Source organism: Chenopodium quinoa, unplaced genomic scaffold, assembly GCF_001683475.1.
Source record: "Chenopodium quinoa cultivar QQ74 unplaced genomic scaffold, ASM168347v1, whole genome shotgun sequence".
In the NCBI taxonomy this organism is placed as follows: domain Eukaryota; kingdom Viridiplantae; phylum Streptophyta; class Magnoliopsida; order Caryophyllales; family Amaranthaceae; genus Chenopodium; species Chenopodium quinoa.
This window is the reverse complement of record NW_018743503.1, coordinates 3,066,060-3,133,409: the sequence shown is the minus strand read 5'-3', so window position 1 is coordinate 3,133,409 and position 67,350 is coordinate 3,066,060. Positions and strand designations below refer to the sequence as shown.

General features: G+C 38.1%; 3 protein-coding genes and 1 long non-coding RNA gene across 5 annotated transcripts; 3 read left to right on the top strand and 1 right to left on the bottom strand.

The window, feature by feature from the left end:
• Positions 1 to 24,429: 24,429 nt before the first annotated feature.
• Positions 24,430 to 29,444, top strand: LOC110739536. Of its 2 annotated transcripts, XM_021919989.1 has the most exons (8): positions 24,430 to 24,656; positions 25,796 to 26,599; positions 26,847 to 27,079; positions 27,180 to 27,792; positions 27,893 to 28,067; positions 28,598 to 28,735; positions 28,823 to 29,017; positions 29,097 to 29,444. In XM_021919989.1, the coding sequence occupies exons 4-8, from the start codon at positions 27,737 to 27,739 to the stop codon at positions 29,202 to 29,204; spliced, it is 672 nt and encodes a 223-aa protein (XP_021775681.1). In that variant the 5' UTR covers positions 24,430 to 24,656; positions 25,796 to 26,599; positions 26,847 to 27,079; positions 27,180 to 27,736; the 3' UTR covers positions 29,205 to 29,444. The 2 variants fall into 2 exon arrangements, with proteins under 2 accessions (XP_021775681.1, XP_021775680.1); XM_021919988.1 differs by having other exon boundaries at positions 25,796 to 27,079.
• A 13,897-nt stretch (positions 29,445 to 43,341) lies between these two features.
• LOC110739535 lies at positions 43,342 to 49,238 on the bottom strand. The gene is made up of 3 exons (XR_002514846.1): positions 48,973 to 49,238; positions 47,680 to 47,782; positions 43,342 to 43,674 (listed from the first exon to the last, which is right to left on the bottom strand). It is a non-coding gene; the product is annotated as an uncharacterized LOC110739535 (long non-coding RNA).
• A 955-nt stretch (positions 49,239 to 50,193) lies between these two features.
• On the top strand, positions 50,194 to 51,291 carry LOC110739482 (glutathione S-transferase T3-like). Its single transcript, XM_021919926.1, has one exon. The coding sequence runs from the start codon at positions 50,194 to 50,196 to the stop codon at positions 51,289 to 51,291; it is 1,098 nt and encodes a 365-aa protein (XP_021775618.1).
• Positions 51,292 to 51,840: 549 nt separating this feature from the next.
• LOC110739481 (putative nuclease HARBI1) lies at positions 51,841 to 53,205 on the top strand. Its single transcript, XM_021919925.1, has one exon. The coding sequence runs from the start codon at positions 51,841 to 51,843 to the stop codon at positions 53,203 to 53,205; it is 1,365 nt and encodes a 454-aa protein (XP_021775617.1).
• The last annotated feature ends 14,145 nt before the right edge of the window (positions 53,206 to 67,350 follow it).

Sequence of the window (67,350 nt, the reverse complement as noted above, 5' to 3'; positions counted from 1 at the left end):
ATCATGACCGAACCCTTTAAGGGAGGACATAGGCATTTTTCATTTTCTTATCCTTCTTTTTGTTTTGTTACAAAATTGGTTTTCTTTTAAATTTGCCCCTCTTGCTAACCCGTTGAGCCTATTTCCCTTTCTTGATTTTGAGCCACGTTACAAACCGAATGACCTTTTGTTCCCCTAAACCTTTTGTTTATGTGAAGCATGTTGGTTTGAGAATTGTTTTGTGTTGATTTTGAACGCAAATGAGAAAGTTGTAGTTCTTTGGTCAAGCAAGTGAGTAAACTGTGTTTCTATTCAGTGAAATAAGAGCAAATGCTTATGAAAAGCCGTCCTTACTCAAATAAGGTAAGGACCAAAAAAAAAAAAAAAAAAAAAAAAAAAAAAAAAAAAAAAAAAAAAACTTCATATCCCTCGTGTTTGAGCATTGAGGACAATGCTCCGTTCAAGTGTGGGGGAGTCCTGTTTCTTAGTCTTGTTAGTGTGTGTTTATTGAATAAGTGTGGGGGAATACCACCAAATTTTTAAATTTTTCAAAATTTTTCCCACCTTACACCCCAAGCATACCCTTACAACCAATAAAAGACCTTTAGACCCTATAGAGTTTAGTCTTTATCGATGGAGGAAGATAGTTGTCAAGCTTATAGAGAGAGAGTGCATAGCCAAGACGTCGGGATAACCTTCTCATCGTTTTCATTTCTTTATCTTTTTTTTGGTTCCTTCGAGGAACCATGAGAAGCCCACCTAATGCTTGACTTGAAGCTAGTGGAGAGAATGCGGCTAGCTAGTTTGGGATGAAAGGTGAATTGTACGGCTCTTAGTTCTCTATGCTTAGCTTAGTCTATGTTTCTTTCAACCCTAAACATCTTGGAATGTGCATACCCTTATTTGTTTAGAAAGTTGTGCATTCATTGGCGCTTGTTTCGTTCCAAAAAGTCCACCAAGAACGTCTTGTTTTTGTGTTTATTTTATTTGTCCATGCATTTCCTTGTTTGTGTTGCTTTATGTGTAGAGTTATGGTTAAACTCTTTGGAAACCCTTACGAGAGCACACTCGTCCTCATAGGCGACTTTGAGGTTTAAATGGCTTGTTGTTTACGCTAAAAACAACCGTGATTCCTACGGAAGTGAGTTAGTGTATATTCTTTTTCACCCCTCTCCTTTTAGTGTTATTAGATCCTTTTTCTTTCTTTTTGTTTCTGCTTTTGTTCTTGCTTGAGGACAAGCAAGAGGCAAGTGTGGGGGAATTTGATAAGTGGCATTTATGCCACTATTTAGATCCTCTAATCGCGGTATTTTTCTACGTTTGTCCCTTGTTTGTACCCCCTTTTGCTCCGTTTCTCTCTTTATTATGTTTGTGTGCTTTTCCTCGTGTTTTGTAGGCTTTTGGAGTTGATTTTGAGAGAATGAAGAGCTTGGAGAATTGGAGTTCATTTGAAGAGCTACAAAGGAAGTTAAGGAGCAAGCAAGCAAGGCCATGCGAACAGCGCGGGTCGCGCTTTCAGAATGGCGCGGGCGCGCCAAACCCAGCGCGGGCGTGCCTAACATTGGGGTCGAAAATATTGGAGGCAGAATGTAGGCGCGATTTGGGCGCGGCTTAGGCGCGGGCGCTCCTATCATAGGCGCGGGCGCTCCTAACATAGGCGCGGGCGCGCCTAAGTTAGGCGCGGGCGCTCAAGGGCCTGAACTCCAAAACTAACCTTTGTTCACTCTTTTAGCCATAACTTTTGATTTACACATCGGATTGCGGTGGTTCAAATTGCGTTGGAAACTAGACTTGAAGAGCTTTCCAACGATAGGTCGCACGCTACAAGAAGCCTCCTAGAACAGAAGTTATGGATATTTTAATTTGAATGTCGCTGCCAGGCCGAAACCCAGATTGGCGCGGGCGCGCCATTCTACTGCGGTTCTATTTTTAGCCCGATTCTCTCCTATTTTTAAGAGTGGGGATTGTGGGTTTTCTTTGGGGGGGGGTTTTCTCTCTCCTCTTTGAGGGGTTAAACCCTAACATCTCTCCATCAATCTTCACATAAATTAGGCTTAGATTTAGTTTTAATCTTTGTTTTTATACTTTGTAATGTAGATTAAGAGTAATTTAGGGAATTTTAGAGAGAGAAAGTGAAGAGCTTCAATGGTGGATTGAAGAAGATGAAGATGCAAAGTGACATTGTTTTGGATTCCTTTTCAATACTTCAATGAGCATTCTAAACTCTATCTCATTTATTGTTCTTTCTTAATTTCTTGCTTGATTAGAGTAGTTGTTTAGTTTAATTGCTTCTCTTTGTTCTTCTTGTTGGGTTTTTGTGTTAGTTGTTCATGATTAGTGAGTAATTCCCTTTACTAAGGGATTGGTGATAGCATGTGGTGAATCTTGAATGTATTAGGCTAGACAAATGTTGGTTATATGTGATTAAATATACCTTGTAACCATGTTTTACTAATTACTCCATGTGAATGGCCAATCATGTGTTGTAATTGGGTGGATTGAACTAAGTTATGACGATAGTGTAACTTAGGGATATCCATTAGGTGATCGATTCTATGCAAAAACCTTAACTTTCACAGCTTATGACGATAGTATGAGCATGTGTTAAGTTGGGAAAGCCTTTGACCCCGATAGGTGGTTAGATGGTATTGTTGGTATTGCCTTATATGAGATATTTGGTTTGCATGTAAACTCATTTCCATTGCCTAACTTTATTGAAGATCATTGTCATGTTTGACCCTCTCCCTTGGTGTTAGTTTAACTTAATATTAATCTCATTTTGTTTATTGTTCTATCCATCCTATCTCTTTGACCTAGCTTAATTGGTGGTGGTGTTGATAGTGTTTATGTCGTCTCCGTGGTTCGACCCTCTACTTACCACTAAACTTGTTTAGTGTAGGTGTAGGTTTATAAATATTGTTTGGTTGAGGGTAGTTAGTCCAACGACCTAATTATCCTTCACTAGCATACTACAAATAAAATGCCGGGTGGGTACTCATCAACTTACATCGGCCAGGTCGACCATTACACGGTCGGCATTGAAGGTATTGATTCTAGGAATCGCCTCCTTCTCGTCCCTGGGGACGGCTTTCAACATGGCCCGGGCATACTGAGCAGCATCCGGCCAGCGTGGAGAATTATCTGCACCAGATACAGACGGTGAGAAAGCTGCATATGCTCCGCCTACGGACAGCCGGCTGATCGGAGAATCTCCCGGCTGAGATTGAGAATATGACTTAACCCGCATGGGTAGGTCAAGCAGCGTGAGGTTGAAGGGGTTTGTACCTTGTTGGGAAGCCCTCTGGCCCCCGGCAGAAGATGGACCGCTTGTGGTCCTTATTGGGGTGACCTCTTTCGAGGCCGTTTCAGCATTAGACCAGCCTGGGGTCTTTTTTGATTTACCGCCGGTAGTAGTCCGGGCGGTGGAAGCGGTTTTTTTGCATCTTATGTGCAGGTTCCTCAACAGACGGCCGCTGCCGGATCTGTTTTTGCAAAGAGCGAGGGATAATGCCCCCATCCTTAAACAAAGTCACAAACGGTCAGGTGAAGAAATAGCCAAAATAGCACCAAGAAAACAAATAAAAAAGGTGAGGCGGGCTAACCTTTTTAGCCGCCTAAGCGGCAAGCTTCTTCTCCAGATTCTCCTTTCGGATATCTGAAGCTTTCTCGGCGGGTGTCTTGGCGGTGGGCAACATGTTTTTTGCTTCTTCTGCAAAACGTAAATACATTCGGTCAGGATCATAATAATATCGCACATTGCAATCAAAAGAAAAGGGTTAGCCGGCATAAAATTAACCGGCTAAGGTTCGTAACCTACGTCTTTCAAACATGCTGCTAAGCCCGCAAGCGGACAAGAAGCACTCGTCCTTAAAGAATTCGTGTTTGGGCACCCAGTTTTTGGGCACCCTTATTATCTCTCCGGTTGAGAGAGTGGAAGAGGTTAGTTCAAAAAATTCGGAGTCCAATATGGCCTCCCTGTCATTATCCGGCACTGGGGCAGCCGGCAAATCTACCCCAAAAGCTTTGGCTTCTGGTTTTAGGTCCGGAACTCCCTGTTCTTCTCTTCAGTCGAAGCTTTGACCAGGTAAAACCGTTTCTTCCAATCCGACCATTTAGACGGCTTATCTAGTGTCATCATATATTGAGGATAAGTCGTCAAGGTGTACCAGGCTCTCCACCCGCCTAGGCTTCTACTTAAATAATGCATATGGGCAAACGCCTCCCAGCCGGGGTTGAGATTCTGCATCTCGTAGGCGGCGATATACCCTAGAATGTTCACCCAAGAATTAGGGGTGAGTTGCCAGACGCCTAGGCCATATCCCCTAAGTATGGCCTTTATCGTGTTGTGAAGGGGGAAGCGGACCCCGGCTAGGAAAGCCGCTTCATAGCACCCAAACCAGTTGTCTGCGTTGGGTTGGTCGTCCTCCCATACAACCGTTCCATACTCCCCCAGTACGGACAGCTTGTAACCCTCTCCAAGCGTCCGCTTGGTGATGAAGTCTATTAGAGAAGACCGCATGAGGGCCCTGTCTTTAAGAGACACGACAATCATGAGAGGGTCGTTTCTACTTTGCCATGAAGGCCTCTCCGCCTCCTCGTTATCTTCTGACTCGGTCAAGTAGCTAGAGCTACTGCTTTCAATGCGACCGGCATCAGAGCCGGATGGGGAGTTGGGATCCTCGTTGACGGATCCTGGCAGCTCAGCCTCCTGAGCAGGGGAAGACTCCTCGTTGTAGGAGCCTAGGATGCTATCGCTTGGGATGGCGGGAATGCCACCGGATGGTTCTCTAGCCGCCTCGTTCGGGGCTTGTCTCTCAAGCGACAACTCATTTGAGTCCCCGCCTCCGTAATTGGGGTCCATAGCTGTTCCCCTAATTCTGGACATCGTGTCATGCACAGACACGGAGTCGGTCGATACAGGCGTTGAAAAGGGGAAATTCCAAAGATCAGAGGCGGCAGATCCAGTTCTAGACTCAGCCGTACTAAATGACCGACTGAGTTCACAACTATGTTTCGGGTATGGGTATAAAGGGTCCATCTACCTGCAGGACTAATAAACAAAAACACAAGAAAAAGACGCAAACGGAAATACATGGAAAAGCGAGAAGGAATAGAGACGGTACCTAGAGGAACGGAGAATTTGCTGAAACCTCAAGAAATTTCTTGGGGATGCTTGCAAAGACACAGACGGTCTGAAAACCGGCTGGGTTCTCTTGGGTACCCTCACAAAAAACCTTTGCTTGCTCGCTACCTCACAGACAGTCTGGAAACCGACTGCTATCAACTATCAGATTTCCGTCTGCTCTCAACTCTCAAATACCGGATGCTCTCAAAATTCAAGAAAATTCACGAAGTTTGTAAATGAGCTCTCGAGGTTGTCTCCTCCTATTTATAGGGGTTGCCTCAGAAGGCGAAGGGTCGCGACCTTTCCCCTTCTGCTTTTCCCTCTTCTATTAGTTAGAATCTGAAGAGGTTCAAAAAAAAAAAAAAAATTTGCGTCAGCGTTCTTCTCAGGCGCCACGTGGCACCCTGCCACGTCAGCACCTGAGAGGGGCAAATGTTTGGGGTAAAAAATACCCCAGCCACGTGGCCCTATGGCTAAGCGGCACGTGGCACCCAACCATTGGTCAGCAGGGCTCCAATCCCTTGCTGACACGTGTCCCATGAACCCTAAATGGGGAACCAAGACTCCCCACTATAAATAATGGGGAGATCCTCATTAATGGGTATTCATTCAATTCCATTGAATTCAATACAAGATATTGAATACACCCTTAACTTCTTACACAAAACCCGAGCAATATTAATTGCGGAATTCTCCCATTATGTGAGAAGTAATTTCACTATTTACGCACTCTTTTCCTCCTGTACGCAACTGACTTGATCGTCGGAGGCGGAGCTCCAACCAACCGGAGACTTCGTGTTTTTGCAGGTACAGGCGGTGAAGGGCATTCTCGAAATTGTAACTCTCCCGCATGACACATCAAAAAACCCCGAAACAGGTTGTACCCACTTGAAATGCCAAAGCTTTCTTGAAGGGTACATAGGTGGTTCTAGAAGAGATAACCGGATGTACCCCTTGGAAAAAGAATAACTGTTTGCAAACTACCCAAACGGTGTACCGGCTGTGAGTAGTAAAATGAAAGCAACTGCTTGCAAGGTATACTGGCGGTTGGCAGAGTTTATCTCTCTAAAAACGGATGTCTCTCTCTCTAAGTCATAGAAATATCCAAAAAAGGGAGGGTAAAAATCTATTTATAGAAAGGTAATTCATGGGGCAACCCCGTAATTTCCCTGGAAGGCAAACGGTTAAAAACCATTCTCCAATGGCCGCCTGACAGGTGTCACTTGATCGTCCTAACTTTACTTTCTAACTTGATAGAAAGATACTTTACTTTCCGCACCTTTTACAGACTCCATACATGTCCTAACTTGATCGTCGGAAGCAGAACTCCACCCAACCGGAGTCTCCGTTGTTTTGCAGGTACAGGCGCTCAGAGACCAGTTTTGGAATTGTAACTCTACCGCAAGACATAAAAAAACCCCAAAACACCATGAGGTACCCACAGAAATCATTTCGGATAAAGATTCAAGATTCCTCTCTAACATTTGGCAAAGTTTGTAGAAGGCGATGGAAACAAAGTTGTTAATGAGCAGAACATTTCCTCCTGCCACGGATGGACAAACTGAGAGAACAATTCAGACATTGGAAGATTTGTTGAGAGCATGTGTGATGGAGTATCAAGGGTCTTGGGAAGACCATATGGATTTCACTACTAGAAAGCAGGCCATTTCCGACGGAAATTCCGTCGGAACCGGTTGTCAGAAAGCTATTTGTAGGAAAAACGACCTTTTCCGACGGAAATCATGCATCGAAAGAGATATTCCTAACCTGCAAACACACTTAACCACCTCAACACCAACCAAAACCCGTAAACCACCACCAGCCGTCACCACATACTACCAGCACCCACATCACACTATCAACCCAAACCCTCACCAGACCCACCCAAACCGAAGAAAATAAAAACAAAACATCCAAAAAATTCGAACAACACAACCTAGATCTACTAACCACAACCCAGAACCACCCCCGAAATCCCCCTAACCCATAATGACCCACCACTACAACCTACCACCACCGAAACCCCTTATCCACAACCCACTACCACCGAAACCCCTAACCCACAACCTACTACCACTGAAACCCCTAACCCACAAAGACCAACAACCCACCACCACCGAAATTCCTAACCCAAATCCGCACCCACCACCAGCGAAATCCCTAACCCACAAAGACCCACAACCCACCACCACCGAAATCCCTAACCTTAGATCGACCCAAAACTACCCACCATCACCGCAATTTAATCACACACCACCTTAAAAATTAGAAGAAAAAAAAATTCAAACAAAATTAAAAGAAAGAAAAAGAGGACATACCTCACATTCCACCGGAAAACGTCAAATTTGGGTTTTAAAGGTTAAATTCGACCATAAAAACTCTAGATCTAGAGTTTTCATGGTCGAATTTGACATGAAAAACCTTTAGTGATGGTGTTCGACATGAAAACCTCGAATTTTGGCGTTTGTTGATGGTGATGCAAGCTGGTGGCTAGGAGAAAGACAAGAATTTTGGCGTTCGTTGTTGGTGATGCAAGATGGTGGCTAGGAGATCGAAAAGGAGAGTGAAAGGGGAGAAGAGATCGAAGAGGAGAGTGAAAGGGCGGAGAAGAGAAGAAGAAAGGAGAGATAGTGAGACTAAGAAGAGGAGAGAGAAAGGGCGGGAAAGAGATGTAACATCCTAGATATTTCTTTCCTTTAAAATACCAAATTTGCCTTTTTAAAATACGAAATAGGAAAATCTAAGACATTACCGCCACTGTGAAAACGGCTAAGGCAAATATCAAAGAAAACACAGCGGAAGACTATCTTTAAAAAAACCATTTAAAACAAGTCTACTTTAAAAGTCAAACCAAACGAAAGTGAAGTCAAACTAAGTCAAACAAAGTCAACCTACAACTCGGAACCATTGTAGGCCCTTAAAACCAAATGAAACAAAGTCAAGGTATATACGTTTCAAGAGTTTTGGTGTATAATCTCTTTCACTTTACATTGTTTACATATTATTATACTTAATGATGACTCTCAAACCATAGCACAATCAAACATTATAATTCATTCAAGCAATCAAATATACCAATTTAATTCTTGAATAATTAGTGACCACATAAATTTAATTGTTGAACCCTTTTTACTCTACCTTGGTGTCAAAGACACCTTAAACGCATAATGCGTCGCAAATCCTATCACTCGGTGTTAGAAACACCTTAAGTGCATATAAGCACCGCAATATAATTTATGCCTGTGTACTAAGACACTTAAATAGCTCAATTCCCATGCTTAAAGCATCAATAAAAATTATATGAACCATAATAAAATTTCCTTTTCATATTCCAAACCAAATTAAGAATTTAATTTAATTAAACATGCTCTCTAACATGCCACTAATAAAAGTGTGGTTCATAACCAACATGCCAACATAATTAATTCCAATCATCATAAATAATTCACACATCACAAATTATTTGCCAACATCAATCCAGTCAACAAATTCCAACCAACACCTATCATGATACTACTTGGAATTAATTAAGCAAATCCTAGCATGCTTCTACATATTCAAATAATTACTAAGTACGCGAACGTACCTTGAATATGATCTTAAAATCGCCACGACTAAATAAAATCATTCACTTGAAAGTCTCCTACAAACCAAAATTACAAAGAAGCATTAATACCTCTTCCACACAAATTTTCAGCAATATATACACTCTTTAAATCACTCATAAACCCTATAAAACAAGCTGAAATTTAATTTAAAACCCTTACTTTTATTCCCAATTAATGGGTAATTAAAAATCCTTTCAAGGAACATAATTATAGCTTATATATAAAAATTCTAGCATTATTAAAACTTATGAACTTGCTGTAAATATTAATATTTTTAGGGCTTTTTAATTCAAATTCCACAATCATTCCATCTTTAAACATTAATTTAGAAACCTAGGGTTTTCAATTTGGGACTTTTTAATTCAAAACCAAATCTGAAAATTTATATACAAAATACTTATTATCAAACATCATAAAATCATCACAAAACCCAAAAACAATAATTAGATTTAGGCTAGATTAAATTAAAACAAAAAGAATAATTTAAATTTTTTTTTTCGAAAAACCGCAGCACCGACACCACAGCCGGCTGCTGCCACGCTTACTGGTGGTGTCGTTGCTATCGTCGGCGCCTACAAGTGGTTGCGGCAATGGTCCGGCGGCGTGTGGTGGTGTGTGGGTGGTGATTGAAGCTAAAATAAATTAAAGGGGAAGGGGAAAAATTAAGGGAAAAGAAAATAAGAGGAGAGAGAGAGAGTTTACCTTTGGGTGCATTCCACCTCAGGCATATGATGGGTATTTATACCCCCTCTCAATATCCCTCCTACTTAAAATTCCTTTACTACCCTTAATGTTCTCTTTCCTTGTCAAACTAGTATATTGACTTTCCATAAATACCATTGACTTTAAAAATTATCTTTTTATAAAATAATACCCAATATTTTCAACTCTTAAAATCAAATATTTTCAAGACTATTAAATAATTAAAAAATAAACTCTTTAATTAAAAAAATTCTTTTTAAATTAATAAAAACCATAAATAATTCATTTCGAATTATTTAAATACTTTAAGAAATACTTATTTAAATTAAAATACGTATAAAAATATGGGGTATTACAGTCTACCCCTCTTAAAAGAAGTTTCGTCCTAAAACTTGGGCAACAAAAATCAACTTTTTCCTCACTTTGTATAATATTGTTGTACTCTTTTGTCATACTTTTGCCTTTAGCAGCTCATTGAGATCAAAATTACTCAAAATAACGGTAAAAAATGTGTAAAAGGCACAAAAAAACTGAAAATATAAGGAAAAAACGCGAAATTCTACCGTATTCTACTCCCCTTAAAGAACACGAATTACGTCCCCGTAACTCACCATACCTTAAACAACTCGGGATACTTCTTTTTCATCTCATCCTCGGCTTCCCAAGTTGCTTCTTCATACTCTTGGTTATACCATAGCACTTTAACAATCTTAACTTCCTTAATTATTGCGTGTACTACGCACTTTACTGTCAAGGATCTTGATAGGTCTTTCCTCATAAGTTAAGCTTTGATCTAACTCAATAGTTTTAGGTTGTAGCACATGTGACTTATCAGAGATATACCTTCTTAACTGAGATACATGAAATACATCATGCACTTTACTTAGCTCCATAGGTAAGGCCAACCTATAAGCTACTTTGCCTATCCTTTGTAATACTTCATATGGACCAATATACTTTGGGCTAAGCTTCCCTTTCTTTCCAAATCTCATTGCACCTTTCATTGGTGACACCTTTAACAATGCTTTATCACCAACCTTAAATTCCTCCTCTCTACGCTTCAAATCCGCGTAGCTCTTTTAGCGATCTTGCGCCACTTGAATCTTAGCTTGAATCTCCCTCACCTTCTTAACTCTATCCTTAATCATTTGAGGCCCTAAAATCATTATTTCACTTATGTCGTTCCAACAGATTGGACTGCGACACTTCCTTCCATATAATGCCTCAAATGGAGCCATGTCGATGCTTACATGGTAGCTATTATTATAGGAAAATTCAATTAAATCCAAGATATCTTCCCATTTGATAAGTTTTAGGAGTTTCTAGTTAGTTTTACATTATTTTGATATCTTTTTACTTGGTTTTAAAAAGGTTTTATTTCATTTGTCGTGTTTGCATGTGAAATGTAATTGTTGATCAATCTTGGCTTTTCTTGCATATTTTTGGTTGCTTCTTGCATTAGATTAAACTTTATTGGTTTATTCTTATGTTTAGGAACACTTGGATAAGTTCATTGCTCAAGAGTGAAGAAATATAAAACATAAAAGAACAAGTAATGAAGAAATGTGCACTTGATTTGCAAAGATCGAACTTCAAACGCCTATATCTTTTGATATACAAAACATTTCTGAGTGATTCGAATTGGAGATGAAATCTTATCTCAAGAGCTTTCCATTGACAGGTCATATGCTCAATTCTGATGTAAAACGAGGGAGTTATGTTCGTTTGAAGCTGAGTAGTTTTGTCCAGCGCGAAGGAGCGGGTACATGTTCTTCTTTACTCTTCGAATACACCAGTATATCATCTATGAACACTACCACAAACTTGTCCATAAATGGATGAAACACCCTATTCATCAAGTCCATAAAAATTGCTGGAGCATTCGTCAATCCAAAAGGCATTATTGTGAACTCATAATATCCATATCTTGTTCTAAATGCAGTCTTGGGAATATCTTCATCTGCAATCCTAAGATGATGGTATCCAGACCTTAGATCAATATTAGAAAACACAGTCACGCCTCTCAATCGGTCAAATAGGTCATCAATCCTTGGTAATGGGTACTTGTTCTTTATGGTGACCTTATTTAACTCTCTATAATCAATACATAACCTCATACTTCCATCCTTCTTCTTCACAAATAACACTAGCGCTCCCCAAGGTAATGCACTTGGTCTTATATAACCCTTTTTAATAAATCCTACAATTTCTCCTTTAACTCACTCATCTCTGCAGGTGTCATTCGATATGGTGCCTTGGAAATTTGTGTTGTTCCTGGAACTAGCTCTATTGTGAAGTCAATTGCCCTTTTGGGTGGAATTCTAAGAATCTCTTCTGGAAACACATCCAGAAAATCATTTACTACTTCTATATCCTTAGGCTTAATTGTCTCCTCATGCTCAATATTCCTCACACTACAAAAATACACTGGATGCCCCTTCTTAATATACTTTGCCAAATTTAACACAGATATTATATTTTGGGCACTTAGTTTCACCATGCATCCAATATGTCACCAACTCATTATTAGTTGTAGTCATTTTTACTTTCTGTGATCTACAACTAATCTCTACACTGTACTTGCTCAACCAATCCATTCCTAAAATGACATCGAAGTCACTCAACCCAAACTCAATGTGAATCGACAAAAACACTTTTCCTTTCGATTTCTAAAGGTACATCTCTAAAGGTCTTGTTACACTTTACTACCCCACCCGTAGGAATAGCTATAGGCAAATCTGCCTCATCTACGACTTTAAACAGTTTGATAACTTCGAAACAATGGCCTTTGAAATGAAAAAAAAAAAGTTACATCAGAATCAAACAAATCTTTAATAGGAATAGAGTTAATAGCAAAGGCACCAGTGATGACATCTTTCGTGGAATCAGCCTCATGCCTACTCTTAACATTCAACTTTCCTGCAACTCCACCTTTCTGTTGGTTGTTCCCATTATTATAATTTGTTTTCGCCGCATTCTGTTGTGTCCCCTTGTTCCCAGAATAGTTGTTACTTCCCTAAAAATTCCTTTGAGCCCCACTTGATTATTTCCCTGCCTGTTTCTATTGGGGTCCTTGGAGAAACATTCATACTCCCTGTGTCCTAGCTTATTGCATGCACGACAAGTAACCAAATTCCCATCACAATCCTTTCCAGGGTGGTCGTTCTTACACCTCTTGCAATAGAAATGCCTTGCTCCCCTGTTATTTCCTTGGCTAGAGTTCTTAGCTTCACTATTAAAGTTCCGTCCACCTTGGCGATTGTTGCCTTGGAAATTATTATTGTTGTGGAAGTTGTTGTTATTATGGTGGTACTTTTTCCTTTTAAAGTTGTTCTGGTTACCTTGCGGGTTTCCAGAATTCTGCCCCCCCCCCCTCTTTTCTCTTTTCTTTCCCTTCTATCTCAGCTATCTCTTTCCTTTTTTTAATTCTAAGGCATATAGGTGTGCAGCTCTCCCGTACACTTCATCCAAGGTTTCAAATACTTGCCAGCACAACTTTAACTGCAAATCAGTAGTCAGACCACTTTCAAACTTCCTTGCCTTAGACTTTTCTGTAGAAATAGACTCCTTAGAAAATCGTGACATCTCAATAAACTTGGTGTAGTATTCGGTAACTGACATATTACCCATAGCAAGATTAGAAAATTCCTCAGCCTTTTATTTCTGTAAGAATCTAGGGTAAAACTTGTCCCTAATCTTCTCCTGAAACATAGTCCAATTAAATCCAAGTAATGCCTTAATGGTAGCCTAATTTTTCTGCCACCAAAGGTTAGCTTCACCCCTAAGGTAATAGGTAGCACAGCCTACTTTTGAGTTCTCTGGGCACCCTACTGCCCCGAACAGTTTCTCAAACTCCCTTAACCAGTTTTCCAGTACAGTTGGATCAGGCTCTCCTTGATAAGTTGGTGGCTTGCTCTACGCCACCTTCTTAAATAGCTCTCCCTGAGCATCTACGTTATTGGTTGAGTTCCTTGCTAATTGTTGGGCAACAGCTGCCAACTGGCTCACAACTTCACTCAACTCTCCTCCATCGTTGTTGTTACCACTCCCTCCTGCCATCTTTCTTCGCCTGAATTAAAGCAAAGGGGTCTTTATTAAATACGGTCTTGGCTAGCTCTCAAGTTAGACACTCATCCAACTAACTCACACCTTGACACATACACATTAAATTTTAAGCGCACAAATTGGGATTTAAAATTCCCAAAACTTGCAGCTTGTCAACCAAATATTGATTGCTAACCAACCACACATTTAATAAAGCATCACATTAATAAATAAAAATAATTTCCATGGATTCCCGGAGTTTAGAAATAAATTATTGAAATATTATTTTTAGTAAGAAATGGCTTCTTGGAGTAGTGATACAAAACGAATGATTTGAGAACGAAATTAATGATTTGTCAATAAAATGAATTAATTGACAAGGAAATAAATGAAATTTTAATGACGAGTAAGAAAATAAATGGAATACTGAAATAAAATGAGTTTAAATAACTTATGCAACTACATAAGTTTACAGGCTCACTATGGACATGCCACTTATTACTTAACTAGAACTGAAATAATTAAAATACGAAAATGAATCTAAGAATCCTAAAAGTAATGAAACTACAAAAATCTAGTCCTTTCGAACTTTATCCCTCTTGTAGGAAGATTGTTTGTAGCTTCCAGGATCGAATTCAGGGTCATCCTCTTCCTCCATTGGTTCAGGTGACTCTGGTTCTTATTCTACTTGGACAAACTCTTCATCTTCCTCATCGTCAGATGAAATATCATTTATAATTGGAGTTGGAGGTGGATTTGGATTTGGAATTTCCATAATGGAACTATCAACAGTCTGGTTATTCTCATCCCTCATCTCTCCATCTTCTTGCCCTGCACTTGTGCCTGTTTGATTACCCTGAGAGGGAGAAGAACTTCCTGACTGATGACTAGTGGACGGAATATTATAGTAGTAGTTGGTATATGGAATGTTTAAACAATAATCTTTCTCAACTTTCACAAGGTAAGAAATCTGCAACCACGAGCTAATACTAGCAATGCACTGTCTGCTATAAGCACACTAAAAAAAAGATGTTGTAAGAAATCATGTATTTGTATCAGGGTACCACTGTCCATAGAAATTTTTGTATTTTAAGCAGTTTGGAATGTCCACTGGTAAATAGAAATCGGAGAACTTTGATTTAACAGCAAGATATGGGGTTTTATCTGGAAGACAATGAATAATCATAGCAGAAACACGATCAGGAATATCATAATGCTTGTCTCCTAAGACATTGCTCATGTGGGCACAATAGAATTCAATTTTGTTGACATAGTCAAACGGATGTTCATAGTCTTTCTTGATTAAAGTACCAATTTGGAAAAGATTGCTAGGAAGAATTGGCATCCTGTAAAGGAAAATCTTTAGATAAGAATTCCCTTCCCAAAGAAATTAAAAACAATACAGTTCTTGCATGAATTAGGTTTAATGTTCAATCTAACAATTTCACTCATTCTAATCATATAATCACATGCTTTCAATCAATTCACATGATCAAACATCACAACCTAAAATTTATTGCATACAAGAACATGATTATTTCTAACTTATATGCCTAAATTCTTTCCTACCCAAGCTCACCAACATGCTTTTAAAAGTTTTTAACACATAATACTTACCTCAATCCTTGCTTTCCTGCAAAATGAACAAACTAAAAATGTTTTTGACTCCTCTTTTAAAATTAATATTCAAAAATAAATCCGAAAAAGACCAAAATATTCGGCCAATTATAAAATTTCGGACACCCAAAATAAAAAAAAAATTCGGATGCCCCAAACTAAACCCTAAACCCAAACTAAAAAAAATAAAAAAATAAAAAAAATCAGATTTTTCAAAAATAAAAAAAAAAGTTCGGATTTTATTTTTTTTTTAAAAAAATAATAATCAATAAACTCTTTCCGGTTTCCAAAAATTAAAATAAGTTAAAATAACCCTCTTTTAAAATACTTAATTAAATAAGCACTTGGCCAAGTTTGAAAAAAAATATTAAAACACGTTTTTAGCTTTAGTGGTAATAAAAATCTTAACCAAAGCTCTCAGATACCACTTTGTAACACCCTAAAAATTACTTTCCTTTAAAATACCAAATTTGCCCTTTTAAAATACGAAATAGTAAAATCTAAGACATTACAGCCACCGTGGAAACGGCTAAGGCAAATATCAAAGACAAACACAGCGGAAGACTATCTTTAAAAAAAACCATTTAATACAAGTCTACTTTAAAAGGCAAACCAAACGAAAGTAAAGTCAAACTAAGTCAAAAAAAGTCAACCTACAACTCGGAACCATTGTAGGCCCTTAAAACCAAACGAAACTAAAACCTTTCCGTTAGTCTCATGAGCATAATAAAATAAATAATATTCAAAGCAAATAAAACACATCATATTCCTATGAGAACTAAGCATGATTCGCTCTTCACTCACCCCATAACTCCCCCCATATGTTCATACTCAAGGTATATACGTTCCAAGAGTTTTAGTGTGTAATCTCTTTCACTTTACGTTGTTTACATATTATTATACTTGGTGATGACTCTCAAAATATAGCACAATCAAACATTATAATTCATTCAAGCAATCAAACGTACCAATTTAATTCTTGAATAATTAGTGACCACATAAATTTAATTGTTGAAACCTTTTTAATCTACCTCGGTGTCAAAGACACCTTAAACGCATAATGCGTCGCAAATCCTATCCCTCGGTGTTAGAAACACCTTAAGTGCATATAAGCACCGCAATATGATTTATTCTTGTGTACTAAGACACTTAAATAGCTCAATTCCCATGCTTAAAGCATCAATAAAAATTATATGAACCATAATAAAATTCCTTTTCATATTCCAAACGAAACTAAATATTTAGTTTAATTAAACATGCTCTCTAACATGCCACTAATAAAAGTGTGGTTTGTAACCAACATGCCAACATAATTAATTCCAATCACCAAATCATCATAAATAATTCACACATCATAAATTATTTGCCAACATCAATCCAATCAACAAATTTCAACCAACACCTATCATGATACTACTTGGAATTAATTAAGCAAAGCCTAGCATTCTTCTACATATTCAAATAACTACTAAGTACGCGAACGTACCTTGAATATGATCTCAAAATCGCCACGGCTAAATAAAATCACTCACTTGAAAGTCTCCTACAAACCAAAATTACAAAGAAGTATAAATACCTCTTCCAAACAAATATCAAGCAATATATACACTCTTTAAATCACTCATAAACCCTCTGAAACAAGATAAAATTTAATTTTAAACCCTTATTTTTATTCCCAGTTAATGGGTAATTAAAAATCCTTTCAAGAAACATAATTATAGCTTATATATAAAAATTTCTAGCATTATTAAAACTTATAAACATGCTGTAATTTAGTTCAAAAACATTAATTTCAATGTTTTAATCAACCACAATCAAATTCCATCTTTAAACATTAATTTAGAAACCTAGAATTTTCTATTTGGGGATTTTTAATTCAAAATCAAATCTGAAAATTTATATACAAAATACTTATTATCAAACATCATAAAGTCATCCCAAAACCCAAAAAAAAAAAAATTAGATTTAGGCTAGATTAAATTAAAACAAAAAGAATAACCAAATTTTTTTTCGAAAAACCGCAGCACCGACACCACAGCCGGCTGCTGCAGCGCCTGCTGGTGGTGCCACTGCTGTCGCCAGCGCCTGCTGGTGGCTGCGGCGGTGATTCGGCGGCATGTGGTGGTTTGTGGGTGGTGACTGAAGCTAAAATAAATTAAAGGGGAAGGGGAAAAATTAAGGGAAAAGAAAATAAGAGGAGAGAGAGAGTTTACCTTTGGGTGCACTCCACCTTAGGCATATAATGGGTATTTATACCCCCTCTCAATATCCCTCCAACTTAAAATTCCTTTACTACTCTTAATGTTCCCTTTCCTAGTTAAACTAGTATTTTAACTTTCCTTAAAATACCATTGACTTTAAAAATTATCTTTTTATAAAACAATATGCCCCAATATTTCCAACTCGTAAAATCAAATATTTTCAAGACTATTAAATAATTAAATAATAAAGTTTTTAATTAAAAAAATTCTTTTTAAATTAATAAAAACCATAAATAATTCATTTCGAATTATTTAAATACTTTAAGAAATACTTATTTAAATTAAAATACGTATAAAAATACGGGGTATTACAAGAGAAGAGGAACGGAGAGGAGAGGAGTGAGAAGCCTGAGAACTGAGGAGAGGAGAGGAGAGGAGAGGAGAGAGAAAGGGAAGAGAAGAAGAGAGAGGGGTAAGTAAGGGAGTGACGGCTAGCAGTAAAATGTAGGGTTTAGATTTTTTTTATTTATTTTTTAATAGTTCCGACGGAAATTTAACGGAAAATCCGTCGAAATTCTTCGACGGAAGTAAATTCCATCGGAAATTACTTATTTTTTGACGAATTTAATTCCGTAGGAAATTCCGACGGATTTCTGATGGAATTTTTAAATTTGTCTGAAATTTCAGACGGAATTTAAATCCATCTGAAAATTTGTAATTTCCGACGGATTTTCATGTCCGTTGGAACCAGTCTGTCGGAATTCGAGCTATTTCTTGTAGTGTTTGATCGAGTTTTCTAACAACAACAGTCATCATGCAAGCATTGGTATGGTACCGTTTGAAGCTTTGTATGATCGGAAGTGCAAAAGCCCAGTTTGTTGGAATGATATAAGTGAAACAATGGTGCTTGTGCCTGAGATGATTGAGGATATGGTAAAACAAGTAAAGTTAATTCTGAAAAAGATCAAGGCAGCCCAAGACCGACAGAAAAGTTATGCAGATTTGAAAAGAAGGGATGGAGAATATCAAGTGGGAGAGAAAGTGTTGTTGAAGATTTCACCCATGAAAAGGGTGATGAGGTTTGGAAAGAAAGGAAATCTAACTCCAAAGTACGCATAGGGCCATATGAGATCATTCAAAATTTGGGAAAAGTGGCATATAAGTTGGATTTGCCCAATGAATTGGAAAGGGTGGTTCACAATGTGTTCCATGTGAGTAAAATTCGAAAGTATATACCTAATGTGACTCATGTGTTGCAACCTAAAATCATTGAGATGAATGAGAATTTGACCCATGAGGAAAGACTAATGAAGATTTTGGATACAACAGTGAGAAGAACGAGAAACAAGGATGTGAAAATTGTGAAGGTGCTATGGTCGAATCATAAAACTAAAAAGGCTACATGGGAAGCCGAGGCTGATATGAGAAAGTGTTACCAAGAATTATTTGCCTAAGGTTAGTGGTCGAGTTATGAGGACGTAACTCCTTTTAGGGGGGGGGGGGGGGGTAAAGGCAATAAAGTTTGCGCGTTTTCTTTTCAAGTCATTTCTGAGTGATTTTGAGTCTTGCTTGAGTTAATTGTGGTCTTGAGTCTGGTTAAGAGGTGCATGAACAATAACTTAAAATGATTTAAAAAGATTTCTTCGTATCTATATGGCTAAGTTTCGGGTCGAAACTTCTTTAAAGCAGGGTAGACTGTAATACCCCGTATTTTTGAAACGTATTTTTAAATTAATTAATTTATTATTATTTTCTAAAAAGAGTATTTTAGCAATTATTATTTGAATTTTGGAGCCAAAATGATATTTTAATTTTGGCGCCAAAAAAAATTTCAAAACTCAATTACTATTTTGGATTTTGGATAAGATTTATCATCCATTTATATTATTTTATAACCCGAATATATATATATATATATATATATATATATATATATATATATATATATATATTATTTTATAACCCGAATATATATATATATATATATTTCCTATTTATTTTAAAAGGGCCGACAATTCTATTTAGGGTCTGTTCTGTTCACCTTATTTTCACTTATTACAGGTGTAATAAGTTCAGATAAGTTTAGTTAAAAACAGATAAGTTCAGTTCATGAAATATAAGTTCTAATAAGGGTTAGCCAAGTACAAATTACAACTAAAATAAATTTTAGTAAGGTGTAATAAGTTCAGGTAAGTTTACATAAGTCAGATAAGTGAAAATCAGGTGAATAGAACACACCTTTAATTAAGCTAGGAATTTCGGATTTTCTAAGCATAGAAAATCTTATTTTTCATGATTAATCAATTAGTTTTAAAGTTGATATTTTCCTAGTTAATTATTTTCTGCAAAATATATTATTTACACAATCATTTTTAATCCTTACAATCTAGTAAAATAATTCCTAAAATCTAACTATGAGGGCCAAAAATATGAGCTTATTAGGAAAGCTCAAAATTTTCGGCCACCTTGTATGATTTTTGGGCAAATTATTTTAGTAGTTTTGTATTTTAATTATCTTCGTTCCTTAAATTCCATTATTTCTTTAATTCCTATTTTCCATCTCACTAAGATTTAACATACAATTTACTTACCTTAAATCTTTCTTGATTATTCCCCAAGTGAAGCCTACTTACCATTTTATATTTCATGATCAACTACTTACCTTAATTTTTCATTCCTTAATCACCATAAACTAAACTTTCCTAAATCCCTAAACTCTCTTTTTCAAGTAATTCCGTAAACCAAATTTACCATAATTCTTCCTACAATTTCCTTCCTTAATGCTTGCATGCTCAAGCCTATAAATACTAGGGCTAAGATCCGAAAAGCCGAACCGTAACCGAACCGAAAATTAGGGTACCCATTCCGATAACCATAACGGTTTGGGTACCCGATCCGATAATTTGTTATCGGGTACGGTTATTGGGTATCATTTTAAAATTAACGATTACCCTATCTGATCCGATAAGCAATCTTTTATTTTTTTTTTTCTACTTAAATCTATTTATTCAAAATCTAAACTGTTACTGTACTTTATAATCACTTCTCAATTTAAATGATTAGTAATATTTTTAGTAATTTGGTCATAATTGTCGTCAGAGCCTCTACGAGGTCAGTCATAATCATATGGTATTATTGTTGATTAGCATTGATAATATCATAATAACTTAATTATAAAGCCTAGCTTTTCATTATTGGTTATTATATTGGATACCCAATAACCGATCCAAAAATTCGGGTACCCGAACTTATTGGTTCGGTTAATGGATATCATTTTTAGTGTTATTGGGTACCCGAACCAATAGTGTTAACGGTACGGGTACCCGACCCATGCTCACCCCTACTAAATACCCCATGCATCAAAGCCAAAAACTCACACCAAAACTCTCTAATTTTTCTCTTATTTCTCTCTTCATCTCACGGTTTTCTCTCCTCCGTTTCTCTTAGTTTTCTTGCACCTCCACCACCACAACCACCGGCTGCCACTACCTCTGGCCAGCCACTGACGCCAGCCACCACCACTAGCCACCTGTCGGCGCTGCTGCTCCCTGTTGTACCCCTTCCTCCTCCTTCTTCTTTCGGTTTTCAATCTTTCTTCTCTTCTCGTAATTATTATTATTATTATTATTATTATTATTATTATTATTATTATTATTATTATTATTATTATTATTATTATTATTATTATTATTATTATTATTATGGTTATAAAAATTATTATTGGTGTTTTAAATTAATAAAAGCAGATTATTATTCAAGATTATGAAAAGAATTTTTATAAGGTTCATGTACATAGAGTTGGGAGTTTTATTTTAATTGTTGTGATTATTTGATGACCTTATATTGATTAAAGTTATATTTAATTGTAGGGTGTCTTTGACAAGAGTGCTTGAGGTTCTTTTTGTGTTGCTTAAGCGAGGATCAAGGTACATTTAGGTGGCTAGATACCTTTGAAATTGATTTGATTGAAAAGCATATTTTATGTGATTGAATTAAGTTATTTTGAATTAAATTGAATATTATGATTTATGAAATAATCTTGAGAATTCATGTTTGAAATAAATATGTTTGAGAATGGATTTCTAATGTCATGTTTTGAATGGTTTGAATCAATTATCATGTATAAAAGGTTTGATTTTGAAAGCATGTTGAATTTAATAAAAAAGAGTTTTTAGTTAATTTATTGAATTATTGATTTAATGAGTTAAAGAGGAAATTATTAAATTATTTATTAATGCTTTACAAACATGATTATATTAATCCCACTATGCGGATTTGGTTGATAAGAATTTGGACTTTGTATGGCCGAGTCTTTCCTCAAGGATAACCTTTCAATATAGAAATATTAACTTGGAGGGTGTGCACACTTAGGAGAGGAATTGAGTTTTTAAAAGAGGAATTGATTTATTAATCACTACTATTGAATTATTGAGTTATTGGAATTGTTTTGAGAATTTTGAGTATTGGTTTGAATTATGAGTTTGGAACTATTCAATATTGGAATTGGTTTTAAAAGCATGTTTGCTAATAAATTGAGTTTACTTAACTTGCACTTATATTAACATATTTTGCTAATCCGTATTTTGTATTTGTTTTGGTTCACCCTGTTTACCTTAATGGTAAGTAGTGTTGACTTTTTCAGGTGGAGTCATGTATGAGCATATGGGAGTCCCGGGATTTGCTTCACCTAGTTTAGGGAATGTTGGTTTTTGTCTTTATTTTGAGTACGCATAACAATGGTTACTATTTTTATTATTATTAATAAAGAAAGAGTTTGAGTTTCCGCTGCAAAGTTTTGGTATTAAGCTAGTAGTTTGAGTAGTCTTGCGTAATCACGCGGTGGTAATACACCTAAGTCTATCTTTACGATATAATTATACGTATTATACTGGGTAGAGGGAGATTTGGGGGGTGTTACATTAGGTTTTTCGTTTATTTTGGTGGCATGGAAATGGTTGACAGTGGCCATGGGAGGGAGGAGATAGAAAGAAATTGGTGGTTCATTGGCACCACCTCGCTGCCCATCTCCCTCTATCAACAAGCAGCAATCACCTCCTAGGCTTCTAACGTTGATTGTTGTCGTCCATGGTTGTGGTTGTTGGCTTTGTTAATGGCGAGTGGCATGATGTTGTAGTTATGGTGCGTTTTAAGAAAAGGACATAAATAACGACGTAAATTTGTAAGGCTAACGACACTCAATAAAAATCTTTACAGTAATCGCCAACTTACAATACTACCCCTGACTAACAATTGGAAATGACGGTTATAATTCTTAATAAACGTCGTCCCTGGTTTATCAAAGTGATTAACCTGGGATAGCTTTGAAAGTATCAATCAAGATGAATCCAAATATATATATCCTTCACGACTATATCTTTTAAGTATAAATCATCAAAGGTAGTTAAAGTAACATGGGTGAATAATGCTAAATTTAAAGTGTTGTAACTTTAAAAATGAAGGAACTAATTGTTGGATTAATCAATTTATATTTTCAGATATTAATTTTTTCAATATTCTATTTCGTTAAAGTATAAGGTGAAAAACTCTAAAAATAATATAGAAACACATGATATATCATAACAATAACTTAAATACAAAAGGAGTATATATTACTCCGTATTATACATAGTTAATAATTTAAAAATACACATTTGACAATCAATAACATTTTACGTTATAGCATATATTTTTGTACAATCTATTAGATCTTGCCCGCTAAAGAAGTGGGCTTAGACCACTAAAAGAAATAAAGGGATGGGCCTTATCGGTTATAAATGAGCTGATATTGACAATAATTAATTGAATACCCTAATGTTAGTAAGAGAATTTAAATTATTTTCACTCATAAATACCTATACAAAACCCATGTGATACGTGCACCAATAGCTATTAGGTATGCCATGGTGCTACTGGCTACACATATCACTGAATTGCGAATGTTGAAAATTGCCAAGCCCATTAATTCAATTCAGCCATAAGACCAAGAAAACCATAGTTCAATTAGTAGTGTTCAAACAAAAAGCAGACATCATCCATGCCATCTAAGAGCATTGTCAATAATGAGAAAAAAAAAGGTTTCCTCGTTCTCTCTTTACCCACTTTCACTCTCTAAAATCCTCATTTTCCTTATGAGGAAATTTGGTGAGGAAATTTTATCCCACCAGTGATAAAAAAAATAAAAAAAATAATAAAAACAAACCTCATGACTCTCTCTCATACTTTTTATAATACCCAACCAACATTTTCTCTCTCCTACAAATCACTATATTTTATTAACTTATGTTTTTTTAGAAAATATACTACGAGTACTACAAATTACGATTATGGATCAAATCAAATCTACTTATAATTAATAATTTGAAATTTATTATTTGACTTTGATAATTAGTTTAATTATAATAACAAAGATTTACTCGACTTCGATTAAAGCATTGTTTAGTTCAACTTATTTATACTTATTTCGGAAAAATAAGTGCAGATCAGGTCAAATCAGAAAAAATAAACTCATATTAGAAAAAATAAGTTTAGATCAGATCATCGTTTTATGTGTCGTTTATTATCGCTAAATATCTTTGATTTCGTAATAAAAAAATTATGAAAATTACATATTATTAAAATACACATTATTACGAATCTAACAAGATCCCACCTGATATATTTTTCCTTTATAGATGATCGTACACGTAAGGTTAAAGTTTGGTGAAATCAGGCAATCAGATCAGATCAGCAAAAATACGGTGAACTAAACAAGCCCTAAATTAAAGAGCTAGGCACGTCAGCCTTAAAATTTTTTTGGCGACCACACCTCCAAAACGACGAGTTTTGAGGTGCAGCCAAGAACAACACCCCCCAAAACTTGTCATTTTGAGGTGCAGCAAGCAAAAAAAATTAAATAAGTAGCAAGTGGTGCTACTATTAGTCCTTAAGTTTCCTCACGGCGTGAGAAAAATCAGTTTTCTTCATGAGAAAAAACCAATTTCCTCACCACTGTGATGCCCATGGGGAAAAATTTCCTCATTGTTAGTATATATACATATAGATAGATAGATTTGGGTTCACGTGATAAACTCTCTTAAGGTAAGAAGGGTGAGAAGTAATCTCCACCATTGAATTAAGATATGAACGGTGGAGATTAAGTGATTTATGAAAGTATTTTGAGGGGAAAAAACGCACGAGCTCTTTAATTGCTTTTAATTCCAACTCTTTCTACGTTCTTTTCTCTCTCTACTTCATTCTTTTCTCTCTCCTGTTCGAACCTCCATCACTGTAATTTTACTTCAATTTTCTCTCAAATTTCAATCGAATCACACTAGGTCAAGATTTTGAAAGCAAAATTCTGCAGATTTTGTTGAATGTGAATTGCACATGCTATATTTTGAGGTAAAAGTTGTTCAAAATCATAATTGCTGTGTTAATTTTTTTTATTATTTTCATAATTGTGGTAAATTGATAGAGTAGTTATATTTTGTGATTGCTAAATTTAGTTTGATTGTTGAATTGTAGTATGGATAATTGATTAGTTGTCTTAGATTACTGCTTACTTAATCTAGGTTTTGATTTTCCCTCTTTTGATGCTAAATTGATTTAAATTTCACTTTAGCTTGCTGTAATGTCACTTTTGATGCTAAATTGATTTAAATTTCACTTTAGCTTGCTGTAATAATCCAAATTAATGCTAAATTGATTTAAATTTCACTTTAGCTTGCTGTAATTTTTGCTCATAATCAAGGTATTTAATCAATTGTAGTTATCATGAAATACTTAGTTTTTTGGGTAAATTTTCATCAATTGTCAAAAGTTTGCCAAAAAATAACTAGTAGAAATCAAATCTTAAAATGGTTGATGCAAAATATTTAGTCAGCTATTTCGTTTACTTCAAAAAGATTAAGTAGCATGATACATTATTGGGTCTCACCTATGATGGTGGACAAATTCTAGTTCATATAGATGATACATAGAAAGTAAGAGAGGGAACATAATATATAAACAGCTAGCGCATATTACTGTTGGTTTATAATTTATGTGTTATTGATTTATTATAATGTATCTAATATTGCTTTATAAGACCAACTCACTAAATTATTTCATATAAAATCTTATTATTACATAAGTAGTATAATTTAATCTGATTTAGTCATACTAGGTGGAAGAACTCCATGAGCGGAGCTGCAGTTTGAGCTTCTGTCCTTTTGTTTCCCTAGAGGTGGAGTTCGCTGGTGTAGGGGTTCCTGTTGCCTTCTTAGAATATTTTATGGTCTTTATTTAATTTATGCTTGTAGTTGTGGCTGGAACTTGGATCGGAATCCTCATTTGGCTCTGTTCTTGAACTTTGATTGTATCATCTATATAATGTATATGCTATTGTTTCTAATGTATCTGATATTGTTTACTAATAATATAATTGTAGAAATTAATTTGTGTACCTATTGTTTTAAAATTTGTTTTGTAATATTGGTTTATTGTTCACTTTAATATGACACTTTTAATGTCTTATTAATTATTCTCTTATTTCATGGTAGATCAATATGAGTGACATAGAGCATAGGACTCTTTCGCAAGAGGAAGATGCAAGAGGATTGGAGCTTAGTACCTATGTAAAAGCTCCGAGGGAAAGACGAGTGAGAAATCTTGAAGTGTCTAAGGCACATACTAGTACAAGCATGGTAATCCAGATGCTACCTATCTTAGACACACAAAATCAAAGTACCCTTTGTACTCGAATGTCTCCTACCCAGCTATACTATATGATCAACAACTTAAATGATGACCAACGTCAAGCAGTCTAGGAGATCGGGTTTGGTGCTTTACTCACTCTAGGTTTTGGGGAGTTGTTCCCTAAATTAAGCCTTTGGCTTGTTCAGAATTTCGACCCATATAGCCGACCTTTGTATCTACAAGATGGGAAAATCAATATTGATGCAGAGGATTGCATTTGACTCTTGGTCTTCCGATGGGTGCAAAAGTAGTGAAAGAAGCTAAAAGTGATCATGAAATAGAACATTTTAGTGTGTTATTAAGTAAGTGGAGGAATATATGGGGTTTGAAGATTGGCAATCCTGCTATAAGCCAAATGTGTGATAAGATTCTTAATCTCGAATATAAAGATGATTTTAAAAGGAATTTTGTGGTTTTTGTTGTTTTTAGTTGTTTGAATGGTCATAAAGATGTAAAGTGCAACTATAAGATATTGTTTTCTTTGATGAAAACAAGTGAGAAGTCAATTCAATTGGTCCCAATACACAATCCAAAGCTTAGTAGATGTTGTCTTGTGTTGGAGAGAGAACCCAAGTGCTAATTTTAAGGGCTCTGTGCTATTTCTCATGGTAATTACTCTACACATACTCTTCTAGCTTGTGTATCTATACGTTTTAGCTAGTGTGTCCACAAGTTTTAGCTAGTGTATCTGTAAATTTTAGTTGGTGTATGTGTAAGTTTTAGCTAGTGTATCTGCACGTATTATTATTAATCTCATCATTAAACCTATTATTATATCTGATTTTGTATTTATTAACCTATGGTATTATTCTTTATTTTTGTTTTGATTTGTACATTCCATTTCTTGTTGAGCAGTTATTCTACTTTGATAAAGTAGATTTATTGGAGGAAAAGTGGATAGGAAGGTTCTTGTTATTTCATGCTGGAATTCATCTACAATAGGAAAAAGAATTACAGATGAGTTAAATGCAGGAAGGTTTGGAGTAGGCAGAATTTTGCCTTCCTTGAGTTATATTAGAAAGAAGAAGAATAAAAGGAAAGAAGCAAGCGATGTATCTGAAGCTGATTCATCCCTTTCGTCAAAAGAGGTATGCACTTGCTATAGTATTTTTATTTATTTATTTTTTCACAATGAACATATCAATTCATTTTCCATAATTTATAACTTTTTCACCTTTGAAATTTCAGGATTTTGTTAAGAAGGTTTGTTCTATTACCAACCAAATATCAAAAATTTTGTTGAGTTAGGAGAAGTGATCGCAAAGGGTGACAAGGATTTTCCCGGCATTGAAAACATAAAGAAGATACAAAGAGTTGCCACAGAGGCATTTACTAAAGTTTCTCCGATACAAGCAGATGGTAGTGATTTTGACGCTTTTCTTGGACAACTAGGAGTTCTCGAAGAAATTGATCGTATTGAGAAGTCTTATGACAAGACTAACAAGACTTCTAAGAAAAAGGCTTGTGAGAAAAAATGTCCATAGACTTGGCAAGAGAATGACTTTCCATCATTTAGCCTAGGTATTGATCTCACACCACCTATGGACATGCCACCCAACATTAATGTAGTGGTTAAGAATCAATGAGGTGGGAAGACAGAAGGCAAAAAAGATGTTTCAACTTATCAAATTGAAAGCACAAATGAATATAAAGCTGAAAGAGATCGCCCTCAAAGGAAGCCAAAGAACCTTCCTTCGTATCATAGGTCTCCTTATTATGATCATTACATTGATGTGCTAAAAAAGATGACTAAGGTTGAGAAGATGTTGTGCAATTATGTTTTGGATACCGGAGATTCGAAGTAAGATATCTTTCTTTCTTTTGCATTTAATTTGTTTATATGTTATAATGAACATACTCAAATTTGCTAATTCCTTTTTATGTTCTTCTGTTCGATGTAGTGAGGTCTTTTATCATAATGGAGATTTTCATGTTGAACGTCATCATGTTTCATCACTTTTGGAAGGTGTGGTGACAAAGAATATTGTTGATATCTGGGCATTGATTTTGAATCAAAAGGATTTAGGCTGTGGGTTTGCATCACCAAAGAGATTTTTCTGTAGTGCCACAGCTTGTGTAAGTATACACGTTGTACATATCAATTATTATTAAAAGTGGAATATATAATGAACTCAGATATCTAAATGACTTCATTCACAAGTTGATGTGACTCAAAATCTTCTAGAAAAAAAGTAAATAGTGAAGAGTAGCATTGAATTTAAATTTAGATTGGCCAGCATGCTCAAATGCTCCGATTATCCTGATACTTCAGATCGATCTTGTAAGTAATTATTTCTAATCAATATATTATATATTATTTATTTAATGTACATGCAAGTTCATTATTCCAAATATAGGTGTGTGCACAAATTTAGTTGGTGTATCTACAAGTTTTTGTTAATGTATCCGCAAGCTTTTGCTAATGTATCTACAAGTTTTATCTAGTGTATCTGCAAATTTTATCTAGTGTATCTACAATTTTTCAATCACAAACAAATATATACTTGAATTTGAATGCTGATTTACATATCAAATACATTAGGGTAGATGTGTCTAAATGTTAAGTTGTTGCATACACTGATTCACTTCTTCTTTTATTGTTTCAGGCATTTTTTCCTGTTATCCATCATGGATGTTATATAGTTCTCTGTTTTAATTTCAAGTATTCTAAGGTTGACGTGATTGACCAAAGGATTTTGACTAGCAAAATCAATGAAATTTATGGTGGCTATCTATCAATTTTGGTAAGATTTTTGGGAACTTACATTTATTTTTTTTAATCCTATTGTTCTTGACAAATGTTAAATGCTGAAACATTGTATATTTTATAGGCTTCATTCCTTTCAGAATTTTTGAAAGAAAGAAAGGATCCAAGAGCTAATTTGGTAGCTAATTTCGAGCCAAGAGTAATCAGAATGATATGGAAATCAAATGAGCTTGATGTTGTGGATAGTATTACAATGGGACACATGGAAACTTACATGGGACATGGAAATTCTTGGGATACAATTCTTAAAAAACCTAATGTAAGACGTTCAGATAATGAATGTTGATTGATTCCTTTTTCAGTGCAAACTTGATTTAGTGTTCTGTATGTGTTTGCAGGACCATATTCTAAAAACTTTGAGAGCAAAATATTGTTATGATATTTTGAAGAACGAGCACAACATGGTCAAAGAAGATGTGTTGAAGAAAGCAAAGTTGGCGAATTGAATATATAGTTGATTTTTAGTGTAGAAAGGGAAATTCTTGGTGCATGTATCTACAATTGTGTTGTGATGTACTTACTATGATTTTGTAATGTAAATACTTAGGATTGGCAATTGAATGGTGATTTTGACGTGGTTTAGAGGCCTCCTCCCACTCTTTACATTTTGATTAGTAACATTTCTTCTATTATTGTAAAAGATTGATAAAGATTGTAAAAGAAGTCTAGTAGACTTGTTTTTCTTCCTCGATCTTAGTCCCTGGCCAAGTTTATAGTACTGTAGTTGAATAGATATGCAGGTAAATTAATCATAGAGACGATGGCTATAATATGGAGTCTTTATACATGTTGCTTCAGCTTGTTTTGACATTATGTAGAAGAAAGTTGGATATGAGCATTTAAATTTGGACATAATTGCAGTAGTTGCTGACTTCATGAGGTTGATGATAAGACTTATATATATATATAAACTTAGATACTTTTATTACTAAATGCTTATAATATTACATCTTCGTCCTAAAAATATTTAAAAAAAAAAACAATTACAATGCAGCAGCAAGATCAGATACAGAAGTAAAAGTAGCAGTAGAAAACAGAGGCAGCAATAGCAGCATACAGAGGCAGCAATAAGAGCGGCATACAGAGGCAGCAGCAACAGTAGGAAGAAGCAGCATGCTCTATATCATTCACAGCAGCATAACTTGCAGTTTGTGCTCCAGCAGCATTGGTAGCAATAATTATTAGTGGTTTGGTCCTAGCGCTCAGATTCAGAATCTTCCTCTTAATTATCTTCATTATTGGAATCAAACTTTTGAATCACTTCAATCTCCTCAAGCTAGTAATCAAGAACTAGATGACGTAGAAGCAATACATATACATAAGTTAGAAGTGGGTCATTATCAAGAAAACTAATCATATAGCAATAATTATTAGTGTTTTGGTCCTAGTGATTGTATTCATAGATCATAGTTATCGTATCTCCAAGTTATAGCTGATGTATATTCAAGTTATAGCAATTGTATCTATGAATTATAGTTGTCATATCTGCATGTTCTAACTAAGAGAGAAAATTAACCTGGTTTAAGAAGCCTTCTTGGTAGGGAAAGTACGACTATCATGGTAGTCATAAGCTCCACACTTCCTACAATTCCTTTTATTTCTTTGTTGTTGTTCCATAGCTTTTTCTCCTTTTTTCCTTTTACCTGATCCCTTATTGCTGGATTGCTTTGGGTTTAGGATGTTTAGATCTGAAGTTGCACTAGGTCCAACAAAAAACTCCATTTGTTGTGCTTTGGTTATTTGTTTTTCGCTATTATTTCTTTCCAACAATGTCTTGATATAACCTTTCAGAATCTTTACAAGACTAATCAAGTAATCTTTATTTCTTTCCGCCAGAGTCACACAATTATATATCTCTGACCAACACTCGCATAAAAGATTCTTCTTAGTATTCATTTGTCGACACTCTTCAAGTAGATTATCATTGTAGGCGTCATTCGAAGCGCGCCTACGTAAGCATGTTGTGAATATGCTTGGCATTCATAGGAAGTGGTAATTGACATATACAATTAGGGACAACGATTAGGGACAAGGAAAGTAGGGAGCCACCAACAACTTTTTAAGGAATTTGTAAACCGTTCACGGATCATTTAAGGCAACCACGAATAAGGGACAACGAAAGGCAACAACGATTGACCCGTGAAGGTTACACCCCATTCATAATCTATAAGATTACTAACTCCATATGGTTTGGAACCACGAAAGGAGGATCGGGGATGATGGTACAAAGTGAGTCATGGAGTCACATTCGCCCGTATTGACTTCTACTCGATTCTTTTTGTGAAAAGTGATTCCTGCGGTCTCAAAGGCATGCAAACAAAGATTCAATTTGCTCCAAAATAATATTAAGCTAAATTGGTTTAATGTTAATGCAACATATAACTCTACAATATCGCGATCACTTCTATTAACAACAAGATTAAAAAGGAACCTAAACCGATCGTCCAAATTATCTCATTAATCGTGGTGTTCACTTACATATTCCCATTAAACATGCAATATGGTGATAAAAAATATAATAAAAATCAACATCAACATTGGAAGCAATTTAACCATAATAACGTTAGTCAAATCAAATAATGATAAACCTAATCATGGTACTAGCAACAAGAATAGTAAAAAGAGTAATTAAGTGAATTAACTACTCACGTTCCGCGTTTCCTTGAATTGCTACATCATGAATAAACTGTTAGTAACTTCAATAAATAATAAATCAAACTGAATTAAATTAAATGAAAAGTAGAGTTGATTTGGTTCAAACCCTCAGTTAATTCTACCTTTCACGCCTTGGTTTAAGTATAGAACTTCAAGTCAAGTATGGACTCCTTGGAGTGCTTAGGGGAAGTATTATGAGAGAATAGGTTGGCTAGTGTTTAGGCTAAAAGAGAGAAGAAAATGATTGTTGGTGCAGGGAGAAAGAGAATGATTTTTGGTGCCCCAAAACTGGAGAAATCAGGTTTGTATTTATAGAGAAAATGTGAGGGGTGAAGCATGGAACCCTAGAAGTGAAAAGGCGTAGCGGAGAAACCCTAGAAAAATGTCGTGTCACAGCATGTGTGCCACGACACGGCGCGGAATACCGTGACGTGGTGTGTTTGCCAAGACACGGTGCACATGTTTTCCTGAAAACAGTCCAGATTCATTTATCCCTTACTTAATAATTAAGTACGTGATAATTATGCGATGTTTCAACTATTCCGGATTAATATCAGGCTTAGGGTTTTTATTATTTATTAATCGAGATTAATTAATAACTAACACGAAATGAATTAAAAAGGTTTGGGCTAGGATATGAGTTGGACAGAGTTTGAATAAATGGTTTGACTGATTTGTTGACTTAATATGTTTGACTGAACATGGATTTTAAGCACTCCCGAGATTAAATACTCAACCCGACAAATAACAGCGGTGAAAGGTTGTTCATCATCGAGTTTGGTTTTGGGGAGACATATTCAGGTGTCTACAATCATCCATGTTGAAAATAGGGTTTTTCGGTGCATCTTTTGTCCAACGGCCAAGTACATACGAGCTTGGTATTTCCTCTATATATATCTTTCTTTCAAAACACATATTGCATGTCTACATAAGATGCCAAGTCGCTCAAACAACTTACAAGAGCAAGATATAAGATAATTTTGTGCATTGAATAACACAATATAAGTCTTATTTCTAGCGGAATCTTTCGCTATAAAACTCTCTCTATCATGCTCCTTTGTTATATCAGTTATTCCACAATAGAAACATGATATAGTTATTTCTTTTTGGAATATATAAAAGATTGTATGGATGTATACCTTAGAGGCATGCCTTTCTAAAGGCAAAGGTGTCTTTAGTTGGGGAAGTGAATGTTTGGAATCATAATTTACCTTGTCTTGCTTGTGTCTTTGGGAATCCATTGCACTTTCAAGGCACATGAAGAACTCAACCAATGTGACATGAGGATTTGTAACGTTACAGAAAAAATTGTTTTCACTTTTAGACCTAGAAGTTGTCCTCATGATTCCACCTAAGAAGAGATCCCTGAAGTATGCAGATATCCATGATTCCCTAATTGAAAACATGTAATTAAACCATTCATTATGCTCTAAGCCATATTTGACTATAATTTCCCGCCACTCAAATTCGAATCCTTTGGGTTTATTGTCCATATTCCACACACAAGCATTGAGTACTTCAAAAAAGTTTTTATCTTGGCGAAGCTCTGAGCTGATTTTTTCAGATACCTTACCCATGATGTGCCACATACAAAGTTGGTGTTGAGTGTTTTTAAATACTAGCTTTATAGCAGCTTTCATTGTAGGATTTTGGTCTGTGATGATGCATGTAGGCTCATAATTACCCATTGCTTGAAGGAATGTCCTTAATAACCATTCAAATGATTCTGTACTTTCTTTTCCTATGAAACCCACACCAAAATTAATGCATTACCTATGATGGTCAACTCCTGTGAAAGGCACAAAAGCCATTGAGTACTTGTTAGTGTCGTACGTAGCATCAAAAGAGACCATATCACCAAACAACCTATAATTTTTTCGACAAATAGCATCTGCCCAAAATAGTCAGGATATATGACACTCCTCATCAAGTTCATAATCAAAGTAAAATCCATCAAACACTTCTCTTTTCAAAAGTTTTCAATCAACATCTTCCCATCTTGATCTTTGATGTATTCTTTCATATCCCTGTGAAAATTCTTGAAATCCTGAAGTGTAGCACCAACCTTACCATAGCATCCTACTTGTGCTTTATATACCGAAATGACTTAACTGGACCTACATTTACGCTTGCATTGTTAGCTATGAAGTTTTTATGCAAGATTGTAATTTTTCTTGAACTTTTCAAGTACTGAGAAGACACAGGACTAGCAAGAGAATGATTGTGACCTTTATGAAAATCCAACATCCTATATAATCCATCTTGAGAATAGTATTTCAGAATGCACTTTGCTTTACAACCCATTCTTGTGATCTTTGTTCTACGGCGACGAGTGTTACTTTTCTTATCTTGACCAACCTGATTATTCTTGTTTCATCTTTAAAACCTGCCTTATTACAGATACAATTATTTAAAGAGAAAATTCCACCCGAGATTGTGGTCGTTGAAGATTTTCGTACAACAAAGTGACATATTTTAGCATAAGCCTTATAGAACTCGATACCATCTTGTAAGTTGATAACTCTTTCCCAAACATGGTTTTGCCTCTCCAGGGCAACAAGGAAACCACTCCTTAGTAACACCTTGAGTTAGATGTGTTTCAGGTCTAGGAGAACGCGGTAGTAGTAGTTGTGGTGATGTTACCATTGTGGATCCTTCTGTCATGATATTTAGAGAGATAATCAAGAAAAAATTAAATCACTTTAATTTCCTGCTACAATATTAGAATAACGTATCTATAAGTTTGAGATGACGTATCTCTATGCAATAGTTGTAAGTATCACTGAACATCATCTCAAACTAGGTAAACAAAGAGTTCAAATTTACATACTAAAAATATCTCAATTTCAAGGTTTACAGCCTCTTCCAATATCTAAGCCAGGACTAACATAGTAAAAATAATGAGGAACATCAAATAAATCTTTTCATTTCTTGTTAAAATGTTACAATGATGTATCTAAAAGTTTTATATGGTGTATCCCTATAATATTGTTGATGTATCTCTATATTTTAGCTAAAGTATCTATACGGTTTAGTTAATGTATCTTGTTAAAGGACCAACTTAACCAAAAGCTTAAGCTGATGGTTGAAGCCCAGGAATATGTTTTACACTCTATCACGCCCCCTCACACGAGATCCCTTTGGGCTTGAAATGTGGTTGCAGCATGGGCCCTCCGCATACCCTGCGCGAAATATTCCACTTGAAAGTGGGGGGTTGATGAGATTTGAACCCGTGACCTTTGTGTCACGCTGGCGCGAAATATACCATGTTAGAGGACCTACTCAACCAAAACCTTAAACTAATGGTTGAGGCCCAAGATTATCTTTTATACTCTATCACGTACGAGTATTGGGATGAATACGGCTCAAATTAGTACTACACTGCTGTGCTTAATGATTGATGTACTTACTTTGAACACTTGATGTATTTACCAGTTTCAGAAGGTGTATATGTACGACCAAAATCATGAACCATAAAACAAAACTAATAATAATTTTTGGTGATTGCAAATCCTTGCTTTATAAGAGTATCATATAACAAAATACTTTTACAAAAAATTAGAATAAACAACAATTGTCGAAGTTTCCTATTTCAATAAAGCTAGACTAAAATTCCATATTGATATATTGTCATCAACATCAAAAGCCTAATTCACTGCATTTGAATTATGATTATCACTTTACCACATAATACATAAATTTAAATTTTCAATATTTGGGCTAAAAATCCAATTGCAGCTCATAAAAATATCAAAAGTAATAAAGTTGCCAGAAAATTTGCAGCAATTTGTTAATAGATTTGGTAGAAAAAATTAAGAGATAGTTCTTACCCCTTGATTTCAGAGCTAATGGTTGATGTTTTCAGAGTTAGTGGTTGTTAATGTTGCTTCAGCTAGTCGTTGCTTCAATTTTATAGAGAAGTCAAGAGAGAGAAGTCGGGGGAAGAAGATGAGCGTTGTTATAAAGTATTACGTATTTTGGACGTTAAGAGGTACTAGATTTTAACCCTTGGATGTATCTAAATCCAAGGGATTAGAAAGCTTCTTACCTTCTCACCCTAATTCTACTTCTCACCAGATATATAAGGAGTGGATCATGTGAAAACAAGCTTAAAGCGAAAACTAAAAATAGGTGATTTATACCATTGAATTCTAATCTGACGGGTGAGATTATATCCGTGTGATATTTATTCTTGACTGTGTGATTTGCTACTTGATTTCTGAAAATACATTCACTCCTCCACTTTTTACTCTTTTTTTCTATCTCCTCCATCTCACGCTTTCTCTCTCTTTCCCCAAAAAAAATCAACAAACTATTGAGGAAATTTCTTCAATCTCCATCAAATCATCCATCAATAGTTTCAAAGGTGAGTCTAACATTTGAGTTTTTCATTTATGATTTTCATTTGATTTTGTATTTTCTAATATTTTGAAAATCAAACTGTTTTTTCAATTGGAAATTTTATGTTTCGTAGGAGTTTAACTTTATTTGAGCTATTTCATTCTTAATCGAGTTTCATATGAGTGTAATTGTTGGGTTTCATATGAGTATAATCGCGATTAATAGCCCATGCATTAACTATAAGCATTGAATCCTTAGGGATTTGAAAGCCGACAAATTCTACATCCTTTTCTGCTTTGCGAGGGAGTAACAATGGAGCTGCTGGATGAAGTCTAAGGGTTTCTTTAACTATTGCTTGTAGGTATGGAAGTTCAAAGATATGTGATTCCAAGATATATTCCATATTGCATTTTTGTTGGGTTTCGTAGCGTCCAACGCTACGCGGAAGAGAAACCCGCCCAAGACCCGCCCCAATAATTAAAGCAATAAAGCATGCATAAACATAATTAAACCATAATTAAGAAAAGGGATAAAGAAGTAATACCCTTGAAGCGTGCTTCGCTCGCAAACCGAGCTCTTACTTCAAAGTTTAAAGCCTCACAAGCGTGACGGCCTCCAACGGTTCGTACCCACGACCGGACCTAAACGATCTTTGTCTCGAGGGTTAGTTGAGACTTGACCAAGAATAAAACTAGAGTTTTACGAACTTAAAGGTTTTCTTAATAAAAAGAGATTCCTTTTTGAGTTCCACTCAAGTTGATTTCCAAATGCCCAATCTTGGGGTATTGATAGGGAAATGCAACTTGCACTCCCATTCATGATCAATGTGGGATAGTTGCATTTTTCACTAATTTATTTAATTCCAAAATAAATTATAAAACAATGCAATCACAAATCAACAAGTAGCATGAGGAGAGGAGAGGTTAGGTGAGGACCATGACCATGGGGGGACCATTGCCTTATTCCCCAAGGCATGGCTCTAAGCCTTGGTCCCCACCTCTCACAAACCGGGATCAAGCATAGGGGTAAGCTGGCTGCCAGCCTTGCTGGCCAGCTAGCACAGCCAGCCCAGCACAGCTAGCACGCACAGCACGCACCAGCCAGCATGCCTAGCACATGTGTGCTGCTAGCAAGCCACGCATGCTGCTGGCTGCTCGGCGCTGGGCGAGCCCTCGCTGCTTGCTGCTTGCTACTTGGTGCTGCCATGCGAACGCACGCACGCAAGCACCTAGCAACGCGAGGTATGTTGTGTTAGCGATGCACGCACACATGCCAGCGCCTAGTGCTAGCGATGGTGTGTTGTGCGCCTAGTTGTGCGAGGCCTTGCGATAGCACCTAGGCACGCAAGCTCGCATGCTGCGGTGGTGTTGTGCCATGCGAAGGAACGCACACACGCAAGCACGCTGCTGCTGCTTGGTGCTGCCATGTGAGGCACGCACATATGCAAGCACCTAGTGCTAGCGATGGTGCGCCTAGCACACATGGTGCGCCTAGGCTTGCGCCTAGCCATGCAAAGTGCATGCTAGCTCGAGCTAGCCTAGCGTCCACATGGCTAGGCCATTGTGATGCTACGGCTACACTCGAACTTGTTGCTTGTTGATTTTGCGACGCTCGGCCTCGACGCCCTAGGCTCGATATCCGACGTCTGTGTTCGTAATACTCTAGTGACTCATCAAATCCTTTGGATTGATTCGTCGGTTCGGATCGGCGGTTTGTTTGGGTTCGACCCAAAGGGTTCAATCAAGACAAAGCTGTAATATTAATTGTTCACTAATATTACAAATCGGAAGCGGCCTCCACCCAGGCATTCCGATCACTTGATCTCACTGAAGAATTAGCTTCCTGATAATTCTGAACCCTCTATCAGAATAATACACTTGTTGGAAGGACATCATTCCGTTCAATAATTATGTTATATTTCAACTTAATTACTTTGTTTGGCATTCTTGAGCTTCATTTGTATTTTATGTGTAATTTATGCTCGACTTTCTTCCGGTTCTGAATGTAATTGTGAGTTGTTTACTGCATTTTATCTAATTAAATTTCGTTGTTGTCTACTATAATAGTTTAAATATATTCAAATTTTATCTTTTTATCGCATTCTTTAAGCTTCACTTGTATAATTTTTCTCGATTTGAGTAAATTGGATTTTTAAGTGTAATTTTTGCTTGATTTTGCACCTATATTCTAATTAAAATATTTGTTATTTTAACCGAGAAGTGGTGAACTATAGGAAGCCAGAAACAATATTCTGATTCTGAAGTTGATTGCGCATTGAAGAAATATTGCTCAGTCTATGCTAGATTACAAGCTAATTTCTTTTTAATACAATACTTATATGAAACATATAATTCTTTGGGACAAGTGTATTAGAAGGCTTGAGAGTGTTATCAAGGAGCTCTTGGTTGATATTAAGCACAGAATAGAGTTTGTAATGCCTGCTAAAACTAGTAGGAGAAATGTGGATTGGTTTAAGAAGCTAATGTATAGACTATAGATAGAGTGTATAGGAGGATGGTTGTTTTGTTTTGGTTGTTGCTTGTGTTGGCAGCTTGTAATTGTTTGGTGCTTGTTCCTTTTAATAATATTCTTTATTTTTACAACTAAAAAAAACATAAAAAAAAAACAAATAATTCTTAGGCACAAGTATCGGTTGGATTATGTACTTGTTCTTGTTTGGCATAAGAAATTACAAAAATAATACCTATAGATTCAGAATATATACCAAGAGATTGCACCAAAAAAAGGAATACACTCCCTCCGTTAAATATTATCTGCAACAAAATGGGAGTTTGCGAAAACCAATGCAAAAGTTAAGGGGCAAAGATTAGAGAAAGTTAAGTAACTTGTGGCATGAAATTAAGCTGGAGAGAGAATGTAATTAAGTGGCAAAGACCAACCAACACCACCGTCGCCTCACCACCACCACTACCAACCCCACGAAACCACCACCACTACCAACCCCACGAAACCACTAGCACCACCAGCCCTAACCACCTCCAACCCAGACCACCCCACCACCCAGACCCACCTCTAACCCAGACCACCGCACCACCTAGACCTACCTCTAACCCAGACCACCACACCACCCAGACCACCCCACCACCCAAACCCACCTCTAACCCAAACCACCCCACCACCCAAACCCACCTCTAACCCAGACCCACCCCACCACCTAGACCCACCTCTAACTCAGACCACCCCACCACCCATGCCACCAAGACCCACCTCTAACCCAGACCACCCCACCACGCACACCACCAAGACCATCATCATCACCTTCAATCGAAAACAAAACCCAGAACACCAAAACTTAGAAAATCGAAATCAAAACCCAAAAATTGAAATCAAAACCTTGAAAATCAAAATCCAGAAAATTGAAATCAAAGTCCAGAAAATCAAAACTCATAAAGTCCAAGAGAGATGAAGAGGATCGTTCGTGGTGGTGGGAGCTAAGGGTCGTGGTCATAGGGAGGAGAAAGACGGTGGTGGGATGGAAGGTGGTCATGAAGGAGGAGAGAGAAAGGTGGTGGGAGGGGCGGTGGTCGTGAAGGAGGAGAGAGAATGGTGGTGGGAGGGGCGGTGGTCGTGACTGTGAAGGAGGAGAAAGAATAGTGGTGGGAGGGGCGGTGGTCGTGACTGTGAAGGTGAAAGAGATGAAGAGGGTGAAGGTGAAGGTGATGAAGAGAGGTTGAAGAAAGAAATGAATGGGTGGTGGGTAGACTAGGAGATGAGTAAATGGGGTGGGTAGAATTAGGTTAATGATTTTAGATTAGATTAAAAAGGTTATTGTGATTAAAATAAGATAAGGGTAAAGTTAAGAAAATCAGAATTTTTAAGTAAGGGTAAATATGTAATTTCCAGGTCTTCAACATGCTTTAACAAGAATTTGTAGACTGATTAATCCAAATGTATAACGTGTAAATTGCTAAGTTTAGAGCAAGTAAGGCCCTATTCTTTAGAATTGCTCTGTTGTGCTCTGGATTAAAAATAATAATGATAATATCAGTAAATAATAATTAATAATAAATAATAATAATAATAATAATAATAATAATAATAATAATTAATATTTAATACTCTTGGATATATGACGCCGTATATCGGGGGAGTAAGAGTACATATGCCTGATTTTAGAACAATACCACCTAGAGGATTAAAAGAACATTTTAATAAGCTACATTCATCGCTAAGAATGAAGGTGGAATGTTCATTTGGACAGTCGAAAAAAATGTGGAGGATATTAAATAACATGCCACAAGTGTCACAAAAGAGTCAAATGTTAATCATTGTAGCCACTTGCACACTACATAATTTTATTCGGATGCATACACTTGGCATACCAATCATTCAACATGATGCGAATATAGGAGTAACAAATTCAACTATGTTTGCACAATAGTGCAAAGATAGTATGGCCAAAGTGCGACATCGTATAGCACGCCGAATTTGGAGGGCTAATCGATCGGAAAGCGACAATGAAGGTGATGACAGTGAAGATCAAAGCGACAGTGAAAATGATGACAATGAAGATCATATGGAAGTAGATGGTTAATTCACCACAATATTAAACTCTTATCTAATTATGTTTCTATTTTGATATGTGGTTCTAATAATTTGAAGATGTTAAACTATTATCTTATATCTTTCTACTATGAACATATGTTAAAGATGGTACACATCTATTTATGTTTTCATTCACCTAAATCAATGGTATGCACTTAATAATAATAATAATAATAATAATAATAATAATAATAATAATAATAATAATAATAATAATAATAATAATAATAATAACAATAACAAAACACACAAGAGTTCCTTAAAAAAAAAAAAAAAAAGGAAATTCAACATTAGAACCCTCTACTTTTGCGTTTTTTACGTTGTGCCCCATCTTTTTAAAAGTTACACATTGTAACCCTCAGCTCTAATTAGTAACCATACGGTGACCTTGCCGTTATTCCACCGTCAACAAATTCAGTTAGGTTGTTTTAATCACCGTTAGTGGAGCCCACTCTCCACTAATTAATATTTTTTTTATCTATTTACGTGATGGAAAATGTTCCATTAAAAGTTTTGGGGGTCGTTTTGGGCCCCTTACGGAACCAAATTGAGCTCAAATTTTGCAAAAAAATAACAAAAATGCCTCGTTTTGCGTATTAAGAAACGTAAATGCAAAAAAATAACCCATAAGGGCCAAAACGGTCCCCAAAATCTTAATAAGAGCTTAATTTCTGCGGCTAAAAAAATTAATTACATGTAAATCGAGACATTTCTTAATACGCAAAACGAGACATTTATGTTAATTTTTTTTGCAAAATCTGAGCTCAATTTGGTCTTATAAGGGCCAAAACGGCCCCCAAACCCATTAACGGAACATTTTCCATCACGTAATTCGATAAAAAAGATATTAATTAGTGGAGAGTGGGCTCTACTGACGATGATTAAAACAACCTAACGGAATTCGTTAGCGGTGGGATAACGGCGAGGTCACCGTACGGTTACTAATTAAACCAGAGGGTTACAATGTGTAACTTTTAAAAAGATGGGGCACAGCGTAGAAAACGCAAAAGTAGAGGGTTGTAATGTAGAATTTCCCAAAAAAAAAAAAAAAAAAAAAAAAAAAAAAAAAAAAAAAAAAAAACCAAACACACAAGAGTATGGCAGAAAGCAAGCTCAATTTCACTAACAAAGGGTCAAGGCATCAAACGAACACGATACAAGAAACAAGATAGCTTCAGGCTATCACTCTCTAGGCAAGGATAACTTTTGGTTTCAATCTTTAAGCAACTTGAGGCTGCCAATCTCACTGTAATGTTCAGATTAATCAAAAGACACGCCTTCTCTTCCTACCCTATTCTTTATACATATATACAAATCAGATTACAAGTAATTCTTAATGATGTTTGTCTTCTAGTTCTTTTGCTTTTCTGCTTCTAATTTCTTACTTCAAAATATTAAGGTTGACTCCTGGCGCTTCCTTAAGGCACTTTGTCTTCTAGCTCTGCATTGCCCTCTTGCCTTTTGCTTGGTTGGTGGTCTGTCTCCCTTGTTTTGCCCTGGTCTGCTGCTGTTGAATGTTGTTTACGGTGCCTCTTCTTAGTGTACACAGCCCAAGGGTGCTGAGTCATCACAACGTACTGTGAGTACGCAGAATTCAAAATTTATATTTTGAGAGTGGTTCTAGAAGAGATGTACAGAAGGCTAATTGAAGGGATCAAAAATGTTAGACAACATTTTGTTCACTACACACCTGCAAAGAGGTTTGATGTATTTAACATGATATTGCACTCTGTATGGCCCAGTAGATTAAACTTGAAACTTAGGTAACAATAATACAAAAATGATAATGGTCTTTTAAGCATTAGTTTCCTTTGATGTATAATGTGTAATCCTGATTTTGATAATGGTCTGATCTAGGGAACTCTTCTTCTATTGCTAGAACAGGTAGGTTTCTACATCAATGGGTTCTAAAAGTAAATTAAAAAATCTAAAGTGAATATAAAAGACTTTAAAGTAAACCTATTAGCTCAAGTGCTAGAGCACTGTGCGGACGCACGCATAGAAGTGTAGGTTCAATTCTACATAGGTTCTCTAAAAGTAAATATAAAACACTCTAAAGTAATTCAAATTATCTCAAAAGTAAATAAAAATGACTAAAAAGTAAATTAAATATAATATAATATGTAAACCTATTAGCTCAATTGGTAGAGCACTATGTAGATGCATAGAGGTGTAGGTTCGATTCCTACATAAGTTGTCTCTAATATTAAATACTTACCTCCGTTTTTTTTAGTTGACACATATTCCTTTTTAGGAAATTTAGTTTTAGTTGACACGTTTCTTTTTTGGGTAAGTTTATACCTTGTATTTACTAGTGTACCCACCTGTTTTATCATTCTCTCTCACCTTCACTCATCTCCTTAATATGTATGTCTAAATTAAACGCGTCAACTAAATAGAAATGAAGGAAGTATAATATAATACACTCTAGAGTCATTCAAAATACCTAAAAAGTAAATGAAAATAACTAAAAAGCATATTAAAGTAGCTTTGAGGTATACGGACAATACATTGGCTTTGGAGGCCCTGTCTCTTCATTAAACCGAAAAACTTCACAAAATTTATCATCTAATTTTAAGGTCAGATCACCAAGGTCAACTAGGGACCCAACCTCAGCTCTATTTCTACCTCCAAATAACTTAAAAAGAAATTAAAAGTAAATCATAATAACTCAAAAAGCGAATCATAATATAGCAGTACCAAAAGCAAATTAAAAAGAAAATAAAAAACGTTCTATTGTACTACCTCCGTTTTTTTTTATGTGCAACTTTGGGCCTTTTTACGATTTACGAAGCAAAAGAAAGGGTAAAGTTTAGGAAAAGTAGGTGGGTTTAATTAAAGTGGGAGGAGAGAGAAGGTGTGGCCACCCACAATTAATTTGGGTGGGAAATTATGGCAGAAAATGCTAGTGGGGTATTTTCCCCCAAAAAAAAAAACCACCGAAAATTTGAAGGATGGTTTTTTAGGGTTGAAATTTTTGTTTCCCCCCAATTTTTTAAAAAAACCTACCAAACTCAATTGTTTTCAAAAAAATTAGGGGGCTATATAAGCAGCCAACCCACCATTAAATTTCAGAATTCAGCATTTAAGGAGGGAATTTTAGCATCCTCCATTGTCAGACATTAAATACAGCCATAAATGTTTGAAGCTAGGTTACACACACCAGCAAAAACAGAGTTTGTTCCCCAAAAAATTACACCTTCCTACCTTAACAGTTACGGTTAGCTTAATTACAAACTACCTAATCTGTTAACAGCTTTACAAAAAAAGGGTTGCACTACTGTCATTACTGCACAACTAGGTTTAGCCTTCATCTTCAACCCAAAAAATCAGCAGGCCCCTCACTCTATCAACCTGTGCTGGCAAAAAAAACAGACATGGCAGAAAATGGTGATTCTGTTTTTTTTTTTTTTTAAATATCGAACACATTCTAAATGAAGAACAGATGGCAGAGTTGTGGTTCGATGAAGAAGAAGAGATACAGGATGCAGGCATTTGGGAGTACGATTCAGAAGATGAAACCATGGAAGGTAACCAAGAAGAACAACAACAGCAACAACACACAGACACTGATTTTGAACACACACAAATGTAACAGCAAGCTCATGAAGGGATTCATAGTGTATGCAGAAAGCAACTAACATTGCACCAAAGAAGGAAAATTGTTGATGCACTTTCGGTGAAAATGAACAATGGAACATTACCAAGGGGTCACATGAAGCAATTATCAACAATCACAAGAATCTTCACAGACATAAAAAGGCAGCTGGCAATAGGGGACTTGATTGATGTCAGGACTAAAAAATTTGGCAAAATAGGAAGAAAGCCATTGCAAATTTCTGATGAAACCCTCCAGTCAGTCCCATTACATATAAGGCAGACAGAAAGGAGCTATGCAGGAGCATTGAAGATCAGTCTTAGTACAGTTCACAATTTGAAGAAGAGAGGAAGGCTAAGAACACACACATGCTGCAACAAACCATTGCTGACATCAGACCATAAGGTTGTCAGACTAAGATGGATTTTGTCACATATAAATCCAGTTAGAGGGAATGAGGACCCCACATTTGTTGACATGAGGAATGTCATACACTGTGATGAGAAGTGGTTCTACTTAAACCCTGATAAAATGAGGTTTTATCTATTGCCAAGTGAGGAGGATCCTTACATGGCAGTTTAGTCAAGAAGATTCAAGCTCAAGGCAATGTTCATGGCAATTATAGGGAAGTCATTATATGGCATAAATGGAGAAATGTTACATGATGGGAAGTATGGCATCTTCCCATTCAATATCCAGCAAGTAGCACAAAAATCAAGCAAGAAAAGAGCAAGAGGGACTATGGAAACAAAGGCACTCCAGAATATAAACAAAGAAGTAATCAGAGAGATGCTGCTAACAAAGGTCATTCCAGCAATCATGTCAAAGTGGCCTGAAGGTCTGCCCAAGGATGTGGTCATCCAATGGGACAATGCTAGGCCTCACCAAGTTCAGTTTCTGGCATCAACAACAGCTAATGGCTTTAACATTCAATTTGTTTTTCAGCCAGCACAGTCACCTGATTTGAATGTCCTTGACTTAGGGCTTTTTAGGTCTATACAATCTTTGCAATATCAGTCTTTTCCTAGGGACTTAGAGGAGTTGGTTGAAAAGGTCATACAGTCTTATGACACATTCAACCCCCATGTGAACAAGTACATCTGGGTTACATTGCAAAAATGCATGATTAAGATATTCAAGGCAGAAGGTGGTAACAAGTACAAAATACCACATATGAACAAAAACTTGGCAATCTTCCAGATTTGGTAGAGGTTCAGAAAGAGGTAGTATTGGAGGCTGTGGAGTACCTAAACACTATGTTTAGGCCAGCAAATCAAGGCACTGAAGAAGTCACAAAAGATTTGGAGGTGGATGCAGATTAGGGGACTCATTACAAGAACAAGACAACACATGGATTGCCACCCATAACCACTTCTCCTAGTAAGTTTCTTTATTTGTTTTTTCAAAAAATTGTTGAAGAATCAAGTGGTTAGGTATATTTTGTTCATTACAATTATCCAAACAAGTAAGGCAGTCTGTTGTAATGTCTTTAGATTATGATGTGGTCTTTTGTAATGTTTTATGTTCATTACTCAAAGGTATTGTCTTTTGTTCCCACATTTTTAATGGAATATGAATGACAAAGATAGACAATTTATGTGGGCACTCAATCCATCAGAGGGTTATAGTGTCATTGTTGAATACTACACATATGCACAAGGGTACCTCAACAACAACAGCATTATGCATGTTGATATGTTGATGGAGCAATTCACTTGTGCATATAGAAATTCAATGGAGTCCCTTCATCATGTAGATATGGGTAAGCTAAATAGCATATCAAATTATGGAACTCAATACAAATCAGGAAACACAGGCTAATCACAGGGGACTCCTTTTAAGGGACTGACTAGGCAACAATGAACAAGCACAAGATACCGGCCTCATCATTCATCAATCAAGTCCACATAGCCAACATAGTCTATCCCAAGGAAAAACCACACAATGAACTCCACACAGCCAACATCAAACATAAGCCAAAATAGACCATGGCAATCAACAAAAACACAATCAATTACACACAGCTAACATAAAAAATAAGCCAAAACAGTTCATGCCAATCAACATCACAGTCAACTCCACACAGGCAACATCAACCATAACCCAACATACTCCATGTCATTCAACAACAACACAATGAACTCCACACAGGCAACATCAACCAGAAGCCAACATCAAACATCCAACATTATTCCAACAGAACATGCAATAGATACAACATTAATTAAAACACTCAACAAACCCTAGTATCTAGGGTGACAGAAATTTCCTCAACAAACCCTAGTATCCACCATAGATCAATAGAACAAACAATTAAACCCCCAGATTTAACATGACCAACAACCCAACAATTAAGACTCATTTTTTAAAAAAAAATTAACAATATTAGTGTTAGAAATCGTTACACTAGGGTCAGTGCTCAGCCTCCTCATCAGAGGACAGCACCACGAAGTTGGAGTCCAGCAAACCCCGCATACGCCTCAGCGCCACCAACGCCGCCTTCCTACGTGGCCTAATCTTCGGCGGAGGCCTGGAAGCTTTAGATCGGGGCTTGGGGGTGGGCGCAGCACTGACCTCCCCACATTGGGACTCCAAATCTACAGAAACGACATCAAAATCAAGCTTTTTTTGGCCATGGGACTCGCCTTCACCCTCATCCTTGTTCTTCTTCTTCGCCTTGTCAATATTTTTCAAAACTTCCCCCAAAGCCTTGAATGTGGTCGGAGAACAGCAGCTTGGCCCATCTTCATGCGTGTACAGGCGACGAGGAAAATCATCACCTCTGTTTAAATCGTTAATCAAGGACTTGATAAACATAGCCTCACTGTTGTCGTCGGTGCCAATATAGGCGTCAACTAGTGGATCTAGGTCAGCCATGGAAATTTGGGACTCTGGATTTCGTTGGAAAGGGGGAGGGAAAGGGAGATGTCATGAGGTGAAATGGAGAGGAAGGAGGCGAGGGACAGAGGAAGACGAAGGACACAAAGAAGACGAAGAACACAAAGAAGACGAAGAACCAGATCTAGGGTTCTAAAGAACTCTCTAGATTAGTTTAATAAGGTGGTTGGGAAGATGGAGAATTGTGTCGGTTGAGAGGAGTAAATGGAGGGAGTAATGAGGTTAGGGTAATTTAGGTGATTTGAGTTAAGTGGGGATTTATGGGTAATAAGGGGTAAAAGTAAAAAGATTTTAATTTTTAATTAAGGGTAACATAGTAATTTAAAGGGTTTTTGTTTACCCAAAATAGAATGAAAAAAGAAAGTTGCACATAATAGTGAACAGACTAAAATGGCAAAAGTTGCACATAAAAAAAACGGAGGTAGTATATGTATAATGAAATTATTAAAAGTGATGAATGAGTATAGAAACCGAGTCATCTACTTTTATATCTTCTAAAAATGAATAGTAATCAATTAAGAGAAAAGTATATGAGTTGAAGTTAAAGTAAAGGTTTTCAAATTTAAAGTAAATAAATCAGTGTAAAAAGTTGATTTTATATTTTGGTAGAAAAGTGATTATAGCTATAGTTTTAACTAATAAATAACCTACATGGGAATCGAACTCACTTCTTTTGCGCATTTGCACAATGCTCTGCCAATTGAGCTAGTAGGCTAGTATAAATATTCAAAGTATAGAAAAAGTAAATAAAAATGTCACAAAAGTTAATTAAAATGTTGCAAAAGTAAAAAAATTATAACAAAAGAATATTGTCTGTCTCATCAAACTTGAACATGGCTTTGCATCTGATCGCATCAGCTCACCATCAGACCAACCAAGTGCTCGTCTCAATGCCAATCGATCAATTGTTTCAATCCCAATTCGTCAATTGAGCAATTCACCTCAAAAATTTGTCTTTAGAGGTACCTGATCATACATTATACATTCCCCAATAAAAAAATGTCTAGATAAAAGAAACAATCAAACATCATACTCATTTAATCACCAACCAATAACTGAGGTCATCTACATAAATTTCCTACTAAAATCTATGTTTTGTAACCTAACATTGCCTTAATATATAATACGACCTCATCGAAATTAACAGAAGTAATTGTCACTCTACCATATTACCAAATTTCAGTTTTCACTGGGGAATTTCATCGAACACCTTTCGTGCATCCTATAAAACCTTACCTTTTAATAAAAACAGATTAGTACAGATTACAACCATGTAGTTAACAACTTCATTACCCATGCTAGATTCATATTCTTTATCCTAAATTTAAAATTGATCATCCACAACTCAAATAAACAGTAAATCAAAGTTCCATTGTTAGCTATATACTTGTACAATTATAAGAATTATACCATATTCTCAATCAAACAATATGTCCACTTTACTAACCTATTCAACTCTCTAACCTACACAGCAACAGTTAGTGACACAACACACACCCCCTGACCACAAATAGCCACACCACTAACACAACGCCCAAGATGCCGCAATAACCTTACTGCTACTACCAATAAGCAACCCCACACAGCAACTCTCCACGCAACCATTAACACCACACAACCAAATACCAAACTTAATTATTACCATCAACTCATCAAAAGTATATAATAAAAGCTCAAAAGTAAATTACATAACCTCAAAAGTGTTCGGATTTAGTTATCACATAACATCAACATACAACTCTGAAATTAACAAAAAGTAATTAAAACCCATACGTATTTCAATTTTACCATAACTATTTCGTGAAATTGAATATAAAAACAACTAATTAAAACTCTAGATTGAAACCCTAATAAATTGTAAGAAGATCATCATATATTACCTTAAAAAATAAACAATAATTAGTTATATTACATTAGATCGTAAGGATCATAAATTAAAACTTTAACACAATACCCTAATTCAATCAATTTAATAGGAAAACCACAATCGAACATATTAAAATATAAATAAATAAATAAAAAAAGATTCAGAATTATTATTTTCAATCGGGAATCCAATTAAGAAAATCCTCAATTCGAATATATTAAATTCAGTAAACTCAATTGAGATCTCAAGAAATTCAATAATCAAAGTTGAAAAAAAATTATTGACTTACCTCAGTTGTAAATCGCTGGAAAAAAATTTGCCACAAAGTAGGGTAAAACTTGGAGTACTGTGGAGAGATTAGGAAGAAGAAACCCTTTGAATGAATAATGGATGAAGGAGGAAAAATAAGAGAAAATCACATGAAAATTCAGTCGTAATAGAGGAAGAACAAGAGAGAGAAAATGTCAGAAGGAGAGAGAAAGTTAAACTAAGAGAGAGAAGGAGAAATGAGAGCATCTTTAAGGGTGAACATTTTAATAGTTCACAATGAGTGAACAAATAAGGTGGTGGCTTAATGTCAAACTCTTTAATTGTTCATGTTGAGTGGTCATGGGTTCGATTGCAGGAGCAAGCACTTGCATGAATTAATTCGATGTGGGCCCCACCAATATTTTGGACTGATATTCATGCAAAACGACGTCGTTTTGCTGCCACTTGGCCCAGCCGCTACTTGACACGTGTGTACTGTTTTAAATATATCCGTTGTAATTTTACAACGGATATATTTTACAAAATACAAATCAAAAAAAAAAAATTACCAACGACTTTATTTTTTTCCCCTCTATAAATAGACACCCATATTGATATACTTTTTTCAACTTTGAAAATTCATTTTTTTCTACTATATTTTTCTCTTCAAAAATCCCCTCTATAATTACCAATATTATTATTATTTATACCAATATTAATATTATTATTGTTATTATTATTTTTAATTATTATCATTAATATTATTATTATCGTTACTATTATTTTTATTATTATCGTTATTATTATTATTATTATTATTATTATTATTATTATCGTTATTATTATTATTATTATCGTTATTATTATTATTATTATTATTATTATTATTATTATTATTATCGTTATTATTATTATTATTATTATCGTTATTATTATTTTTATTATTATTGTTATTATTATTATTATTATATTAAATTTTTATTTTTTCCAAATATAAATTATAATTATGGATGCTAATACCAACCCCAAAACAAATAGAAAGAAGAAAAAAAATTTGGGTCAAAATATGATCCCGAATCAAGCCAATTTTCCTCCAATTCACCCAAAATTTTCACAAACACCCACAAATATTCCCCATAATTTTTCTGGAGTTTATCCTCAAATACCCCAGTCAAGTTTCCCAAATAATCCACCAAATTTCCCTCAAAATTTTAATTTTTCTCAAAGCAGTTCAAATTTCCCACATCCATCCATGATACCAATGGGTTACGGTGAATATGGTGCTGCATCTGGTTATTTTTCGTCACAACAACCGAATCCCAATATTTGGGAATCGAGCAATGTCTTATCTGAAGAAGATGAGGCAAATGAAGAATGCGAGGATGATGGTGAGGGAAATGAAACTCCTTCTCCCCATCAAAACTTCACTCAAATGTTACAGCAACCACTCCAATCAACTCCGGAATTTCGTGTTAGTGGTTCAAACAATAGAGGTTGGTCGCGATCAGAAACTGCGGCTCTTATATCCGGCTACATGAACACCAGCACCGACATAATTACCGGCACAAATCAAAAGAAGGGTGTATTTTGGAAGAGAGTCTTGGACGCATACGATGCTGCCAGGGAATCGAATGCAGATGAAATATCCCTACGAACTATTAGTAGTTTGAAGGGAAGGTGGATGCGAATCTCTGAAGCCGTGTTAAAGTGGTGCGGAAGCTATGATAAGGCCCGGAAGCGAAAGGGAAGTGGCTATAACGAAGATGATGTTATCCAAGAGGCCCACAAAATCCATGAGAACTCATTCGGACGATTCACCTTCTACGAGGAATGGATCCAATTAAGGAAGTGGGACAAATTCCGGTCTTTCTTGGACCAACAAACATTCAAGCCTTCGGTGGGACGTCCACATTCAACTCCACTGACAGATGAGTCTGTAGGGAGCGGAAGTAGTGGGAAGAGGACACGGGATGAGGGTGACAATTCCTCACCTACCACACCAACCAGCGTGGGTGTCGGTGATGAGAGAGTAGCTCGTGCTGAAGGTATTAAAAAGGCTAAGTCGAGATTGAAGGGTAAAGATCCATCAAGTCAAGCATTTAAGGAATTAGAAACATTCAACAGCCGATTGCAGCTACTTGGGGATTCGATGAATGTGTCAAACGAAGCAGAAATGAAGAGACTTGAAATACAAGAGCGCGAGGAGGCAAGGAAACAACGGAAAATTGAGCTAGAGAAATATAGGATCAACTGGGAGCAACTATCTCGTCTAGAACAGAAAGTAAACCGAGAACAGTGGGAAGACGAAATGATAGTAATACTTCGGAACAATATTCAACGTTTCAATAATGATGCTTAGTGTCCTTTATTTTTATTGTAGTTAAGTGTGTTCAATTCCTTTGTTGTTCTTCATTTTCAGTAGTGATAAGTTTTCAATTCCAGTTCAACCTCTTGTACTCATTTCTTTATGTTTGTACTTTATCAATTAATCAGTAAAATGGATCTTTTCCACTTTCCCATTTTCATAGCCCATGTGATCTTATTCTGTTTATTCAATTATATCAATTTGTCTCTTTATATATAATTGTGTCAGTATCTTAATTTCCCCTTTGTTAGCCCATGTGAAACCCTTCTTCTCCATTCAATTTCTGTGTGGTTCTAATCCAGTGTTGGTCATAGCCCATGTGAAACCCTTCTTCTCCATTCAATTTCTGTGTGGTTGTAATTCATTGTTTGTCATAGCCCATGTGATCTTTGTCTCTTTATATTCAGTTATTTCTGAAGAAGAATTACAAATAGTTCACTATAAATAAACACCATTCTTTCATTTTATTTACACACAAACACATAAATCGTTTGCAGTTACTATTAGCAAACCTCACTCTATCTTACATTTCTTACGTACAAAATGAATTCAAACAGTTTAAACGAAAGCTCAACCGATTCCTCTTCATCTTCATCTAACTCGGATGATGAGGGAAGGGAGCTTAGAGTTCAACAACGTAATGAAGTGTGTCTTATGATACAACACGTAATGCATGAGTACATTCCACCAATTATTCAAGCTGCCACTCAGCAACGCCGACGCAAATCTACTGAGCCCCGAAAGGATAGGGGACGCGAAGAAGGTCATGCACGGTTATACAATGACTATTTCGCGGAAGTCCCAGTTTATCCAAGTTCCTTGTTCCGGCGCCGGTTTCGAATGCGTAAACATGTGTTTGAGCGCCTTCTCAACGCAGTGACCCAACATGACCCCTGGTTTCAACAAAGGCGAGATGCGGCAGGTCGTCTTGGTTTGTCTCCACTTCAAAAGTGCACTGCGGCCGTTAGACAACTAGCTTACGGGTGTGCTTCAGACGCTTGTGATGAGTATGTCCGTATAAGTGAGGCAACTTCACGATTGGCACTCCAAAAGTTTACAGAAGGTGTCATCAACCTGTTCGGTGATCAGTACCTACGCCGTCCAAACATCGCAGATATGGAAATATTGCTACGTATTGGGGAAGAACGTGGATTTCCTGGCATGATAGGCAACATTGATTGTATGCACTGGGAGTGGAAGAACTGTCCACACGCATGGAAGGGGCAGTATCAAGGAAGAGAAGGAGTTGCAACTCTCGTACTGAAGGCAGTTGCGGACAGAGATCTATGGATATGGCATTCGTTCTTTGGGATGCCAGGTAGCTGCAACGATATTAATGTGCTTCATCGATCCCCTGTGTTCGAAGACGTCTTAGAGGGTCGAACACCTCCTGTGAACTTCGTAGTCAATGGTCATCATTATACGAATGGGTATTATCTTACTGATGGAATCTACCCTAGATGGGCTTCTTTTGTGAAATCCATTACGAGTCCACAAACTCGTCAGGATCGTTTATTCGCAAAACACCAGGAAGCTGCAAGGAAAGACGTTGAACGCGCATTTGGGGTCCTTCAAGCTCGTTTTGCCATTATTAAAAAGCCGTCTTTGGCGTGGGATACCGACATACTCCACAATATCATGCTCGCCTGCATCATAATACATAATATGATCGTTGAAGATGAACGAGAGACGTATCAAAATAACGTTAATACCAATGAGTTTATGAATGCTGGAGGCAACGCTAATGAGGACACTACCGAGTACCGTACTGATCGTATTGTGGATATCGGCTTATACTTGTCTCGTAGAACAGAGATTGAGGATCAACAGACTCATTTGCAGCTAAAAAACGACTTGGTCGAACATATATGGAATAAATTTGGTAACAACGAAAACTTAGGCAACTAGGTTTACAACAAATGGTTATCCCTAAGGACATCTTACAAAACGATGTGTAGTTGTTTTTTTTTTAAAATAAAATGTACTAGATTATAGTTGTAGAACTGTAATCATGATTTGTACCTCTTTTTTTTTGTTAATTAAAATTAGCTGCGTTGTTGTTTAAAAAATATTAATCACAAGAATTAGTTTTTTAAAAAGCTGATAAAAAAATGCGATAATTTCTTAATTAGTAATCACGATTAAAATATTAAATACGTCAATTAATTACATTGACATCGGGTTAATAAATTATAATTATGAAACAAAAAAAATTATATTTACAAAAATAAAATAAGGTGGGGTAGGGAGTATTGATGATGAACCATTGTTTAGTGTTCATTGTTAAGAGTGAATATTGTAAATGGTTTGTTGGGTTGATGTGGATGAGAGAGAAATGGTGATAGTGACCCATGAACCATTTTTTTGTGTTCACCAATAATGATGCTCTGAGGAATATGATCAGAGTTCGAAAGTCATTAAAAGAATCAAAATTACGAAATCACCCTTAATGAATTGAAAAAAGCGGCTGAAATATGAGCCATCCGATTGACTTGATCGACGGTTCATATTAGTTCTCAGTTCTTATTATACATGGTGGTTCTCATAAGATCTCAATATATATATATATATATATATATATATTGGGAATGGATCATGTGAAAATTAATCTTAAGGTGAAAACTGAAAACGATTTATCCTATCCGTAAATTATTATCTAGTTGATGACATCCCATCTAACGTTTATATACTAATTTTCTCTATCCTCCCACAAATACATATTGTTGTTTTCTCTCTCCTCAAACCCCTAAAAATCTCTATTATTAGAGCACATTGAAAGACTTTTTCAGCGATTTTCAGTCATTATTCTCGCAATTTGGTAAATTAAGGTATGTTTGTTCAAGCAATTTAATTTCAGAGGTTTTGTTAATTTATTTTTTCGAAATTTTAAGGAATTTGTTGCGACATTGCATCAATTATGTTTGACTTTTGTTTTATGTTCGAAATTGCATCAACATTTTATTTTCAAGTTATTTTAGGGCTCGATTTCTGCGATTATTTTAGTGATTTTTTTTCCAATTTATGGTTCGAATTTTCAACTGCAATTTTGTTCGATGTTTTCCGAATTTCCAATATTTTTGTACTCCAATGTTATTTGATTTGTACTGCAATTTAGTCCAATTTTTTACTGTAATTGTCCGAGGAATTTTTGATATTTTCACTTAGTAAGTTTACCTCTGAAAAATATAATGGAATGTTTGGTTTGGATAGTTCATTGTTAGAGTTCATATGAGATTGCAAATAATATTGAAGCATTTATTGTCAGTTGCACAAATTTGGTTTGAGTAACTTAATTTAGCTATGTTATTGGTTTTTTTTTTTTATCATCTAATTAGGTTCTGAATCTAAGGTATCATGCTATATGCTTGCAGAATATGGATACTTCAAATCCTGCAGCTTTCGTCAATGGAGAATCGATTCGCTTGTATGTTAGGCGGAAGGTTCGGGTAGTTGTACATGTGATACAATCTGATGGCGGATCTTTGATTGGGAAATCAACTGATGATCATCAGCTCGTCATAAAGGGTTCGCCACCAACTCAACCACTTACCAAATATGTTGAGGCTATTGGTATTGTTGAGAGCAATCAATTGGTTTGTGTAGAAATAATGACCAACTTTGGCGATAATTTTGGTAAGTATAGTGAGTTCCTCTCTTTATTTTGTTAATGTGTTTGGCTGTTTATTGTGACAATTATAGGTTTAAATTGCTTAACTTGATTTGCTAGAAATGAAATATCTTTCTTTATTGTGCTGTATGGGATTATTTGTAGGTGCAGCGATTCACATACCCTGTCCCCAGAGACACAACTCTGTTAAGTTGGAAGTTTAGTTGTGTCCTTGTGTGTGTTGCTTGGTGGCGTGCTCTTTTCTGAAGTCGGTCATTATGGCTTGAATCATGCGTTGTGTTCTTGTTATATTCCTGTATCATATCCCATCTCCTACTGGCTGCTTTGCCTGAGGGGAGGTTTGGGGTTGTGAGTCTGTGATGTACTGATGTGCTCTTGTAGTGTCTAGGTTTGATTCGCTGAAGCATCTTACGTTGTTAGGTATTGAGTATTGACAAACTACCTACAACCAAAGGGGAAGTATAATGGTTTGTAGAGTGGTGACTGTGTACATATGTAAAATCTAATCAGAGACCACAATATAAATGTTGTACCCCATGCACTGTATTGACGGGTTTTTGATCGCTATGTAGTGGTTTAATATGGTGATAATTGTAATTAAATCATCATATATAGGGTTTTTTTTGGCTCGTGTAAAGTGTATCCGAGTATTAGCTCTACTAGACATTGTGTCGTGTTGTGCTGAAGACCTTATTTTGTTGTTGTTGCTGGCCTTGCTGTTGATTCTATACATGCTGATGTGTTGAATGTTAATTGACAAATTCTAAACAAAAGCTCAATAACATATGGAATTCTACTATATGGTAGTTGTTTAGGGTAAAAATTACCCTAGACACGTGGTCCAATGCCCTTGCGACACGTGGCAGCCAGCCATAGGTCAACAGGGCGCCAATCCCCTGTTGACACGTGTCCTTTGAACCCTAGATGGAGTACTGGTCTCCCCACTATAAATAGTGGGTCAGACCTCATTTATTGGGCATCCAAAAATACAAACACAAATCCCGAGCAATATTAATTGAGAATCCTCCTGTATTAACGAGGAGTATGTACCATTTCCGCACTTATTACCTCCTGCACGTTATTGACTTGATCGTCGGAGGCGGAGCTCCCACTAACCGGAGTCTTCGTGGTTTTGCAGGTACAGGCGTTGGTTGCACATACTAGGAATTGTAACTCTCCCGCAGGACACATCAAAAACCCCCGAAACATTTGGCGCCGTCTATGGGGAGAGTACTTCCTAGATGGCTTCTGAAACTGTACCAATAAATGAAGGCAAACGGCCTACGGTCGAGCCTGAGGTACATACGGACCAAGACAGTGGTGATGATTATGAAATCGACACCTATGTGGCCCTAAACGGGTCCTTCAGAACAAAACACATTCGCTCCAAAGAAATAAAGGAGCGGGGTGGAAGTCAGGCTGCTCCAATCAGCCCAACCGTCAGGCCGACTGGGACAACCCAGGCGGCAGAAGGTGCTGCTCCCGTCACGAGAGACGAACTCATGAAATTCATGACAAGTTTCAAGGGCGAGATCAAGAGCCTCCTAAACAAGTCCACTGGCCCTCATAAGGGTCAGCCGGCTAAGAAGTTCCCGTCCTCCAGGAAGAAGGCGCTGAAAGATCGTGTGCCTACCCCTCACCCGAAACCAAAGGTGGCAGATGGGTCCACGATCGACTTCTCAAAGCTTCGTTTCCCTGAGACAGGGCAAAGGAAGCCCATCCGGCAAGTACAGCCGGATGGGTCAAAGAAGACTTACTCTGATGCCCGGATGCTCATCCAGGAAAAGTGAAGTCTGCAGCTATCCGCGTCGGCTTCAACGTCGACCTACCCAGACAGCTTCCGAAATGCTTCCATAAAGTATTCGGAATCAAACAAAGGGAGTCAGTCGTGCGGTTCGTCCGCGCGTTCTGGTCCCAAAATTATCCAGCCGGTACAGTACGGGTCACCGTACATGCCGTATCGATCTCCATACATGCAGCCGACGCTCTTCGGGGGTCATGCGGCACAACCGGTCCAGCCTATGGACTGGCAGCTCCGGCTGCTTAACCTTAGGGAACAGCCAACGGCATTCTCTAGGGAAATTACCGAAGCGGCGCAACCGACTAAGGTGAAAAACGTGTTGGTCAGTGCCTATGACGGTACCACCAACCTAGAAGATCACCTAATGGCCTATACCAACCTCATGTACTTATAGGGGTTGGATGATGCCGCCTGGTGTCGGTGCTTCCCGGCTACATTGAAGGGCATAGCCCAACGATGGTTTGGCAACATGCCAGCCGGATGCGTCAACAACTTCAAAACTTTGGCGTACTTGTTTACGTCGAACTTCTCAATGAACATCCCTGCCAAGAAAACGAGCCTCGATCTTAGGGCCATATAGCAGGGAGAGAAGGAAGGACTTAGGTCCTACGTCAGGTGGTTCAATCTGATGAGAATTCAGATTCAAGGGCTGTCTAACGATGTTGCCTACACAGATTTCTTCAAAGGTCTGAAGGACGAGTCGACCTTCAAGTTCGACTTGGTTAGAAAGAGGGTTGCCACCCTCCAAGAGGCATTAATGGAAGCTGAAGCCTATATACAGGTGATGGAGCTTTGTGCCGTGAGGCACCCGTTGGACCCCAAAAAGTCCGAACGGAGAGAGAGCCGACCATCCCAGCTGGCAAAGAAAGAAGAAAAGAAAAGAAAAGAAGTCAAGGCGGCAGACCGATCTAGTCAGCCGGCCCAGAAGAGCAGAAGAAAATCAGAACCGTACGTCCCAAAGTACGAGTTCACCAAGGACTGCTCTTCCATCCTCCTGGATATCAAAGACCGGTTGCCTCTTGAAAAATCGGCAGCAATGAAAAGTCCCGTCAGCAACAGAGACAAGAGCAAATACTGCCAATTCCATGAGGATGTTGGCCATGACACCAACGATTACTATAGCCTCAGGCGGCTGTTGGACCATCTGGCTGAAAAGGGGGCTCTGAAGTCCTACTTACCCAAGTCCAAGGGTACCCCCAAGACAAACAAGGGAAACCTGTCCAAACCAACGGCTACTAACTCTAAAACAGACGAAGAAACAGTCTTCACTATAGCAGGCGATTTTGCGGGTGGAGGTCCCACCATCCGCGGTACCAAGGACAATATCAGGAAGCTGGTCAACTCAGTTGATGAGGGTCAGGCGTCAAAGGACCGAGGCAAAGGTCAGACGACCTCACGATGACCCCATCATCATCGAATGTAAGGTTGCCAACCAACGAGTTGGCCGGATCTTAATTGATACCGGGAGCTCATCTGACCTGATAAGCTATCAGTGCTTGACAAAGCTCAAGTATAAGCCCAGCAACATGCATGAGGCTCCTCACCCCTTAGTCGGTTTTGGGGGAGGGGTGGTGCATCCGGTGGGAAGGATTGACCTACCCATCCAGCTGGGAGAGAAGGGGCAAGGGCGGCACATGGTCGTCAAATTCCTTGTTGTTGAGGAGTTGACCGCTTACAATATGATTTTTGGTCGCCCCACCCTCAACGAGTCTAAGGCTGTCATTATCCCGTCTCTCATGCTGATCAAGTTTCAGAAGGATGATGGGGCAGTCGGTGCCCTGAATGGGGACCAAAAGACGGCTAGAGAGTGTTACCTCTCAGACGTCAAACCAACTATGGCTTCAGCTGATCATGGCGAAGAACCCATAGAACTGGATAACTGCAATCACGCAGTGCCGACTCCAAGGGCAGCCAGTAAAAAGAGAAAGGCGGACCAACTGGCACCCGTCAAAAAAGAAAAACAATAGCAATCACTGACCAGTGAACGGTCGGATGATCTCTGACCCCAGCCGGCTAGTGAGAGCATTGATGCCGTCCTAGACGACAGCCGGCCCAACAGAACCGTTAAGGTTGGGACGGTCGCTTGTGAGAAATTGGGGCCAGGCGTCAGCCCGGATCTTGCTGTCCACAAACTCGCCGTTGATCCCAAAAAGAAGCCGGTTAGGCAAAAGAAGAGGAATCATGGAGAGGAAAGATCTCAGGCGGCAGCCGCCGAGGTCAAAAAATTGCTAGATGCTGGGTTCATCCGGCAATGCTACTACCCGGATTGGGTAGCAAACATTGTCCTTGTTAAAAAGCCGAATGACACATGGCGGATGTGTATAGACTACACAGATCTGAACCGGGCATGTCCGAAGGATAGCTATCCACTGCCAAAGATCAACATCCTAGTCGATTCTACAGTCGGTCATGCTCTGATGAGTTTCATGGACGCCTACTCAGGTTTCCATCAAATACCCCTGTGATAAAAAGATTAAGGGAAGACGGCATTCGTCACTGATCAGGGGTTATATTCTTATACGGTGATGCCGTTTGGTTGAAGAATGCGCTTGCTACTTTCCAACGAATGATTAACAATGTTTTTCTCAATCAAATTGGAAGGAATGTAGAGGCGTGTATTGATGACATGATAGTCAAATCCAAGCTACAGACGGGTCACCTGGCTGACCTCCGAGAAACCTTCACCACCCTCAGGCGGCACAAGGTCATGCTTAACCCCTAGAAGTGTGTCTTTAGTGTTGAGTCTGGGAAGTTTCTCGGATTTTTGATCGATCAAAGAGGCATATAGGCTAATCCGGAAAAAGTACAGGCGGTTATTGACATGCAATCACCCCGCACTATCAAGGAAGTCCAGAAACTTACCGGTTGCCTGGCGGCATTGGGGAGGTTCCTCATCCGGTCGGGCGACAAATGCCTCTATTTCTTCCAAGCAATTAGGAAGAGGTCAAGATTCGAGTGGGGTGAAGAGGCTGAGGCAGTATTTCAGAGGCTAAAACAACATCTGCACTCTTTGCCAAGGCTAGTGAGCCCCCTGCCCCAGGAGGTTCTCTACATGTCCCTAGCCGTCTCAGATCACTCCCTTAGTGTTGTTCTCCTTGCTGAGAAAGACGACAATCAGCTCCCGGTGTATTTCATCAGCCACGTTCTTAGAAATGCTGAACTCCGGTACCCAATGATTGAAAAATTTAGGCTTTCTCTTTACAAAGCAGTTAAGCGGTTGAAACCCTACTTTTTGGCACATCCGGTGATTGTGTATACTGATCAGCCACTCAAGCGGCCAATGACTACTATAGAGTCATCCGGCAGATGATCAAATGGGTTGTTGAAATACAAAGCCTGGAGATAACTTTCGAACCCAGGCGGGCAGTGAAAGGTCAGGCGTTTGCCGACTTCATTGTTGAAATGACTAGGCCGATACAGCTGGCAAATTCAGATCAGGTTTGGAAGTTATTTGTAGACGGAAGCTCTACTATGAACGGTTGTGGTGCATGCGTAATCTGTCATTCTCCAGAAGGGGATAAATATGAATATGCACTACGGTTTAAGTTCCAAGCCTTAAACAATGAGGCGGAGTACGAAGCCCTACTGGCTGGTATACGCATGTGCAAGGCGGCAGGGGCAAGAAAAGTCGATGCCTTCTCTGATTCTTAATTGATTGTCAGCTAATTCCATGGGGACTATGAACCCACCCATCCGGCTATGATCAAATATCTGTAGGCGGTCGAGGAGGAGGCTGCGACACTTGACAAACTTAATCTACGTCAAGTGCCACGGTCTGAAAACAATCAGGCGGATGCACTTTCCAAATTGGCATCATCCGCCTCCTGTGATTCGCCTAGGTCAATCTTTTGGGAGGTCATGGAAAAAAGAAGTATTGAACATGATCCCGTTGGAGTTCTGGACCGAAGCTCTACCTGGATGGACCCCATCCGGGTTTATCTGATAGACGACACTCTGCCGGATGTCCCTTTAGAAGCGACTGCTCTTAAGAAACGAGCTCTGAGCTTTGTAATGCATCAAGGGGAACTCCTCCAAAAGGGGTACCTGCAGCCGTTTTTGAAATGTGTTACCCCAAAGAAGGGGAGAGAAGTCCTAGAGGATCTGTATGCGGGTTTTTATGCATCACATATAGGCGGCAGGGCTACTTTTGGCCCACTCTTGAGGCAGATGCCATGAATTTGGTGAAGAGATGTGACAAATGTCAACGGTTTGGCCGGCTGATACACCGACCGGCCCCAGACCTAACAACCATTCACAGTCTAGTTCCCTTTGCAAAGTGGGGCATGGACATTCTGGGACCATACACGCCTGCTTCAGGCGGTCGTCGTTGCATCTTGGTTGTTGTGGATTACTTCACCAAATGGGTTGAAGCAGAGGCGGTTAAAGGCATAAAGACTAAGGATGTGATTTCCTTCATCTGGAGAAACATAGTCACCGGTTTGGGGTTCCCATGTCCATGGTCTTTGACAATGGTCCTCAGATTAAAACGCCTGCCCTCAAGAGTTGGTTGGGGGATCAAGGGATCTCACACTGTTTTGCATCTGTTGGCCGGCCTCAGGCAAACGGCCAAGTTGAAGCCTTCAACAAGCTCTCTCATACGTCATAAAAAAGAAAGTTGAGAGAGCTGGCGGTCTTTGGGCGGATGAGTTACCTCATGTCCTTTGGGCCATCAGAACAACTAAAAAAGGGGCAACCGGTGAAACCCCGTTTCTCATGACATACGGCACTAAAGCCATCCTGCCTATTGAACTTTATGAGCCAACACTCCGAGTCATGCTCTATGATGAAGATGCTAATTGGGGGGCCATGCGTCTTGCATTGGACTCACTCCCGGAGCGCAGGGGAAATGTCGCCTTGCGTCATGAGATATACCGTCTGAGAATGACGAGGGCCTACAACAAAAGAGTACACAAACGGCCCCTCAAAGTGGGTGACTTTGTGCTGCGAAAAATGGAGGCAACCGGTAGGGCAAATGAGCAAGGGAAGCTAACTCCTAATTGGGAGGGCCCCTACCGGATTTTTGAAGAGGTCAGAGGCGGCACCTACCGCCTGGAGAACCCAGACGGTAGACAGCTAGCCAGACCTTGGAATGTAGACAACTTGAAAAAGTACTACTTCTGAGAAATTATAATTTTTTGTAAATAGAGTATATTAACGAGAATGCTTTATTTCCAAATTTTCCCTTTTTGCATACATTCTCCATGTCCTGTGCAATAAGCAGGCGGCAGCTATAAAATTAAAGGCCAACCGGCCAGTTAAAAATAAAACATCCGGCGACGCCCATTTGGGGTGAATTCGTCAAAGAGAACATCTCCCTTACGGGTGGTACATTGTTCTAGCGATCATGAATCAAACAGCTCTAACCGACTGTTTGAATGACCCTTTGTATCCAAGATGCGACCGACCTTCACTGCAAATAGTACAACCGGTCATTTCTGCAATGCGGTATCCCAGGGCTTTACTTCAAAAGTAATACAGCCGGTACCCCAATAGGAAAATACAGCCGCCCGTACTACCAAACAGTACAGACGGCATATGAAATCTTGGTCATGTCATAACCAACTTTTATACAAAGGCACCTCAAACGGTTATGCCACTGAACCTATCAAGGTCCAAACCTTGGCATTTAACAAATGACTGACTTACAACCGACCAAATAACCGGCTGCATACAAACATGGCAAAACGGGGTGCTTTACAAGTACACCCCAACCGGTTAGTAATGCGATCAGTTTCCTTCAAACAATCAAGCACCGCTTGTCTATCTTACCGGGTGCACATGTGGACGTCTGCTTGTTAACCTTTTGAAGTTAACAACCAGCCATCCAGGGGCAAACCCAGTAACCCCACCCGGTATATACGGAAAGTCAGGCATCATTATACTTGCAAAAATTTGCAAAAATTAAAAAGTGCTAAGCAAAAATAAACTGAGAATTGAATCAAGGCAAAGCCGACACAGTCGGCGAAATATATTTAATAAAAATTCAAATTGTTGAAATTGTTACCCGGACCCCCATCCGGTGAAAAGAGATACACAGATACACGGCACGCAGGCCGAAAATTATATTCATTCAATTTCAAGAATCAGTCGGGTTGTTGGTGTTTGAGCACTAGGCACCTGAGTCTGCTGTGGCTGAGCTGGGTTGGAGACAACTTCAGAGCCAAGGAGGTTGGCAGTTTTTCGCAACTTCCGCCTGATCCTCCTCCTCTTCTTCGGCCACCTCAGCTTGCATCTTCTTAATTTCCTTCTTGGCCCATTGCTCATAGGGCTCTTGTTCCGGCTGACCCTCCTCCTCTGCCAGAATGGCAAGATCTGTGTATCGATAGGCGAGCTCCTAGGCGGTATAGTCCGCATCCGGATGAATAAGGGAGAACGCCATCTTCATGTGGTTCTCGCATTCTTGCTCATTCTCCTCAATGAGCCGGCTTTGTTCCACCTGAAGGGTTGCCTCGAAGTTTTTCTTTGAATGGGAAGCCTCCTTCTTCAGGCGGTCATTCTCCTTCTTCAGGGAGGAGTTTTCTGTCTGTGTCTTCTCCAAGGTCTGCAGAGAACCCTCGCGGTTCTTCAACTCCGTCTCAGCGTTCTCTAACGCCGCCTGAAGGTTGTCAGCCTTGACCTTGGACTCATTGAGGGCCTTCTGAAGGGCCTTGATCTGGTCCGCCTGTTGCATGATTATAGATTTAGTTTCTAAGTCATGCACAATCATTGAATACTGAGCTACATTATGGGCGTCATTGGCGTCCCGTTTGGCTCTCCTTACCTCCTCTTGTTTGCGTGCGTTGGCTCTCTTCAGCCCCTCCACGCGCAGCAATGACTGTGAAGACACAGCCGGTGTTAGAAGAAGCCGGACAAGTATGATATTATGGTTTAAAGAAGAGACGGACGTATAAGATTACCTCAGCCAGGCTGACCATCACACGGTCAGCATTGAAGGCGTTGATCCTAGGGATCGCTTCCTTCTCGTCCTTAGGGACGACTTTTAGCATGGCCCGGGCGTATTATGTCACGTCCGGCCAGCGAGGAGATTTATCTGCACTAGAAACAGACGGTGAGAAAGGAGCAAACGCCCCTCCAATAGAGTACCGACTAGATGACGAGTCCTCCGGCTGGAGTTGGGAGTAAGACTTGACCCGCATGGGTAGGCCAAGTAGAGTGAGATTGAAGGGGTCATCCGCACCTTAGGTCTCTAGGGTGCCGCCTGGGCCTTTTTCGGCGAATGTACCGCCTGTTTTTAGGGGTGCCCGGGGGACTTCTGTCCCCCCGTGCGAGAGGTCAAACCCTATTCCGGCGATCTTCACCGTTTTTCTGCCGACAATCAGCCGGTCGGCATGAGAGGTCTTTTGGACCTTAGGAGTAGGCTCCTCCTCAACCGGCTTTGGCCGGAGTTGTTTGGAAAGAGAGCAAGGAACCTTGCTCCCATCCTGAGACAAGGCAAAAAGGGGTCAGACGGTTAACTTTGAAACAACTGAATAAAAGAAAAAGCAAAGCAAACAAACAATAGAGTAATGCGCAAAGAGGACAAGCGGACTTACTTTCTTGCCCGCCTAGGCAGCCTTCTTCTTCTCTGCATTCTCCTTTCGGATATCAGAGGCCTTCTTAGCAGGCGTCTTGTACGTCGGCAACATGCCTAGAGCTTCAGCTGCAAAATAACAAAAAGACGCCTGATTAGAGAAAGTACAAAAAAAAATATCTAAGCAAAGCCAAAATCATACATCCGACAATTTGGCCGGCTGAGGCCCCAAACCTACATTTATTTTTTAACATGGTGCTTAACCCACAGGCGGACAAGAACGCTTCGTCCCTTAGGAACTCATGTTTGGGTACCCAATTCTTGGGTACACTGATAACTTCACCGGTCGAGATAGTGGAAGTGGTGAGCTCGAAGAATCCGGACTCTATGATTGCTTCGTAATCCCCATCCGGTATCTGGGGCATTTTACATTTTTGCCCAAGCAGCTCAGGCTTCCAGTTGTACCTCCCGAGCTCCCGATTTTCTTCATTGGTTGGAGCTTTGACCAGGTAGAAGCGGTTCTTCCAATCCGACCACTTTGACGGCTTGTCAAGCGTCATTAAATACTTGGGATATGTTGTCAAAGTGTACCAGGCCCTCCAACCGCCTGGACTCCGGATCAGATTGTGCATGTGGGCGAAAGCCTCCCAGCCGGGGTTCAAGTCTGCATTTCACAGGCGGCAATATACCCCAGAATATTTACCCAAGAATTGTGGGTAAGTTGCCAAACGCCTAGGCCATAACCCCTGAGTATGGCCTTTATTGTGTTATGAAGGGGGAAGCGGAGCCCCGCTAAAAAAGCCGCCTCATAGCAGCCAAAGAAGCCGTCTGTATTGCGTTGGTTGTCTTCCCAGGCAATGGTCCCCATCTTAGGTGGGACGACTAACTTGTACCCTTCTCCTAAGGGTTGCTTGAGTATGAAATTGGCTAAGTTTCTCTGCATTTTAGCCCTGTCTTTTGCAGAGATGGAGATCATGAGAGGGTCGCCTTTATTGTTCCATGTAGGCCTCTCCTCCTCCTCGCTATCCACAAACGGCGTGAGATAGCTGTTGCTGCTGCTGTCGCTCCCGTCAGAGCCGGAACTGGAAGCGGGGTTCTTGTTTCTTGCTGAGGTTTCTTGATCCTCAGCTCCAGAAGCAGAGGCGGCTTCCTCACCACCTCCACTGTAAGACCCTAGAATTCCATCACTAGGGGTGCTTGGGGTGCCTTTTGGAGATCCCCTTGTCATCTCATCTGGGATCCTCTCCTCAGGCGGCAACTCTTTCTGAGCTTCCGCCTCTATAATTGGGATCCACATTCGTCTTCCTGGTTCTGGCCATTGTGTCCTGCACAGACACAAAGACGGTCGGATTGGGAGATGAACAAGTAAGATTCCAATGCCCGGAGGCGGCACCCCCAGTCCTAGACTCAGCCGTACTGAGGGACCGGTTGGTCTCAAAGCTATGTTCCGGGTGTGGGTATAAATGGTCCATCTACTTATGGAACTAATAAAGAAAAAAGCAAGAAAGAAGCACAAACGTAAATACATGGAAGAGCTAGAGAGAACAGAAAACCGCTTGACCAAGCAGGAAAATCCTCAAGTGGCTTGCGAAGGTACAGGGGTCCTCGTAGCCAGATGTGTTCTCTGAATAGCAGCTGCAAATTTGCGATGTCGTTCACAACGCCCACAGACGGCAAAAAATTCTTTGAAGGGGGAGGAAAACCGGATCTGCACTCAGAAAATTTCTAGAGAAGTTTGCTCTCTATACTGGCTGCTCTCAAAATCTTTGAAAATTGCTTATGGTTGTAAATGTGAACATGGGGGAGGAGTTTTGCTATATATAGGCAATCCACAGAAGGCGAACCCTCGCGCCTTTTCACCTTCTGCCTCTTGCACTTCAAAAATTCGAATTCAAATTCGGAAAAAAAAAAACCCGTCTCAGGCGCCACGTGGCACGTGGTCCAATGGCCTTGCGACACGTGGAAGCCAACCATAGGTCAACATGGCGCCAATCCCCTGTTGACACGTGTCCTTTGAACCCTAGATGGAGTACTGGTCTCCCCACTATAAATAGTGGGTCAGACCTCATTTATTGGGCATCCAAAAATACAAACACAAATCCCGAGCAATATTAATTGCAGAATCCCCCTGTATTAGCGAGGAGTGTACCATTTCCGCACTTATTACCTCCTGCACGTTATTGACTTGATCGTCGAAGGCGGAGCTCCCACCAACCGGAGTCTTCGTGGTTTTGCAGGTACAGGCGTCGGTTGCACCTACTAGGAATTGTAACTCTCCCACAGGACACATCAAAAACCCCCGAAACAGTAGTGAGTCTAGTGACTTATGTTGACTTGATTAAGGCTTTTAATGTTACATTGTTTTTAGGTTTGTTGTAGATCCACAGATCTATAATCAATTGTGCCAGCTTAATTGCAAATTTGCAATTGGTCAAGCACCGTGTAATCACGGGATGTAGGTTCGAATCATGGACTTCTTTTAATACCCTTTTTTTTTGGTAAATCAAGAATTTTATTACCAAAGGAAAAAGATTACAACTTACAAAGAGCTAAGTTGGAACCAACAAAGAAAACAAGAGAACAAGAGGACCAAAACCAGCCCCTATACAATACAGACCTTAAAAGCCAACTAAAGAGGGAAAGAAACATTAGGCCACCTTCTAGGAAGGGTTCCTGAGGGGTTCTTTCCCAAAACAGACCAAGGTCAACCCTCAATTAGTGCCACCTTCTAGGAAGGGTTCACCAAAGGAGGGAACAACCAGACAGACAGAACAAAAGCCCTTGCAAAGACAGCAAACAGGAACAAAATACAATAAGAATTACAAAATAAGCAGCTTCCTGTCACTAGCAGAGCACCTACAGGCTACAGCAAACAGAATGTCCCTAAAAGTAACTTCAGCAGACTTTAACTAGCCTGTAAAAATTAGAACATTCCTCTGCAGCCAGACATGATATATAGTTTCAGCAAAACATATTCCCATCAATCTACTTTTAGCTTTAGACTTTCTGCAAATCTTCAAGATCCATTGCAGCTCATAATTAAGATAGTTAATAGGTCTCTGATATCCAAAATGCCTGAGAACTTGCATCCACACCTTTTTACTATAAGAACAG

Bases quoted from the DNA above. Each gene is read 5' to 3' on its own strand.
- LOC110739536 (XM_021919989.1), top strand. From the start codon at position 27,737: ATGACTAAGGTTGAGAAGATGTTGTGCAATTATGTTTTGGATACCGGA. The intron at 28,068-28,597 runs GTAAGTATACAC...TTATTGTTTCAG, and splicing joins TCTGTAGTGCCACAGCTTGT to GCATTTTTTCCTGTTATCCA. The intron at 29,018-29,096 runs GTAAGACGTTCA...ATGTGTTTGCAG, and splicing joins CAATTCTTAAAAAACCTAAT to GACCATATTCTAAAAACTTT.
- LOC110739482 (XM_021919926.1), top strand. From the start codon at position 50,194: ATGGGTTACGGTGAATATGGTGCTGCATCTGGTTATTTTTCGTCACAA.
- LOC110739481 (XM_021919925.1), top strand. From the start codon at position 51,841: ATGAATTCAAACAGTTTAAACGAAAGCTCAACCGATTCCTCTTCATCT.